Raw genomic sequence first — 72,089 nt, 5'->3', positions numbered from 1 at the left:
AGTCTCATAGAGTGTATGGCAAGGTTAAGATTCTTAGCTACCTTGCCCGACATCTTATCAAAAGCATTGTCGCATAGCAGCCCCACTATGCATAACACAATTAGCAGCCTCGGTTTGCATGATAGTAGCAACAGTTACATTGCATCACAAGGACCAGATCATAATCCTTACAAGAAAAGGATTATTAAGCTTGCTCATGCCGGATAAAACCATTCTTGGCTCATCGCGCAACACCACGACTTTCTTGGGCAAGGTTCGGTCGTTCTTTTTATTCTTTGATGCATTGATTCTTTGTCTAGTCCGATTTGATTGTCAGCAATCAAATCACATCGGACTAAGGGGACTTGATGACACACGGTTTATACGATTGTGTCAAGTCCAATGTCATTGGCTGCGTACCAATCACATCGGACTGGGAGAACTTGATGATATTAGGTCTATTAGTCTGACCTAGAAAGCTCTGGCACACCAGCCTTGCCTGGCCCTCTCTTGCCAACCATGCATTGGCACTCCCTTGCTAGACCTACCTGGCACTCTCCTACCAGCCCTGCCTGGCGCTCCCTTGGCGACCTTTCTTGGTGCTCTCCTGCCAGCGCTGCCTAGCATTCCCTTGCCAGCCTTTCCTGGTGCACGCCCGGCAGACTAGGCCGACGCCCCCGAGTGGCCTTGCCCAACTCCTTGCTAGTTGGACATGGATTGGGCTGGCCCAAGGCCTGGCCTAATTCCAATTGACGTAATTGTCCCCTATAAAGTGAACACTATCGGCTACATAGAAAGGCACTTCATCTAATGGCTAAGTCGTTGCCCTGGACCTTTCCCGGTGGCTCAGCCGCCACTCTCTTGCTGTAGCCACCAAACACCACCCCAACACCAAGATGTTTCTCTCCAGCTAAGGAGAACAATCTCATCTCTACAATCGATCTAAATTGATTGTAGGAGCTTGCTCCCAGGGCACAGTCCTTAGGCCAGTTCTTACAACTATGCTCTGTGATGTATAGATCTCCGCCGCATCAGAAGTTCAAAAGAGATACCGGAGGTCTATGTGCATCATATATATATATATATATATATATATATATATATATATATATATATATATATATATATATATATATATAAGGAAAAGTTCAATAGAGAACCATAATCATTTTTTTTAAGTTCTACAGTTTATTCTTTATCGAAAAAAAAACTGAAAATATCTAAATTCATAACTTAACATTGTGAATGTTAAATATAATTTTCGGATTCATCGTGTGAATTTAGATTCACATTGTTAATTTTTAAAGATTCACATTGTGCATTTGACGAAAAAATAAACTTTTTTTTATCAAATTTGATATCATTTGAAAAAGGATAAAAAGTTAAGAATTTCTGTATTTTTTGTTCTATTTTTATAAAAAAAATCAGTTCTAAAAGTTGACAAAAAGACCGGTTCCTTGGTTCCTTAGTTAATTATGGTTCTCTATTGAACCTCACCCTATATATATATATATATATATATATATATATATATATATATATATATATATGTGTGTGTGTGTGTGTGTGTGTGTGTGTGTGGGACGTTGACTGTGATCTGGTAATACCAGCCAACTCCTTCCTTCTATCCTAGTGAGGAGTATAGAAAAATTCTTGGCTTCTAATCTTGACTTCCTTGGGGATATTGATATCTTGTTGTCGTTCTTCTCTCTTTCCTGTGCGCACTACCTATAATAGAAGAAAATAAGGAATCGTCTTATTTCTCTTGTGAAGCTCTCTCTTATTTAGCGAAAGTCTTCTTTTGCTGCCTCAATTGAGAACATTTCTTATTGCGAGAATATTTGGGAAAAATTTGGAAAACATAATTTTTTAATTAAAATTATAAACTAATATTTATATAAATCAAAAATTAGTTACAAACAATTAAAAAACCCACTTACCATACCACCCACCGCCTACAACCCACCAGCCACTACCACTCACCACCCACCACCATTACCAACCGCCCGTCACCGCAAGCTACAACCTACTACCATCACCCACAAGAACCATCCATCACCACCACCCATAACCACCACCTATCACCACCACTACCCACCACCATTACAATCACCACCACCAACCACCAATCTCCACCCGCCACCAACCACCGACCCACCACCACCACTCCCTTCTACAACCTATCATCACTACCTGTAACCAGCACCCCACCCACCACCTACCATCACCACCCCCACCACTAACCACCACTCACCTCCACCACCCACCACCACCACACATCACCACCATCCACCACCAAAACCTACCTCCACCACCTATCACCACCACCACACCCATTAACCACCAAAACCACCATCCACCATAACTTGCGACCTCCACTACCACCGCTAATGATTACCTCCACCATCACCACCTTTCACCACCAACCATCACCACCACGCGCTACCACCATATCTACCACCAACCAACACCCACCAATATCATCCCCCACCTACCACAATCACCATGCTCCACCTACCTCCACCACTACCACCAAACATCACCACACACCACCACTACCACCCATCATCACCCACCCATCAACACTACCACCACCACCATCAACCCACCCACCACCCATTATGTCCATCACTCCATCACCAGCCACCACCCCACCTATCACCCTACTACCCTTTACCACCACCACCCACCACCTATCAACACCTACAACCATTACTCACCACCACTAACAACCACGGAAAACAACCTATCACCTACGAACTGTCACACCCCAAAACCGAGAATGGAGGAAACGTTCTGGGGTGGAGGACGTCATGTAAAGTATCACAACAAAGTAATAGTAAACAAGCAAACAACATCATCCATTGCATTAAATATATAATTTTAATACAAGCGTATTCTGTACAGTTATAGACACCAAAAATGTAAATCAAAATAAAGAGATGAGTCCTGAATGTGCTCCATCTTCTTAAATGCTGGACTCGGTACCTGTCTACTGATGACCTAAGAATACAAGTTATTTTGAAAGAGTTTATCAGCATTGAGCTGGTGAGTTCATAAGTATTTAGTATCGGTATTTGTATCAAAATGTTTGAACGTTATGTTGAAGTAAAAGTTGGTAATCATTTGTAACAAAAGCATATGAAAGTTTGTAAGGTTTGTAAATGTTTGTAACTCCTAGAAAATCCTATATTTTCTACTAAAAGTAGCCTTCTACCAAGGCTTAACTGTTTTGGTGCGTTCGCTTATTGTAAACGAGTGTAATTTTCCCAAGTATAATTATCATTATAATATTATATAGTTTGTACATTAATGTTTAAGTGCAAAAATCACTAAATATATGTAAAGGTTGAATTAATGTAGTACTGTAGTGTTGTATTATGGAAACTACTGCCGTACTAACTACCTTAAACCGGATTTGTATAAAGGTATCATATGATTGATTGTACCATACTATTGACTGAGTAACAACGAAAAATGTAGGTCGTAAATTGGTATGACGTTTGGCACCGGCAGACCTGCAGGTCCGGCTGTAGCTAGCAGCAAGGTGTAGGATAGTCAATCCAGTATAGATCTATACGCAAACTCAGGATCTCCCTCCAAGAGACTCTTGTCATAACTCGGGCCATGACATCTAAGGCATGCTCCGATACGGTGGATCAAATTATGTAAATGTATATATGTATATGTAATGTATTGTTCCTGTTCTAGTATCGTTGTATATGTTCTCTTTCTAGTATAGTTGTATATGTTCTCCTTCTAGTATAGTTGTATATGTTCACCTTCTAGTATAGTTATATATGTTCTCACTCTAGTATAGTTGTATATGTTCTAGTAGTAATAAGTATTGACTTATGAATGAATTGATTCATTAATCTAGTAATAGTAATAGTATGACTTTGTGCTACCCCAATGGTAGCTTACTAATGATGTAACTAGTACGTATGAATATGGAAGTATTTTTATGTCTATATATGTACACGTGATATATCTAATTAATATTGAAACGACCTTCGGACGGCTACCCGATATCCCACCAGACCACATCCAACTCGAGGAAAATGAGATAGGGTGGATGGTCTTCCTAAGCCTTTTAAACATTGCTTATATAAATATACATATACAGGCATGCAATTTATAATACGTGTAACAAAGTTTAATTAAAAGTATTTGATGAGTAAAAGGATTTGAAAATCAGTTTTAAACGATAATAAAATCATTGGTTTGTAGTTATTAATCACATGTGATTGATGTACTAACTATAAGTCTTTAACTTGTATTCCCCCCCTCCCCCCCCCCCCCCCCCCCCCGATAAAAGCATTTAAAACATTTAAAAGATTGATTAATAGGGGTATGAACTCACTGGTAGTGAGTGGTTCTGATGAAAATGTTGGATTTGTTGCTAGGTGTCAAGTGGTGACTTGAGTACACACGCGAATCCTATTTAGCATATATCGGCACATATATGAATATAATTAGTGTTATAAACAACTAATTAATGACTTCGGGACCACCTTAGGGACTAGTAAACACTTAAAATGAAGTGTTTCAATCATATATGATTGTATGTAGGGTTATAAGGCTATACAAGAAAGTGTATGGCCAAAATACACACTATATGTGTGTGTGCGGCCAGGTGTGCAGCCTGGTGTGCTGCCACCACGTGTCTACTACCATGTGTACGGCCAGGTGTGGTGCCAGATGGTGTGCGCTGCCAGAAACATGGTGTTCTTGGTGAAAGTTCTTACCTTTTTGGATGATACTTGAGAGGATTTTGAGTCCTTGCTTTGAAGGAATGTAAGAAATGATCAAGAGACCAAGGATTTCATATATATAGGAGGTGAGTGCGGCTGGAGGTGTGTGAGGTTGGGTGTGTGCGACTGGATGGCCGCACACTCTAGTGTGCGGCCGCACACACCTAACTTGGTGTGTTTGGCTCGATTTTCCAATGCTATCCTCTAACTATTCCATCCTCCGACAAGTATCCCAATTACACTAGGCTTTAAGCACTCATATAGACTCAAAAACCTCATTATAGAATAGCAAAACGAAGCTAATCTTTGATAACAATGAAGAATGAAAGTTAGAAATTTCGGGTTGTCACATCATCCCCCTGTTAAAGGGAATTTCGTCTCGAATATAGAATCTAAATAAATAAGTTATTTAGAGAAAACTAAGCGAATAGATGAGGATATTTCAATTTCATTTGATCCTCGCGCTCCCATGTGTATTCCAGTCCCCGCTTGGCATTCCAGCGAACCTTCATAGTCGGGATGCGGCTTTGTTTCGTCTGTTTGACTTCACGGTCCATGACCTCTACAGGTTCTTCCACGAAGTTGAGGCTCTCGTTGATCTCGATCTCGTCGAGTGGGATTACAAGAGTCTCGTCGGACAGACACTTTTTCATGTTTGAAACGTGGAAGGTAGGATGTAAGTTACTAAGTTCGCTCGGTAGGTTGAGTTTGTAAGCTACTGGGGAAATTCTTGCGAGAATCTCGAAAGGCCCAATGAACCTTGGATTTAGCTTTCCACGCTTTCCGAAGCGTATTAAGCCCTTCCAGGGTGAGACCTTCAATAAAACACAGTCGCCCACCTGGAATTCCAACGGTTTTCTACGTTCATCGGCGTAGCTTTTCTGTCGGTCTCTGGAGGCTTTCAATCGTTCACGGATCTGAACGATCTTCTCCGTCGTTTCCCGAATGATTTCCGAGCCTGTGAGTGTACTGTCAGAAACTTGCCCCTTTGCTAACTGGGTGTCACCCACTTCATCCCAGCACAGAGGGGATCTGCACTTCCGGCCATAGAGGGCCTCAAATGGGGCAGCCTTGATGCTCGTGTGATAACTGTTATTGTAGGAAAATTCGACAAGAGGTAAATGAGTATCGCATGCCTTTCCAAAGTCAATCACGTAGGCAACGTTTGAATGGTCCTCTCACTTTGCCCGTCGGTCTGAGGATGGTAGGCTATGCTCATGTCTAGCCTTATTCCTAGGTAATGTTGCAATGATGGCCAGAATCTTGAGGTAAACCTACTATCTCTATCGGAGATAATGGATATAGGCACACCATGCAGTCGAACGATTTCTCTAATGTATGTTCTCGTAAGCTTCTCCATCTTATCAGTTTATTTGATAGGCAGGAAGTGTGCAGACTTGGTCAATCTATCGATGATGACCCATATGGTATCAAGCCCACCCGTTGTCTTGGGCAACTTGTTTATGAAGTCCATAGTGATCCGCTCCAACTTCCATTCCGGGATTTCTGGTTGTTGCAGTAAACCAGATGGTTTCTGGTATTCGACCTTAACCTTTGCGCAAGTAAGGCATTTACTTACGAAGGTAGCAATCTCTGCTTTCAAGTTAGGCCACCAGTATAACTTCTTAAGATCCAGATACATCTTATCTGAACCTGGGTGGATGTAATATCGAGTGTTGTGCGCCTTGGTCATAACCAAGTCTCGAAAACCACCGTGTTTCGGGGTCCAGATCCGGTCCATGAAATATAAGGCTCCGCCACCCTTGGTTTCCAAGTACTTGTCCATTCCTCTGAGGGATTCACTCGCCACATGTTCAGGTTTCAAGGCTTCAAGTTGAGCCTCCTGAATTTGTGTAGACAAGTGTGAATGGATCGTCATCGTCAATGATTTGGCTCTTCGACCAGAATATTCTTTCCGACTTAGGGCGTCTGCTACTACGTTGGCTTTACCCGGATGATAACGAATGTCGCATTCGTAGTCATTGAGTAGCTTGACTCATCATCGTTGGCGCATATTGAGCTCCTTCTGATCGAATATGTGTTGTACACTCTTGTGGTCAGTGAAAGTGGTGCTTTTGGTGCCATACAGGTAGTGTCTCCAGATCTTCAGGGCAAACACAACTGCTCCTAGTTCAAGGTCGTGGGTGGTGTAGTTGACTTCGTGTGTCTTTAGCTGTCTCGAGGCGTAGGCGATGACCTTACCTCGTTGCATCAGTACACAACCGAGCCCTTGATTTGACGCATCACACTAGCCAACGAAATCTTCTATCCCCTCGGGGAGGGATAGTATTGGTGCGGTGCACAAGGCTCGCTTGAGAGTTTGGAACGCTCTTTCCTGTTTCTCTTCCCAGTCAAAGGCCACGCCTTTCTGGGTCAGTTTTGTAAGGGGTTTCGCAATGCGGGAGAAGTTCTGTGTGAATCTGTGGTAGTAGCCAGCGAGACCTAAGAATTGACGAATTTCTGTAGGCGTCTTCGGTGCTGACCAGTTCTTAATGGCCTTAATTTTGGATGGGTCCACATGGATTCCCCTTTCGCTTACCACATGTCCTAAGAATTCGACCCTTCGGATCCAAAATTCACATTTCGAGAACTTCGCATAGAGCTTCTCCGTTCGTAAAATTCCTAGAACTTGTCGCACGTGATCGCCATGCTCTTCCTTACTTCGGGAGTAGATCAGGATGTCGTCAATAAAGACAATAATGAACTGATCCAAGTAAGTTCGGCATACTCTATTCATCAAATCCATGAAGACTGCGGGCGCATTGGTCAATCCGAATGGCATCACCACAAAGTCGTAGTGTCCGTAACGAGTTCGGAAGGCTGTCTTCGAAACATCCTTCTCTAGTACTCATAACTGGTGGTATCAGGATCTCAGATCAATTTTGGAAAAATAATTCGCCCCTTGCACTTGGTCAAATAAATCGTCGATGCGAGGCAGAGGGTAACGATTTTTGACCGTCAGTTTGTTGAGTTCCCTGTAGTCGATACACATACGGAATGATCCGTCTTTCTTCTTAACGAACAAGACTAGTGCTCCCCAAGGTGAGAAACTCGGTCTTATAAAGCCTTTGCTGAGAAGTTCGTTAAGTTGACCAGATAATTCCTGCATCTCAGCTGGTGCTAATCGGTATGGCGACTTGGCTACTAGGGTAGCTCCTGGAATTAAGTCGATTCTGAACTCAACCTGTCGTTGCGGAGGTAAACCTAGTAGCTCTTCTGGAAAGATGTCTGGAAAGATGTCTGGAAAGATGTCTGGAAAGTCGCTCACTACTGGAATGTCTTTTATTTCTTTCGTTTCTAAGCTTATATCGACAACGTGAGCAAGGAATGCACGATATTCCTTACGAAGATATTTTTGTGCTTGAATACACTAGATAATACGAAGACTTGTACCGGGTTTGTCGCCGTAGACGACTAGAATTTTGTTAGACGGGAGGTTTAGACGGACTGCTTTCTCGTAGCACATGATGTCGGCGCGATGAAGGCTCAAACAATCCATGCCGATGATATCGTTGAAGCTTTTAATTGAAACTGACATGAGGTCGATTGAAAATGAATGGTTATCTGGAGTTAGTATGCTCCTGGTGCTTTCTGTTTTCCCATTAGCCATTTCTACCGTGAATTGTTCTCTAAGTATGTGAGCAAATTTATGGTTCACGAAGCTTCGCTCCGCTCCACTATCGAACAGAATGCATGCATAGGAGTTATCGAGAAGAAACGTACCAGTCACGACTGTCGGATCAGCAACCGCTTCCCCATGGCTTATTGCCAGTACTCTCCCGCTCCACCTACATTCTTTGCTTTGAGGCAGTCCCTCTTATAGTGGCCCACATCGCCACAACCATAGCAAGCCTGGCTTACGCCCATACCGGGGACTTGGTTAATCGGCCTTGCCGGAGATTTACAGAAATGGACTATGTGTCCTTTCTTGTTGCAGTTAGAGCGCTATATTTCACGGCAGGGGCCGTTGTGGTGGAAGTTGCATTTGTTGCACTGAGGCAAACTTCCAGCATACTGCTTCACCAGAGCAGTAGTAGCAGTAGGGGTTATCGCAGCATGTACAGCCACAGTTTGCTGCTTTTTGGTAGCTCGCTGCTTCTTCTTGTCATCCCAGAACTTCCGCTTAGTGTCAGCGGGTTTGGAGGGTTCGACGATGGCTAGGGTTGTCGTTGCTGTTGGAGATTGGACTCCACGGTCAATGAGTCGTTGTGCTAGTCATTTGGCATTGTCGAAGGTAGCAGGTTTTGATGATAGGACATTTCCCTGATATGGAGGCACCAGCCCCCAGATGTACCTCTCGATATTCTTCCCTTCAGTGGGAACCATATTGGGGCAGAGGGCCACCAGTTCGCTGAATCTGGCGGTATATGCGACTATGTTGTAGCCCTTCATGGTTAGGCCCCACAGCTCCTGCTCCAATTTCTGGATTTCGCCCCTCGGGCAGTACTCCTCAATCATGAGGTCTTTCATTTTTTCCCAGCCCATGTCGTTGGCTCTGACAAGATTTAGAGCTTTAACGTGGCCGTTCCACCATGTCAGAGCCTTTCCTTCAAAGGTGCATGCCGCATATTTAACCTTGCTCGCCGCAGGGCATGAACAAATTTCGAAGACTGATTCCGTCTTCTCGAACCATTGCGAGAGGGCAATGACTCTGACGGTCCCATGAAAGGACTTCGGCTTGTAGTTGGTGAAATCTTTGTAGGAGCACTCTCTCGTGCGCACAGGGATCTCAGCGTGAGTAGATTCAACAGGGGTTCCACCTCGGCTGTTGTCTGTTGAGTGGTATTGAGCCATGGCAGTTACCACTGCCGTAGCTCCTACAGCATTTAGAGCAACAATATCGATGACAGGAGGAGGAGGTGGTGGTGGGGTTAGAGGATTACGTCTTGTTGACTTGCGAGGAGGCATCTTTCAGCTATAAGTTTATAAAGACAAATACAATGGTAAGAATCAATTGTAAGTAGGGTGAGAGTGACACATGTACTAAACAACCATCGTCCAACAATTGAATGAGCGTACAAGTTGAGTTTACAATAGGGAATAATAGTAGGAAAACACAAGTGCAAGGATTTTTCCCACAGAATAGCTAGCTGTCAATATTATTGGTATTATTGATGTAATAAGTTCGGGGAAAATCGACCTAGTAATAGGTCTTACATCATACCATATGGAAAAGTTGACAGTTTCTAGATTCCTAATTAGAGTACTGAAAGTTAGGAATATTTTACAGATAAGTGCTACCTAAGGCCCAGATACTAAAGGCTAGTCCTTAAACAAAAGACGAGGATGTGCTAGACATCTTCTACCGGCGACGAGAATTCTTTGGCCGAATCCTCATATCTTCCAGTTGACGAATCACTTCTCGGAGGTGTCGTTCGTGAGCTCTTTGGTGAACTCGAAGTTCTACCACTTCGGTGGTAAATTGCAGTCGCAATGCGTCATTGGTTCTCCTCGTCCCATCAAGAGCTTCTTCCAGATGTCAAATACGGACAGTGTTAATGCCTGAGTTGGCATCAATTTCCATGACCCGGTCGAGGGCTGCTCGACCTTGTTCAACGTTACGTGAAATTCTACGGACCATGACGGGCAGAGCTCTATCCTCAGAACCACCTTCCCTAACGTTGTAAAAGCTTCGGTCCCCAAAGTAAGGTAAGGGTTGACCCTGTTCGTCGCTCCAGCGATTCAAGTTGTTTACCCACAAGGGTGTGGCACCTGGAAAAGCTGGTCGGAGATTGTTGTTTGGGGCTTAACCTACGGGAGGTAGATTGTTGACTTCGGTTTCCGAGTCAGAACCATTAGAAAAGCCTTCAGCTTCATGATCATCCAAAGGAATCGGGTGATCATCTTCCGGTTCCTCTTTTAGCCATCCTGCATTGCCGTGGTTGGGGAAGTACGGGTCTCCGGGGATATGGAATCCATCCATTTAATCTATGCGAGAATAGGGATAAGGAAATAAGTAATAGACAACTAATTCGATAATTATTAGATGATCTTTATCAGTTACTCCAATACTTGTTTAGTGCATACCAGCTATATATACTCATGACAGGATAGCCCTTCGAATAAGTGAATCCGAACTTTAAGCCCACAATCAAACAAGAACAGGAAGTAAAGCAAAGATTTAAAGATTCCTAGGCTATGACATCCTAGGCAAATATACCCGTAATGTATCCACTAAGCAATAATTGACATACAAATAAAGATCTTTAGTTCTCAGATAAGAGATTATTGTAACACACAATACTCCTAAAGTATTTTAAACCTATGCTCTGTTCTAGTGTTCCTATTGTAGTAGTGTTGGAAAGTTTTTAGACTTGTTACTATATCAGAACCATTCTAGGGCATATCCTAATCAGTCCTCGGACCAGCATAGTTGATCAGGCTATGCCATTCCCAAAACTGACCATACATCCCCGAGCTCACTTGTGATATCTAACAATCGCAATACTTTTGTTCTTGTCATTGAGACACTGATTTTAGTATGAACGCAGACTTGTATACTTAGTTAAATATTTTAGTATTTAAAGTATAGACTCTTGGTCAGAGTGTTTTAATTCCAAATGGGTTTATAGTTAGTATATCTTTTATGGGTTGATATACTAAATTCACTATAAACAATGCTCTGATACCAATTTGTCACACCCCAAAACCGAGAACGGCGGAAACGTTCTTGGGCGGAGGACGTCATGTAAAGTATCACAACACAGTAATAGTAAACAAGCAAACAACATCATCCATTGCATTAAATATATAATTTTAATACAAGCGTGTTCTGTACAGTTATAGACACCAAAAATGTAAATCAAAATAAAGAGATGAGTCCTGAATGTGCTCCATCTTCTGAAAAGCTGGACTCGGTACCTGTCTACTGATGACCTGAGAATACAAGTTATTTTGAATGAGTTTATCATCATTGAGCTGGTGAGTTCGTAAGTATTTAGTATCGGTATTTGTATCAAAATGTTTGAACGTGATGTTGAAGTAAAAGTTGGTAATCATTTGTAACAAAAGTATATGAATGTTTGTAAGGTTTGTAAATGTTTGTAACTCCTAGAAAATCCTATATTTTCTACTAAAAGTAGCCTTCTACCAAGGCTTAACTGCTTTGGTGCGTTCGCTTATTATAAACGAGTGTAATTTTCCCAAGTATAACTATCATTATAAAAATATAGTTTGTGCATTAATGTTTAAGTGCAAAAATCACTAAATATATGTAAAGGGTGAACTAATGTAGTACTGTAGTGTTGTATTATGGGAACTACTGCCGTACTAACTAACTTAAACCGGATTTGTATAAAGGTATCATGTGATTGATTGTACCATACTATCGACTGAGTAACAACGACAAATGTAGGTCGTAAATTGGTATGACGTTTGGAACCTGCAGACCTGCAGGTCCGGCTGTAGCTAGCAGCAAGGTGTAGGATAGTCAATCCAGTATAGATCTATACGCAAACTCACGATCTCTCTCCAAGAGACTCTGGTCACAACTCGGGCCATGACATTTAAGGCATGCTCCGATACAGTGGATCATATTTATGTAAATGTATATATGTATATGTAACGTATTGTTCCTGTTCTAGTATCGTTGTATATGTTCTCTTTCTAGTCTAGTTGTATATGTTCTCCTTCTAGTATAGTTGTATATGTTCTCCTTCTAGTATAGTTGTATATGTTCTAGTAGTAATAAGTATTGACTTATGAATGAACTGACTCATTGATCTAGCAATAGTAATAGTATGACTCTGTGCTACCCCAATGGTAGCTTACTAATGATGTAACTAGTACGTATGAATATGGAAGTATTTTTATGTCTATATATGTACACGTGATATATCTAATTAATATTGAAACGACCTTCGGACGGCTACCCGATATCCCACCAGACCACATCCAAATCGAGGAAAAGGAAATAGGGTGGATGGCCTTCCTAAGCCTTTTAAACATTGCTTATATAAATATACATATACAGTCACGCAATTTATAATACGTGTAACAAAGTTTAATTAAAAGTATTTGATGAGTAAAAGGATTTGAAAAACAGTTTGAAGTAAAATAGTTTTAAACGATAATAAAATCATTGGTTTGTAGTTATTAATCACATGTGATTGATGTACTAACTATAAGTCTTTAACTTGCATTCCCCCCATAAAAGCATTTAAAACATTTAAAAGATTGATTAATAGGGGTATGAACTCACCGGTAGTGAGTGGTTCTGATGAAAATGTTGGATTTGTTGCTAGGTGTCAAGTGGTGACTTGAGTACACACGCGAATCCTATTTAGCGTATATCAGCACATATATGAATATAATTAGTGTTATAAACAACTAATTAATGACTTTGGGACCACCTTAGGGACTAGTAAACACTTAAAATGAAGTGTTTCAATCATATATGATTGTATGTAGGGTTATAAGGCTATACAAGAAAGTGTATGGCCAAAATACACACTCTATGTGTGTGTGCAGCCAGGTGTGCAGCCTGGTGTGCTGCCAGCACGTGTGTGCTGCCATGTGTGCGGCCAGGTGTGTTGTCGGATGGTGTGTGCTGCCAGAAACATGGTGTTCTTGGTGTTCTTGGTGAAAGTTGTTACCTTTTTGGATGATACTTGAGAGGATTTTGAGTCCTTTCTTTGAAGGAATGTAAGAAATGATCAAGAGACCAAGGATTTCATATATATAGGAGGTGAGTGCGGCTGGAGGTGTGTGAGGTAGGGTGTGTGCGGCTGGATGGCCGCACACTCTAGTGTGCGGCCGCACACACCTAACTTTGTGTGTTTGGCTCGATTTTCCAATGCTATCCTCTAACTATTCCATCCTCTGACAAGTATCCCAATTACTCTAGGCTTTAAGCACTCATTTAGACTCAAAAACCTCATTATAGAATAGCAAAACGAAGCTAATCTTTGATAACAACGAAGAATGACAGTTAGAAATTTCGGGTTGTCACACGAACCTCATCACCCACGACCCACCACCACCACCATCACACCCCCATCTTCACCACCTATCGTCACCACACAACCACTACCCACTACCTACAACCATTACCAATGTATGTGAATAAATACATATAATGACACAAATCATACATTATTATATGTACTTTTTCTTATATGTGTATAATCACAAAAATCACATGTGCTTAAATTCATATAATCACGTGTGAATATATGTATCTAATCACAAATGCTTTATATAAACAAGATTCATTAAAGCAAATATTTTCCAAATAACTCATATATGATTAAATACATAAAATCACATGGAATTAAACCCAATACCTACCACCACCACCTTTCACTGTCACCTACCATCACCACCGCCACCTAACATTGTAGTGGTGGTGGTGGATGGTAGATTGCGGTGGAGGGTGGGTGGTGATGGTCTTAGGAGGTGGGATTAATCACATGTGACTTTATATATATATATATATATATATATATATATATATATATATATATATATATATATATATATTGAAACAATAAATTATAGAACTGTAGATTCTAACAAGTATAATCAATCAAACAATAAGAACAATGAATATCAAATGGTGTCGAATGCTTAGATTCAATAGCCTTAGTAGAGTCCAACAGGAACATCTCTGTAAAGACTACGTATGGGAAATCCAACCTGTTAACCCTAAAACGGTACATGCATGCACTATAAATAGTCTAACCCTAATATCAATAAAACGCGGGTGCACATGCCCAACCCGTTAGAATATGGAGTATTCTAGTACAAAACAATTGAAACAACATTATTTACCCTAACTATATCCCTCTTTGTGTCAATTAAAGCCATGAGATTCTTCATTGTGACTGACATTTCTGAACTTTGAACAGCTTTGACATTAATCCAAGCAAACTTTTCTGAACCACGATATACCATTTAATCATATATGTGAAGCACTTTTTATCTACAACATCATTCCCTTTGCATTGTTCTATTATCCCCAAAACATATTTCAGAAAGGATGTAGAATAAAGATGCTTGTCTGGTAAGGAAAACAAGCACTTCTAAACATTCTCACATTCACTGACTTGTTCAGAAACAGGTCTTGCAGCAAAACAATTTTCATAGGCATGGCCGCTATCAGTGGAGTATCTTCTCTGCTCTAAGATATCAATGCGAACCATCAAGCATCTTCCCTCATTCTCAGGGACTCCAGACTTCACTACGAAACATCTACCATGTTTGGGCTTTTGAACTTCCTCTTCTTCTGAATCAGTTGACCATACTTCAACTCGTCCAAACTCATTATCATCCTCTTGCACAATCAAAGTAGGCTTAGCACTATCAGAACTCTTTTTCTTTCTAAGCTCTTCTATCTTTAGAAGATAGTAAGCTTCATCTTCTTCTTCATTCTTCTTCTCACTCATTCTTCTCAGCATACACTCCTTGGCCAAGTGATTCTTGCCATGACAATAGTTGCAGTCATAGCCAGAATCTCGCATCAGCTTCTTCTCTTTCTTCACCTCATCCTTTTGAGAGTTCTTGAGGCTCTCATCCTTTGTTTTGTATGAACAGTACTTCCCTTGCCAACTCATGTTTTTGAGGCGTCCAAAAATTCTTTTTAGCATACTTTTTGGGATTTGACACCATGAGAGCGTATTCCTCTTTCATAAGCTCACAATCTAAGATATCAGACTCCGAATCTTCTTCTTCTACCCTTTTACCCTTTGTAACCAAGGCCAATAATCCAATTCTAGTCACAATCTTCCCTTCCTTTTTACTTCGTCTTCGTGGGATCTAATAATTCCCACCTACTTCGCCAAAGTGTAGCTTTTAAACTGTTCCTGAGCTTTTACTATCGACACCACTTCCTTCTATTCGGACCTCAAACCATTCATAAACTTGACCTTTTGCTGTATTATTTCACATCTAATTTTGTGTTTAGGCATCCTGCTCAAAAGATGGTTAAAATGATTGAAGTTCGGATCAAGCTTTCATCAGACTTCTGAGCAAATGCTCCAAACTCAGAAAGAAGTAATGTTTGAACTGAGTGTTCCAAATCTGCATCACTTGAGTAAAGCTCTTTCAACCTATCCCAAGTCTCCTTCTTTGTATCACAAGAACTTACAAGACAAAACATGTATGGAGGTAGAGCGAACTTGATTATTCCCATCACCTTGACATTACTTATCAGCTTTTCTTTTTCATCTTGAGGAACATCTTTAACGTCAAGAAGAAGAGCATTATATTCAGCTTGAGTCTTAATGATCCTCCTCGTAGCAGTGTGAGTAAACTTATATTGGGTCATGGCTTCCCATATCAAGGTGCCATGATCTTCAAGGCCAAGAACATAGTCTTTGAAGTGTAGTGCCCAAATCTCATAATCCTGCGGAAAAAGGATTAGGATTTTGGTAGTAGATCCAATGTTGTTGGACACATTGAAGGAAAGAGTATGAGGATCTTCTTGTTGGATGATGTCGATTCACGAAAACATGTTTAAAATCAGATGTGTAAAATAATAATCGAGTCTAGGGAAAAATACGAACCCATATCCAACGTCTTACAATCCATGAAAATGATGAATAAGAAAAGAACAGATCCACAAAAAAACGGAAAACACTAATAACACTCGACAGAAGAATTGTGTATGAGTATCATAATCTTTTGCTCTAATACCAATTCTTGAGACAATAAATTATAGATCGATAGATTCTAACGAGTATAATAAACCAAACAATAAGAACAATGAAGATCAAATGGTTTTGAATGCTTAGATTCATTAGTCGTATAAGAGTTCAACAAGAACCTCTCTATAAATACTACGTAGGGCAATCCAACTTGTTCACCCTAAAACACTGCATGCATGCAGTATAAATAGTCTAACCCTAATATCATTAAAACTCGATTGGATAGGCCCAACCTGTTATAATATGGACTATTTTAGTAAAAAACAATTGACAGAACATTATACATACATACATACACACACACACACACACACACACACATATATATATATATATATATATATATATATATATACACACACACACACACACACATATATATATATATATATATAATTTATGCGGACAATATTCATTTTGTGCTTTCGATTCAATATTTGGTCATGTGTATTTAATCACATATGACTATATGTATATCACATATGATTTAAGTGGGAAATATTTGATTTCGCATTCTTGATTCAATAGTTGTTCTCGTGTATATCACATAAGTGATTAAATGTTTCTAATCACATATGGATTATATGGACAAAATTCATTTTCGAGTTTTCGATTCAATAAATTTTCTCATATATTTAGTCACATTCGATTATATGTGTAACAACCTAAATCTCTAATGTTCAATAAAGGGCCAAGAGTGTAAATTTAGGAAAGGGACTCGACGTGTAGGTCTGCTTACTCGTCGAGTCGGAACGGGATCCTGTCGCGGTTTAAGTGGCCAATTCGCCGAGTCGGCAGCTTGGGCTCGACGAGTTGGTGCTGAAGATAGAATACCCTAATCCCGGGGGTTGTGCCCTATATAAAGCACATTATAACCCACCCTCTACCTCTTTGCTACCCTTTTGAGATCCAGAAACCCTAAATCGTGAGTGAGAGCCCTAGGAAGCAATTTGGAGCCTTGATAAGTGATTTTGGTGGAAAAGGGGCTTGAAGATCAAGAGGTTTGTTGCAAAGGAGGGGTGTAGATCTGGGATCTACTTCAGTTGGAGCTTATATTGGAGGTAATAATCTATTGCTTGGGCTCTTTTTTTTCTAGATCTATTAACATGTGTGATTTGAGGCATTTTTGGTATGATTAAGAGCTATTTCGAGTTAGAGACTTATATTGGAGGTAATAATCTATTGCTTGGGCTCTTTTGCTTCAACATTGGGTCGTTGGTGAAGCCTCTTTGTCATAAACCCAAGCCCTAAAGTATTTTAGGCTTATATCTCCTTGGTTTCACGTAAAGTTTGCAACATTATGTGAGGGTTAGGCTGTAAAAGAGTGGATCTATAGATTAGAGCCCCTGCATGGCTCGAAAAGCCTCTGTATGGATTGAGAACTAAAGAGACTCGGCACGTCACATGGGTGTACTCGACGAGTTTTATGAACATGTGCATGGACTTGACGAGTTGGTGGAACAACTCGGCGAGTCTGTTGAAGACTGCCTTGGACTCGGCGAGTCTGTTCTTGGACTCGGCGAGTCTAGTCGCAGAAACCAACCTCTTTTGGTTAAAGCTTTGGATTAGTGAGTCGGTTGGCGACAAATTGAGTTGGTTGGGATGGAATTCCGGGATCGTTCAACTCGATGACTCTTGGGGCGACTCGGCGAGTTGAGTCGAGTTGTGGGAGTTTCCTGAGTATAGGAACTCGACGCGTCGACGGGCTGACTCGGCAAGTAGAGTCAAACAGGAAGATTGACTTTTACTGAGGACTTTGAGTTTGACCAAGAGTTGACCGGTATGATTTCCAAGGGTATTTTGGTAATTCTGGTATTAATGGGATTAGTTCTTTGGTAGTGTTCTATGGTGGAGCTCGTGTCGGTGGTCGGAGCAGCGTGGTCTCATCTCTTCAATCGACAATTGCAGGTGAGTTATACTCACCATATCGACAGGGTCCACGACACAAAGGTCAGCCCTTTATCGGATGGAAATCTGGGTATTGTTTGTTGTGTTATTGTTCTGCTAGATCTGCATCCTGGTATTTAGGATGGTGTAATGTTAGTGACCTGGTTAAGGTCGGTACCTGGTATTTAGGGTAATGCTATGTTAGTGACCTGGTTAAGGTCGGTACCCAGTATATAGGGTAATGTTATGCTAGTGACCGGTTAAGTCAGAATCTTGATTAGTATGTTGATATGCTATGTGATCTGTTAGACTGTTTGTCTAGTTAAGGATTTGTTATGTGATTGATTGTTGTATGTGCACATGGTTATTTGTGGGGGTTGGGTTGAGGCGGGTCCTACTTTGTGCTGTAGGCCAACATATCCAGGGCGGACCGGATATTCCGAAGGCCCAACGAGCGGTTCGGATAGCCTGAAGGCCCCAAGAGGGGGGACCAGACACGCCGAGGCTTAGAGAGTGGACCAGGCCGACTGAAGGCCCGGTGTGGGCGGACCATTCATATTGTAGACTCAGAGAGTGGACTAAGTGGATTGAAGGCCCGGTGCGGGCGGACCAATCACACTGCAGACTCGATGTACATGGCTAGAATCGGAGGGTGGACTAGGGGGACTGAAGGTCCGGTGCGAGCGGACCAGTCATACAGTAGACTCGATGTGCATGGTTGTTCTATTTGTGATATGTTATGAGTATGTTTATGTGTGGTTGGTATTTTGGCGGTAACTCACTAAGCTTTCTGGCTTACAGTTCAGTGTTTTATTTCAGGTACTTCAGGAGATCGTGGCAAGGCGAAGGCGTGATCGTACCGCTCCTCATGATTTATGATTTATGTGATATGGTTCTGGGTGAAATACTTTGATGTTTAAACTACTTTGAAAACTAATGTATGAACTTAATGGTTTTTGAATGAACTAAAATGTTTTAATTTAGCTCGAATTTTATGGTTGTTACAAGTTGGTATCAGAGCCTTGGTTTGAGTGAATTGGAGTAACATTCGTGTGAATCCAGTCTCAAATCAAGGAGGGATTTTCAAAATGGTTTTCAAAAGGTTTTTCGAAATAAGTAAAGGAGCATGCAGAGGGTACAATCAGCCAGAGCCAGTAAGTAGACCCTAAAATACCATACAAGTTATTTGATTATGTGATATGTTAGAACATAATGCTAGTACTAGGCTAGGGATCTTCAGGAATTGCATGATAGAATTTCCTGATTATATGATGCCTGGTAGCCTAGGGTTTCTTTTGTATGAAATTGACATCATTACTGTAGTTATTTAGTGTATGCATCATGGTTATACATAATTAAGATCTTATAGCCTGAGAATGTTTGATTTGGCCTTATGTTCCGTTCTTGTATGATTGGGAGCTTAGGGTAGGATTGGATATTCGAAAGTCTATAGGGTCCAGCGTTATGTATGACTAACATACACTAGTGATGTAGGGTTGGTGGTAGTTTCATGGATGGGAGGGTTACGTGAGACTGGTAGGTCGGTTATGGGATAGTGGTGCTCCTTTAGGAGTGGGGATCACGTGTTCGTTATGTATATGCTATTGTTAGGGTGTTGTGGTGATACTCAATACAAATATGGGTAGGTGTGGAAAGTAGTATGGGCCCGTACTATTGAAAGCACAGGACTCATATGCGTATCCAGGAAGTCACAACCCCTAGGGTTTTGTTGGGAGCTAGTTGTCGGGGTTATTATGTGGAATGCCTAATATCTTGTGGCGTATTTTTAGTATGGCGATTACGAGACGTCTCAGGGTAGGATCCAGTTCGGGATTGGGATCAAGAGAGGGTGGTTAGGAAGGATCTGTACCACTCGAGGTCATTGTTCAGATGAGTACGGATGAGTTGGATGCTAGGATTCGTGAGATCCAGCATGGTGAGGTTGCTGCTATGTTCCGGGCTGAGTTGCCGGAGATGTTTAGGTCGATCAAGACCGCCATGATTGAGTACTTTGATGAGTGCTATGCAGCTCTTGCGGAGGCGGCTGCCGCGGCAGCTTCAGCGACTGTAACAGTAGCAGGGGGAGGAACCAGTCGAGGTTTTCAGTATCGAGACTTCGATAATACGAAGCCCCCTACGTTCGATGGAGTTCAGGATCTGATCGTTGCTACGAAATGGTTGTCAGACGTGGAAGGCTGTTTCTTTACGTGCTCATGCCCTGCTGATTATAGGGTGAGGTATGCTCTGAACCTTTTGAGGCTCGGGGCGAAGGATTGGTGGAGGTTGACTACGGGATCTTATTCGGATGCGCAGCGGGCTGCAGTTACTTGGGATCAGTTCCGGGAGATGTTTAGCACTCGTTATGTTCCATGGGTTGATAGAGAGAGGTTGGCTTAGGAGTTCCTAGAGCTGAAGTAAGATTTAGAGTCGGTGACGGAGATCACCAAGATGATCACTGAGATGGAGATGTTTTGCCCGAAGTTTGCTTCGGAGCAGGCTCAGGTGTCCCGATATCTGAGTATGCTCAAGATGGACATCAGGCAGTTTGTGTCCACACAGAGGTGTGATACCTTGTTAGATTTGTAGGAGACCGCCAGGTGGCGGGAGTTAGAGATGGAGTTGAAGTTGAGAGAGCAGAGGTAGGCCCCGGTGCAGTCGCAGCCAGCGCGCGAAACGGTCCAAACCCGTTGACTCTTGGGTTAGAGGTCAGAGAAGCTGCACCTGTGAGAAGTGTGGGAAGGGTCATGTCGGAGTTTGTAGGTCCGGTCGTGCGTGTCACGAGTGTGGGAAAGAGGGGCATTATGCGAGGGATTGCCGTCAGTCGGTCCAGGCTCAGGATATGAGGATTTGTTATCATTGTCATCAGGTTGGACACTTAAGGGTCAACTGTCCACAGCTTATTGCTAACCGGTGCAGGCTCCAGCACCGGCCCCTTTGAGGATTACGGGTGGAGGTCAGGGTGGAGCAGAGCCTCCGAGGGCTCAGGGATGCGCTTTCCAGCTTATAGCAGAAGAGGTCAGGGCAGAGCCGAATGCAGGTACGAGTATTTTTCCATTTTGATATCTTGGTATCTTGTTGATTATGTGGTATTATAAATATGTTCGCCTTTTTCGCATGATTCATAGTATGATTGGGGATCTTAGTAGTTAGGAGTTGTAGTTGGTTAGCATTCAGGAGGATTCTTGGTCGAAATATAAGGTATATGATCTCGTTGCTTGGAATAGCAACTGCGTTGCGAGAAGTGTTCAGTTAAGATTCCATTTTCCTTGGAGTCCGGGATGTGCGATGACGGGAGAGCGACCTGTGGAGGTTGCTCACTCCGGAGGGATTTAGTTCCGGCAGAAGAGGGGGAAACTTATTCAAGTACGGTCGATCGAGTGATGCCGGTTTGTCAGCGGAAGTTAGTAGTTGGTACACCAGGTGGGGAGAATTGGAAAATTCTCTGGTAAAACAGCAAGTATCCAGGGTTGGTTAGCTGTTTAGATTTATCGGTGTTGTTAGCCGAGAGTGTGGCATGATTGGAGCAAGTGATAGACAAGTGGGGCAGGGAACAGACCATGGTTTCAAGGAAGGTAGTTGGTCGATGTGAGGCCTGGGTTTAGACCATGGAAAGGATTCCGGGAACGGAATAGGAGTTCGGAACCCTTAGAGGGCTAGAACAGACTGCATGGGAGAGATTCCCGAGAAGGATGGTTCAGTACGACGTACGACAATTTTGAGCAGTCCGGACAGACTGAAGGTCAGAAGGCATACCAGTCAGAACGAAGGCTCGGGGAATGGTCCAGACAGGCTGAAGGCCCAAGAGGGCGGCCCATACATGCTGAAGGTTCTGAGAGTGGTCCAAATAGGCTGAAGGCCTAGAAAGGCGGTCCAGTCATGCTGAAGACTCTGTATGTGTTAGCGGATCGATATGAGGAGAATGAGTAAATATGTCGCTATGCAATAGTAATCGATATGGTCTGGCCCCAAGTAATGATCACGATGATGGAGTTGGTTGGAGGCCATATGTGGGCCTAGTTAGTATGTGATCGGATTCAGAATATATGGGAGTTCGAGAATAGCAGTTGCTCTACATGGATAGTGTAGAGTGGAGATTAGCTCAGTGGAACTTATAGGTGTGGTTGGAGTTGTTGAGTAGATTTTCTGGAAAGGAAAGGTATGTAGCTCCAGAAGGAGTGTGGGTCCTCTGAAAGGAAGGCAGCAGAGTAAATGGATGATTGAAAGTGCTTCAGTTATTGGTAGTAAGCACTGGGGTTGTACCAGATATATGGAAGCACATATGGGTTGGATGCCCGTTGAGGTTGTGGCAATGTTAGATGATGCGCAGGCATGTTTTCAGTCTCCTTGGAAGAGGATGAGGATAGTGGTTCTAGGTTGGAAATTTGGATTGAGGAAAGTGAGTTAGCAGGATAACAGACTCGGTAGTAGTCTGGACCGGTGCTGATAATTGTATAAGGATATTACAGTTAGAGGTCAAGGACCTAGAGATTGTGATTGGGAGGTGTGAGTGGGTTGCACTCTGTTGTGTCGAACCGAAGGGTTCGAGGGTGACACATGTACAAGGTCCTTAGTTCCGAGTATGGTTGTAGGCTTGAGTTATGTATGTGAAGGTATTCCAACATGGGGTATTCCATCATGAGGATAACCGGACCCTATGACTGATTGGACCTAGTGTGTTTGGTTTTCCAGCTCAAGGCTGATTTGGCCAGGTACGAGTGGTTACACGTTATTTTTGGTCGATGGGTTATGGGAGCTGAGGGATGCAGTATCCTGTCAGCGCGTAAGGGATAAAACCAGAGGGCAGAACAGGATTTGTTCCAGGTTGCATGTTATCAGGGTTATCGTCAATTTTGGGCGAAGAAAGATGGATTAGTGTCTTGGCAGAGCTCAGTGGGTGTTTGTGGTATCTAGCGTTCGCAGGGCGCGAAGGTGTGTTCCTGATATGAAGCGTTAGTATTATCGGATGAATCGTGGTTAATTCATGGTGCTATTGGGTTGAAAGGCCGATGATCGGCTTGGAATAGTGTCAAGGATGCCACGTGAGAATAAGCCATTTTAAGAGAGACACAGAAGTAGGGTTTGTAAGAGCATGAGTTGATTGAGAAGTCGGAGTCTGTAGTGCAAAGGGTTTGTTCTGAGGAGTATACTGCAGTAGGCTTCGAGGACGAAGCCTAAATTAAGTGGGGGAGAGTTGTAACACCCCAAATCTCTAATGTTCAATAAAGGCCCAAAAGTGTAAATTTAGGAAAGGGACTCGACGAGTAGGTCCGCTTACTCGCCAAGTCGGAGGGGGTTCTGTCGCGGCTTAAATGGCCAACTCGCCGAGTCGGCGGCTTGGACTCGATGAGTTGGTGCTGAAGAAAGAAAACCCTAATCTCGGGGGTTGTGCCCTATATAAAGCACTTTATAACCCACCCTCAGCCTCTTTGCTACCCTTTTGAGATCCAGAAACCCTAAATCGTGAGTGAGAGCCCTAGGAAGCAATTTGGAGCCTTGATAAGTGATTTTGGTGGAAAAGGGGCTTGAAGATCAAGAGGTTTGCTGCAAAGGAGGGGTGTAGATCCGGGATCTACTTCAGTTGGAGCTTATATTGGAGGTAATAATCTGTTTCTTGGGCTCTTTTGCATCTAGATCTATTATCATGTGGGATTTGGGGTATTTTTGGTATGATTAAGAGCTATTTCGAGTTAGAGGGTTAGATCTGAGGTTGCTACATCAGATCTAGGCTTGGGATGGTCCATAATGTCATAAAGTTTCAGTCATTGAGTTTTTGGTGAAGCCCCTTTGTCATAAACCCAAGCCCTAGAGTATTTTGGGCTTATATCTCCTTGGTTTCACGTAAAGTTTGCAACATTATGTGAGGGTTAGGCTGTAGAAGAGTGGATCTATGGATTGGAGCCCCTGCATGGCTCGAAAAGCCTCTATATGGATTGAGAACTAAAGAGACTCGGCAAGTCACTTGGGTGTACTCGACGAGTTGTATGAACATGTGCATGGACTCGGCATGTTGGAAGAACAACTCGGCGTGTCTGTTGAAGATTGCCTTGGACTCGGCTAGTCTGTTCTTGGACTCGGCGAGTCTAGTCGCAGAAACCAACCTCTTTTGGTTAAAGCTTTGGTTTAGTGAGTCGGTTGGCGACTCAGTGAGTTGGTCAGGATGGAATTCCGAGATCGTTCAACTCAACGAGTCTTGGGGCGACTCGGCGAGTTGAGTCGAGTTGTGGGAGTTTCCTAAGTATAGGAGCTCGACGAGTCGACGGGCTGACTCGGCGAGTAGAGTCAACCAGGAAGGTTGACTTTGACTGAGGACTATGAGTTTGACCAAGAGTTGACCAGTTTGATTTCCAAGGGTATTTTGGTAATTCTGGTATTTATGGGATTGGTTCTTTGGTAGTGTTCTGTGGTGGAGTTCGTGTCGGTGGTTAGAGCAGCTTAGTCTCATCTCTTCAATTGGCAATTGCAGCTGAGTTATCCTCACTTTATCGACAGGGTCTACGGCACCAAGGCCGGCCCTTTATCGGATGGAAATCTGGGTATTGTTTGCTATATTATTGTTCTGCTAGATCTGCATCCTGGTATTTAGGATGTTGTAATGTTAGTGACCTGGTTAAGGTCGGTACCCGATATTTAGGGCAATGCTATGTTAGTGACCTGGTTACGGTCGATACCCAGTATATAGGGTAATGTTATGCTAGTGACCGTTTAGGTTGGAATCCTGATTAGGATGTTGATATGCTATGTGATCTGTTAGACTGTTTGTCTGGTTAAGGATTTGTTATGTGATTGATTGTTGTATGTGCATATGGTTGTTTGCCGGGGGTTGGGTTGAGGCGGGTCCTGCTTTGTGCTGTAGGCCAACATACCCAGGGCAGACCGGATATTCTGAAGGCCCAGCGAGCGGTCCGGATAGTTTGAAGGCCCCAAGAGGGCGGACTAGACGTGCCGAGGCTCGGAGAGTGGACTAGACCGACTGAAGGCCCGGTGTGGGCGGACCAGTCATATTGTAGACTCAGAGAGTGGACCAGGTGGATTGAAGTCCCGGTGTGGGCGGACCAATCACACTATAGACTCAATGTACGTGGCTAGAATCGAAGGGTGGACCAGGTGGACTGAAGGTCTGGTGCAGGCGGACCAATCACACAGTTGACCCGATGTGCATGGTTGTTCTATTTGTGATATGTTATGAGTATGTTTATGTGTGGTTGGTATTTTGGGGGTAACTCACTAAGCTTTCGGGCTTACAGCTCAGTGTTTTGTTTCAGGTACTTCAGGAGATCGTGGCAAGGCGAAGGCGTGATCGTACCGCTCCTCATGATTTATGATTAATGTGAAATGGTTCTGGGGGAAATACTCTGAAGTTTAAACTATTTTGAAAACAAATGTATGAACTTAATGGTTTTTGAATGAATTAAAATGTTTTGATTTGGCTCGAATTTTATGGTTGTTACAATATGTATCTAATGACATATTATTTATATGGAGAAAAATGAATCGATCTTGTCGATATAAATCAGATGTGATTATACACATAATAACATATAAATAAATATACGTTAACCACTATTGAATCGAGAACACAAAAATAAATATTGTCCACATAAATCATATATGATTAAATCATATGCGATTATATGTATTTAACCACATATAATTAATATGGAGAAAGACCAACTATTGAATCGAAAACGCATAAATGAATCTTGTCCACTAATATCATATGTGATTGGGTACATATAATCACATGTGATTATATGTATTTAATCAAATATGATTTATATTGACACTATTAATTTTCACTTTTTCGATCCAATAGTTGGTCACATGTATTTAATCACATATGATTTATGTGCACAATATTTATTTTCACGTTGTTGCATCAAAAGTTTTTTTTGTGTACTTAATCACATATGGTTATATATATTTAATCCATATGATTTTTGTGGACAAGTCGACGTGTATATAATCACATGTGATTAAATAATGAGAACAAATGTTGAATCAAGAAACCGAAAATGAATAGTGTCCTTATTAATCATATGTGATTAGATACATATAATCACATGTGATTATATGTATTTAAACACATATGATTATATGTACATACGATTTATATGGACAATATTCATTTTCCTGTTTTCTACTCGATAGTTGGTCTCATGTATTTAATCAGATGTGCTTTTATGTATTTAATCTCATATTATTTATGTAGAAAAAAATATGTAGCCCAGTGGTGGTTGGTAGTGGTTTATATTTATATATGAATATCTCAATATATATTTGTTTTTATTTGAACCTCTCTCTCTCTCTCTCTCTCTCTCTATATATATATATATATATATATATATATATATATATATATATATATATATATATATATATATATATATTATTTTTTAATGTCTTTTTTAGTTGGACATTTGTATATACATATTTAATTATACGTATGAATACGTTTTTATTTTTATTGTTGTGTATTTTTCTCAATTAAACACTCTTCAATTGATTGAAGTTATTATGAATGCTTCATATTATGGAATTCTTAATTTTTTGAAAAGAATTTTATGGAAATTTAGCATCCAAAAGATGGGAATCTAACGACAATTAATTTACAAGATTCAGATGCTAGATGAGTGGAACAATAATTATAAAAGGTTCACTCATGCTCACTACAAGAATGGAGAGAATTATAAAGGGTTCACTCATCCAACCTCACCGCCGCTAATTGCAATTATTCTTTTAGTGGCTCATAACTCCCTCTATCCCGAAGAGAAGTTTAAATTCTCAAAATCAAACCTATCAGCTTCCAGATTTAAAAATTATTATAATTTATGTTGTAGAATAAACATGTATCCGTAAAGGATTTTTAATTTTTATAGAACTTGCATGACTTGCTCAGAAGTTTGTATGTAAAACACTCATCGTATTTTAAGATTTGAAGTTGAATGTTGGAACTATACAGTTTCTGAAAATACTTATGTGCAAATGAAATCGACTTTGATGGCTATGATATTTACCAACAAAAAAAAACAAGGTATACCGCAAAATAATTTTAAGTAACACCAGGGATTGATATAAGAAATAACCAAGTCAACTCACATTCAGCAAAATCAAACCACAATTCTAATATATATATATATATATATATATATATATATATATATATATATATATATATATATATATATATATATATATATATATATATATATATATATATATATATATACTAGGTGTGAGACCCATGTATTACATGGGTTTATTTAAAAAAAATTAAATATAAAATTTTAACAATTTGAAAACTTTAAATTTATAAGAAAAATAAGAAATTTTTTGAATTATTAAAATTAATGAGACTTTAGTGCATTAGATACATTACATATATAAACCATTTTCTAATAAATACCTTCCATATATATTACCTTATATATTAAATGTGGATTTTAATTTAATAAAATCAAAAATACAATAAAATGACAAGTGGAAAATAGAAAAATTTAAAATTTCTAGAAAATGTCATGTGTCTAAATGAATAAGAAGAGGACATGTGGGAAAGTCATTTTCATTTATATATATATATATATATATATATATATATATATATATATATATATATATATATATATATATATATATATATATATATATATATATATTAAAGATGGTCGCTTTTTCGGAATAGTGAAGTTGGCAACTTTTTGACAAGAATGACCATTGGATGTGTTGTTTCCATTTTGTTCTTTATCTGGGTATTTTATGGATATATTTACGTTCTTTGTATAAACGTGTTGATGGTTTATCCACTTCCTGATCTACCCATCGCCTCCTTATCAAATATTTTCAGTCAATCGTTATCTTGCTTTTCTTCCACAAACCTCCCATCACTCATGCAATTACCGGTGTCGCAGCGGCATATGACCGGTCAACTCTGCCGCCGACGGAGATGTGGGTCGAGGAACTGTTCTATAACATATTCGGCGCTACCGACAATCGAAATCGGCGATGGAGAAAACAATGATTTTGGAGCACAGCTACGGAGACGGTCAGAGATGGCTACGGGGACGTTCCGTTAATGATGCCTATAACTGTTACAGTGGAAGCAGGCTAGGGCTTCTGCTTTATTCTTTCATACGTGTTCTTCCAAATCGACCCACAAATTTTTATGTGGGTTTCCCCAGCTGCTTAAACGATCCACAAAGAATGCAGATGCTCACCGCACCACAGGTCGAGACGTACATCGATTTTTTGAGGGATGCAAGAAACAAGGGTCGACACACACAAATATAAACGGTCTCTCTTCAGCTCCCACAGCCTCTCCTACTTCACCGTCGGCCATTCAGGTGCTTGAAATTCTCCCCCGAATTCCTGTTTGCTTAATGACTGTTCACGATCACCGCCTTTTATTCTCTACAGCTTCCCTAAAATCTATTTATTTGGAAGCGTCTTCCTCCGTCGGCAGCGTCACAGGTAAGCTTCCATAATTATGATTGCTTGTTGAACTTTGATTATAAATTTCTTAAATCCATTGTTTGTTCCGGATTTTGACATACCTGCTCTGTTAAAAAGAAATTAATTTGGGGCTTATTGTATTGTTTTTGTTGTTCAAACTTTGCAGATTGAAGATGCATATTAAGTGCTTGATGAAATACTTCAAAGAATATTAGTTCTTCGAACATAATTTTTTAATTCTTTTGTCAGATTTATCAACATATGTTGCTCCGTCTACCCAGTCTTGGGATTTTCACCACCTATGCTCTGTCGCAAACGCCATTGCTATGCTACCAAATCCAATGAGCACAGGGTCGTGAAAACTGTCACACCCCAAAAACCAAAGACGGAAACGTTCTCGGGGTTGACTCCAAGTTGAGTATCAAAGCCAATGTACATAGTAATCACAGTAAACAACCATTACATTACATATATATGAAAGTTTACATTTGGTTCAAAAGTAAATTGTACAAAAGTTATACATATATCATATGAACAAAAGAGACGAGTCTTCAGAGCACTCCGTCTTCACCAAAAGATATCGCCGGGTACCTGTCTAACTTGGACCTGAGAATACAAGCAGTTTGAAAATCAGCATAAAGCTGGTGAGTTCATAAGCGGTTTTGTTTTGTGAAAATGTATCGGTTTCCTTTAGTTTTCTGAAAAGATTTGATATCCAAGAAAATCCCATATTTTCTTATGTAAAGTAGTTAAGTTATCTTTCGTTACAGTTCTGTTACAGATATAAGTTAACCCCAGGAAAATCCTATATTTTCCTAAATGCAAGATTTATTGAATAACACATAGTATAGTTTAATATACAAAACTATAATTTAGACGAACTGTAGATAGAAAGTATTTTGAAAACCTTGGGACTAACATCCCGAACCAGTTATAAGATAATTCGATAAAGACCATGGGATCACTATTCCGAAAATAGATATAAGATAACTTGATAAACCATGGGATCACTATCCCGAAACTAGATATATGATAGATTGATAAAATCATGGGATTATTATCCCGTATAAGATTTAGATTTAAGACCATGGGATTACCATCCCGAACGAGATATAGACACAAGATCATGGGATTATCATCCCGAATGAGATATAAACATAAAACCATGGGATTACCATCCCGAACGGAATATAGATACAAGACCATAGGATTATCATCCCGAACAAGATATAGACATAAAACCATGGGATTATCATCCCAAATGAGATATAGATTTAAGACCATAGGATTATCATCCCGAACAAGATATAGATTCTATACAAAATCCTAGCTGTGAATAAGTTTATATTAATACGTATTGTGAGTCGGGTAACCATGCTGATATGACAACGAGACCTCCTTGACATTAGTCAGACGTCGAATGATATACAGAATTTGTCACCCCAGGTGTGCCCGCCTAACTGTAGCTAGCAGTTAAGGTGTGGGATTGTCAGTCCCGAATAGATCTATTCACAAATTCCTCGCTCTCCCTCCAGGAGACTCTGGTTACACTTCCGGAGAGGATTTACTTGATCATCCATAAAGGGTAGTGACTATCTCACAAGCTAGTATTAAACTATTCACAGGATTCTCATACGATAACAGACATACAAAGATTTTAAGACATGATACAGTGAAAATAGTTACATACAGGAAACTATCTGGCAATACATTCATATGATACGGAGATAAACTGAATCAGACATAGTTTATCAAATAACTTTATACAGATATCAGTACATGATATAAAGAGAAACATAGAACCCCAAATTATTCCCATAATAATTTGATTAGTTTGATTATTTTCTTAACTAAAATCCATTTAGTTGTACTTGATAAATCATTCCTTATGCTCAACATAATACATAAAGAGTAAAAGAGTTTATAAGTTTGCTAGATATTATTTGAAACACATCAATGTTATAATTCGAAAACAGTTATAGTTTTGCTTGTATTCACCCCCTGAAAACATTGAAAAACACGGAAAAGGCGTAGGGGTATGAACTCACCGGACGAGATATGAGACGGTTTGGATGCTAAGAGTTGATACGGAACTTGTAAATACACGAGGTTCCTAATTATAATGTAAAGATACACATTTGTATCTAATTAGGACTTAGATTGATTGTTGGATAGGGACAATTGCTTCAAGTCGCGAAAACACTTCGATACAAGTGTTTGGAGGGACCCGGGTGGCGTTTAAGGACGGGAATTGAAGCGAGGGACTTGGGACTTGAGTTTACTCCCCATGAATAAACTTATACAAGAGTTTTTGGTCCAAAACACCCATTCCCCATGAGTTTACAGCCGTAAACTCATGGTAGAGTGGTTTATGGTGCAAATTTGGGTCATAAATGGATATGGACACTTGGAAATGCTTGGATTAATTTTTCTTAAGGCTTGGATTGAATTAAAAACATCATTTACAATACATAAGGGAGTTTACGGCCTAGGCATGGGGTCTTTGGCCGTAAACTCTCAATTCTCCAAGATTTAGTGTTTTTAAGGTGTTAAAATCAATCACATGTGATTCTAAAAATTCCCACAAGCCTAGAAATGAGTTTAGGGCACCATTTGACACCCTTTTATGAGTTTACGGCCATGAGACATGTTCTATGGCCGTAAACTCTCAAATGTGGGGTTTTGATGTTTGTAAAGCCTTAAAACTATTTTTGGTTGGTCCTTTCATTTATTCCAAGGCTTTTGGTGGTGTTGGATGGCTTTCAAACACCCTAGAATTGGATTTATACCCACTTATAAGGAGTTTACGGCCCAAGCATATGCCTTGGCCGTAAACTCACACAAATCCCCCAAAAATTGTGTTTAAGGTGACCAAACCATTTTTAGATGATTCTAGAATTTACCACAAGGTCATTGGTAGAGTTTCAGGGCATTTGGACATGTTTTAGGGCACTTAATCCCCCTTTTAGAGGAGTTTACGGCCCAAGCACATGTCTTGGCCGTAAACTCTTGTTTGTCCCCCAAAAATGATGTTTCAAGTGTCCAAATGCAAAGATCTATGTTCTATAATTCATAACTAAGGCATATGAGTGATTTGGAAGGGTTTAAGGGCATGAAAACCCTAGTTTAATGAGTTTACGGCCCAAGAATGATCCTTGGCCGTAAAATCCTTCAAACTTCACAAACTTCATGTTTTAATTGTTTAGAGTCCATATCTTGAAGCCATTTAGCCATATCTAAGTCCCAAACTTGTCAAGGAGGGGTTTAAGGGCTTAAAAACCCACTTAATATGAGTTTACAGCCAATGAATGCTCCATGGCCGTAAACTTATGAATATGGTCATAAATCATGTTTTGAACTTGAATTTGAAGGCTAAGGAGGTTACAATACAAGCTAAGGAGTGTACCTTAGAGATTTGAAGCCTTAAATTTGAGTTTTGGACCCTTAAACTTGGATTTAGGAGAGAGGTTAGAGAGAGAGTAGAGAGAGAAGGAAAAAGCTTCAAATGGATGCTAAAACACGTTTATATAGTTCCTAAAACTTGGACACGATGGAATTCTACCCGATACCGGCCTTAAACGAAGCTTTAGGTCGCACCCGATTGAGTTTCCGTCACCCGACGAGGATATTTCTAAAACTTATGAAATAAATGTTTTGGGCTAAATTCATGAGTTCCTAAATGATTTGGACCCTCATTGAATGATAATAAACATATAATTTTAGTTAACTAAACCCAAAAACAATATCGGGACATTTCGATCTCCGACGAGTTATACGGGTAGAATGGGTTTTCGACGATGAACAACTTAGGGTTGTTACAAAAACCCCTGGTATACCATCCATTCAATTTGCAACTCGATCATAGTTAAGCAAATGTATATAGTTTTTGTGATTTCTTTCGTTGGTGGTAATAGGTGGACAGTGGTCCTAAATTCCCTGTAACTGACAAGAGAATCCAAGGGGTAATGCATATTCTATCCACATATTTCATTGAAATATTTAGATCATTCACCTACAACTCTCTTTATCCTGTTTCATTTCCAATCCGCATTCAGTAATTGTTGTTTACGATCCCCAAATTGATTAATTTTAATGGCAAATTGCATCTGTTATCATATTTTTTTTATTTAATAATTAATTATTAATTATTAGTAGTATAAATCATAAACTGCTAATTCAATAGTATATATGCTCAAAATAAATCTAAACAATTGATTTAGGATGATTGCTACCTACATCTATTTTCATATTCTCTAAAAGTGTATTAATTTTGTTTTACTGTTTTTTAACGCTTATCATCTATTTTCATATTTTTAAAAAGAGTATTAATTATGTATGGCCTTTTTTATAACGGTAGATCACCTCAAATTACAATTCCATTTTGAAACGTTTCATACTAAATGTTTTATGCTCACCAATATAGGCATCTATCTTGATGGTTTCATACTAAACGTTTCATATTTATGTCCTTAAGGTTTACAATTGAAGACTATTTACAAGAAGATCCTATACTATTCAGTCTATGGTTTACAAGCACCACTCAATCTAGAATTTGCATCCAAAATTGCACCTTTCTGATACATTAGATCGACTGCAAATCTTAATTTTGCTTCTTAAAACTGAATATTCAGCTTAGTGTATGAATTGTCTTTCAACAAATTCCTCATTTGAGGCCTACTGAATACAAAAGGTCTAGGCTATCAAGGAACAGGAGAATGGTAAACCATGCCTAAGGTGGTGTTCTATATGTTGGTGCAATCCGTGAGAGAGACATTGACAATTATATTTAGTGGTGAGTTACATGTATTGATATATATCTTTTACCACTTAATGGTTAAACTTGATATGACACGTAAAAATAGTTAGAGTTGTCAATGGAGATTGTTCCAACTGACTTTAGAACAATGGTACCCTACTATAGTTGTCAAGGACAAAGTGGTCCAGAACAACGGTACCCTACCATACTTATCAACATGTGTCATGGACGTATGGGGCAGAAGAAATTGTAGTTGTTTATCTTAGATCCCCTATTAATCAACACGAAATTACAACTTGGGGATATTATAGTAATATTTTTTTATATAACTATTAAGTTGATTACATGATTCATTATTTTGCAGTTGAGAGAGCTTTGGAGAGGAGTTGATGTACTTGTGGGTACACCTAGAAGTTTATCGATTCAAGAAAAAAGCTTTGAGGGTTGATTTGCTTTTCTCTTTCCCTTTTTTTTCTTTTCATAACAAACACATATATTAATACAGTTAATGGGCCTGTGTTTTTTTATGCTTTTTGATATATATGTGATTTTTTGTTTCTTATCCAATGAAGCAGTTGAAGACCTCAAAGAAATGTTCAAAAAGATTGACATTGATGAAGATGGCACTATTACAATTGAAGAATTAAAGACCATATTGCAAAAGTTAAACATACACCTTGTAGATTCGGAAATACAGTTGCTTATTGAAGTTGTGAGTCTTTAACTTTTTTGAAATGTGATTCATGTTTTCCAGGTATGAGTGCATAACTCAAAAAAATTTGTATAGTATTTTTAAGGAATTTCTTATGTTTATGAAAACATCAGCAAATTTTGGATATGTGGTTCATGTTTTTCAGGTTGCGGAGGTACCACTGGGAACAAATGTCATATGTCACTTGGTTTGCAAGTGGCTGCTACTGTCAATTGCGCCGACAACACTGTGCCAAGAACATGTACATCTGAGGGATGTGCACTCTCAAGGGAGCAGGTCGAACTACTATGCTGGGGGTCAATTTTCAATTAACAGCTTTTCGATTTTTTTTTTAAATATGTTTTATTTTTTTTCTCAAAAAAAAGCACTAACTAGAAATATACTTTTATTTTTATGTTGTCACTTGAGGGGTAAATCAGTCAAGTCCTGGAAAATAAGACGAATATGTAAGAAAAAAAGTATTTTTAAAGATGTATTTCAATTTTGTTGAAAGACCGGTTTTCAATTAATACTTTTTGACTTAACTGCCCTTATGAAATGTTCTTTTAGTTCACTTTTCAGTTTTGTTGAAAGAGTGGTTTTTTTATGTTCAAATTAAATGCAGTTGTTTTTTTAAAATTGACTGATTTTAGCAGTAAAACAATACATATTCTTTTTATCATTAACGGTTTTGTGACCAAAACTACCACTATATATTGTTTTTTTTTCCAGGTAAAAAAAATGAATTTCGATTAATTTTCTGAACAATTTCTTCCATTATTGGAAAGGGATTCATGAACTTGAAATGTGTTGTTGCGATTGCAGATAACGGTGGTTCAACGGAAGCAATTCGTGCCGCCTGCAAAGACTCTGTAGCAATGTTGTTCATGTTTGATCTTACCAGGCGGTGTACATTGAACAGGTGTAAATAATTAAGTTTTTATAGTTATTATTTATTATTATTGGTGGTTTTTTAAATGGAAATTGTTAATTGTGTTAGGACTCTTTGATTTCCGGTGTAGTTAATTGGTATCAAGAATCAAGAAAACATAATCAGGTGAGTAGATGTTAATTTTTATTTCGGTTCAAAAGTCTTTGAAAATTTATTATCAAATCTTTTGTCTGATGATTCCGGTCAAATTCATTGGTTGCAGACGGCGATTCTGGTCATGGTTGGCAGCAAGTTTGAATTTGCTTCTAGGGTTTGTTTGATTGAATTGATGTGAGTTTTTTATGAAAAAATTTTGTTCATTACCTAATGGAACTAACTTATATGAGAGATTTTGATTATTTCTAAAATCAATTTCTTGTGGCAACGTCACCAGGTAAACTACTCACTATTTAACAATTTAATAAATATGATTTTTTTTAATTCGCTCGCTACTATCCCATGGATGTTTGATTCTACCATTACATCGTTGCCAGATTGTAAGTAAACTTTATTCAGTCCTTAATCTGTTACATGTCAATTTGTTCCTTTTTTGTTGTTTCACTGTTTATCTGACCTTCCAATTTTTTTTTTTATTTTTTGCAGATGATGTGCCGATGGGGAGATCCTCAGTTAATTCAACAAATGGATTTCAGGATGATCCACAAGAAAGGTGGCATATGGAAGCTTTAACATAAACAGTTCACCTGTTTGCAGTTGTATGGAAGCGTTTCAACCAAGAAGCTCAAAAGATTAGAATGCAGGAGATTCGTCTTAGGTGTCTTGTACTTCATTTCTTGACTGTATTTATTTATTAGTTTTTATATGTTTTTTTTCTTTACTCAGGGCTTATGGAATCTAAGAAAGCCGACGATTGAACTTATTAGCATACTGTAACACATACTGATCAGTAAATTGATTCTTTTTTGTTTTTTTGTTTGTTGTGGTGACTTTGCTTTTATCAGATACGTGTGTTATCATTTTATCAAATGTTTTTTGAGCTAGCCAATGTTATATTTAAAAAACACTTAATACGGAAAAACCCATGAAATATTTGTTCCGTGGAACCCAGCTCTCCAGTTCCATCCCATCAACCAAAGGATATATATTTCGATAAATAACTTATCCGACAACAAAAAAATTATCCATGACGAAAAAATATTACTGTCCCATAACAATACTCAAACTATAAACAAATAGTTGATCAAATAACATTTACAAAGAAAAAACAACGGAAAAAATTGTTGCATCCGACCCCCGCAACACGGGGTTCCCCAGCTAGTTAACACTATGGGAAACTAAGGAAACGTCATAAAAACAGAGGCGGTTTTGTATAGGGTGAACCATAGTGGCACCTGTAACACCTACCCTATCTGTTCACATTGAAAAAAATTTGATTTTTTTATCTTTTTTTGTTGCACTGGCAACACCTACTTCAACCTCAGCAACAGTGGCGGTTTATGTTTGATATTTTGACAACTGGTTGAGCAAGCAACAGTGGCGGTTTATGTTTCAGAGTTTCACAACTGGTTGACCAATGGTAGTAAATATATCTACGTCAGTGGCGGCCCTGGGGTGGTGCCGGCGGTGCGGTCGCACCAGGCCTCCGATTTTAGAGGGCCTCCAATTTTTAGAATAATTTATAGTTATAGTATTGGTATTGTAAAATCTATTTTTATGTTTTATCAATAAATAAAATTAGTCAGGTAATATTTGGTTCTAATTTTAGATGTGTTTTAATTATGAAAAAAATCAACAAAAATCAAAATGTAATTATAAATTTAAAATTTATCAACAATTTAAGAAAAATATCTATATCCAAAAAAAAAATGCAAATTTGTTATCTTTATAAATTTTAGAGAACGATTTTATATTATACAAACTCACCCAAAACTAAGAAAAACTCAAACCCTGCCAAACCTAGAAATTGTGTTGCTCATCTCTTGTCTTTTGGCTTTTGTTGTTTTGAATATCTCGTTGACTCCCTACTGCAAATTAAGGTTAGTATTTCATCTCTTTTAATTTTCCAACCATGCTTGTCGCTTGACTGCAATGCTTTGCTTTCTGTCGTTAATGAATAATGAAATTGTTGCTTTATTTTTTTTATGTATCGGCTTGATAGCTTTTTTATGTCCATGATCTATCTATATTTTATTATATATTGTTTTAGGTTTTGCTTTTTAGCTTTTTCAATATTTAGGGTTATATGTCATTTTTGGTTTCTTACTCAAGCAGAAAAGTTGAAGTCAATGAATACTAGCGAGTTAACGTCATGTTATAAAAATCTAGAAAAGAGGCTGCAAAATGGTCATATGTCAGACATCATTGATGCTGATGATTTATTCAACGAACTGGAGTTGTTACAAAAACATTTACCGGTTGAACACAATACAGCTAACAGAATACTAAATTTCCTAAAAATGATGAACACTTATCCAGTTTCTTGTCTAGCATACAGTATATTGTTGACTGTTCCTATTACAGTTGCATCAGCGGAAAGAAGCTTTTCAAAACTAAAGCTTTTAAAATCTTATTTGCGTTCGACCATGTCTCAAGAGAGATTAAATGCTTTGGCATTGATTTCGATTAAGAACGAGTTTCTTGAGAATATTGATTATGAAAGTCTCATAGATGAATTTTCTTCTAAAAATGCTAGAAGGTCAATGTTTAGAAAATAATAATGCGTTGTTTTTTTTTTTTTTTTTGAAAAGTTGTTTATAACAGTTTTACAGTTTTATTTTATTAATAATGAGTGATGAAGACATTATTTTGTGGTGGTGAATTTATAAGATGTTTTTAGCAACTTTATGTTTTGAATTAGTGGTAGCAAATGTATTTAATAATATTTACAAGAAATTTTTATGGGGCCTCATTTTAGTTTTTGCACAAGGCCTCCGAAATGTCAGGGCCGGGCCTGATCTACGTAAATGTGAAAAAACCTTATGAATAAGAGTTTTATTATGTAATTAAAGAAAGTATGTTGTATGAGAGGAGAATGAGAGTTTGAATGAATAATTACATAAACTCAATTAAATATATCGGTTTCTTTCATGTGAATCTAGCTTTGTGTAATAGTCAAAAACAATCAGAAAATCAAGTGTTGTTGTTAACTAGGTGCTATAATTTGGAAATAACCAAAAGAAGTTGGTTGTTAAAAGATTGTGTGTTATAAGTTATAAGTTATAACCCTTTAGCACACAAATGGTGGAGGCAATGCGTAGAGCATAGAATTATGTTTTATTTGGAAAAACAAGTCTTATAACTCTATGGTTAAATGACCTGGTCCTTAGCTTTTGATCAGGTCATATCACAATTTCCTTTATAAATCCCGGTTTCTTTATAGTATAATTAACCCGTTATTCCCCTACAAACGGGTCTTATATATCGGGTCTTATGTGCCTTTTGTAGTAGTGAATGAAAATAAAATGAGGTGGTGTTAAGATGGCACAAAAAATATTAGAGAAAATTACAAAAAATAGCCAATTTCCTTAATTACTTAATAGAAAATAACCAAAAAAATTCAACATTACAAAAATAACCATCAAAATCACAGATGGATTAAGCCCATCTACGATTTCGCGCATTCATCTGCGAAGGTACAAGTCGATGAAGCATGGATGCGTATTAGGAGTTGTATGTTTGTAGATAGGTTTTTTAAGGTTTTTAATTTTTTTTCAATATAATACCCCTCACAAATCACTAAAATCGCAGATGAACTCAGTTCACCTGCGATTTTGCACAATTTTTATTTTTTTATTATTATTTTGATTACGAAATTGACATGGTTTGATTACGAAACAACCCTTTTATATATAAAGTTCTGCAAAAAATTTTCACTTTAGTTGTTATTTCTATGGAAATTTTGCTTAAAACTTTTCTTATAAAATAAATGAATATTTGGTTTGCGTTGTAACTAGTGGAAGGTGGGATGTTGTGGAAACAAATCTTGAATACGTATGTCCACAGGGAGGTATTTACGAATTCGCTTTGATATTTTCCGAGTATATTAGTTATAGTGATTTTATATTTTTTGTGAAAATGAAAACAGGTTTGTTAGATAAATATACAATAAGTCTTCGTTTCCATCACCCTTCATTGTAACGTCCCAAAAATAAGACCCACAAATTTAATTTATAATTTATAAAATCAGCAATCCAAACATTTTCATACAACTTAAAAAGACCAAAGTATGTCACAAATCATGTCATATCAGAGTAAATCTCAAAATGTGGAAAAAGGTGGTGTGTACACCACAATCATCTCGGGCTCTTTCCTTTTTATCCTAAAGCACCTGAAACATAAACTGAAAACTGTAAGCCCAAAGCTCAGTGACTTCCGCAAAATACCACATACCATATATACATAAATACATATTGGCCCCCCCGCCCTACATCGGGCCTCGCTCGGCATCGAGTCCCACTCGGCCTCAAGCCTCGCCTGACATCGGGCCCCGCCCGTTACAAATCATAAACATAGAAACATATAATCATGCTAAAACAAGCAAAAGCCACAAACCAATAGCATACAACACAGTCATTCGGACTCGTACGACATCGAGCCTCGCTCGGTATACATACCAGAAAATAACACATGCAAGAGTCACGCGTACATCTAGCATCCTATCATAATAATCATGGGCCGACATTGGTGCCTTCGACCCGCTAAATATAGTGAGGAACCTCCCACACACTGCTGAATCACGCAGGTAAATCTCTGGCTGTTGGCCCGCTAAAATCCTTGCGCTATCAATCATAAAATATGTAACGTCCCAAAATTCAAGACTAAAAATTTCTTTTAATAAAACATTACTTTAAGCAAAATTATCGATTCAAATCATAATCAGAGTATTAGTTTCCAAAACACATGTTCGTTATCAGAGTAAAACATTCCCAGGCTGTCTAATCTATGGTGTGTGCCATGCGATCACCCCGAGCTCTTCCCTCCGCTACCGGAAGTCCCTGAAACCAAAACTGAAAACCGTAATCACGGAGCTTAGTGAGTTCCCCCACCATACCACATACGATACAATCACATAACATACATATATTTTCAGGCATATCTGGGTGCCCGACCTACCCCTTTGGTCCTCTCGACCGGATACTGACTAATATATCTGGGAGCTGGCCTCCCCTTCGGTCCTCTCGACCGGATATAAACCAGTATATTTGGGAGTTTGCCTCCCCTTCGGTCCTCTCGACCGGATACTGACTAGCATATATGGGTGCTGGTCTCCCCTTCGGTCCTCTCGACCGTGTATTGGGGACTATTTCACCCCTACTACTACCACATAACAAATATATCACATAATCTATCTAGCATGGCTGGGCATGACCAACCCTTCGGCCCTATCGACCGGTAATCTAGGGAACTATCTCCCCTTACTGCCTCTAACTCATATAACATATCATGCTAGCATGTAACCATAACATCACATACTGTCAAACGTATCTGGGGTGTCTGACTACCCTTCGGTCCAAACAACCGAACTCTACTGATGAGTCATGGAACCCCGTCCATGATCCTACTGATAGTGAGATACGGGCCCAGCCCACACTCACTCTTTCCCTAACTTGGGCCTCGCCCCTAATATGCTCCTAATGAGATGTGGAACACCATCCACACTCTGCTATTGGTGAGATACGGGACCTCGCCCACACTCACCTCCCTACCAGGCACATACAAGTATCACACAGACGACAAGTATAAACTATCACATAATCCATTCCTTGGGCACCCGCCCACTATCACTGGACCTCGTCCTGAATATCATACTAGCATAATGTGCCTAGGGCTAACCCCCGGGTCTTCTCCTCATAACTACATGGGCCGACATTGTGGCTGTAGACCCATTCACATAAAGGGAAACTCACTTGCACTGGCTGAACTTGCTGATGATCCCACTAGCTGCTGACCGGCAACTCTCTCGACTCCTGCTCCACTAGCTCCCCGAACTACCAATATCAAAGCAACACTTAGTCTAACTGACCCCCGACAGTCAACCAAGTCAAGTCTGGTCAAAGTCAAAGTCCTGGTCAAGGTCAACATTCCAGGTCAACCCTACTCACCGAGTCTACCTATTGACTCGTCGAGTTCATAAGTTCGGAGTCCTTCCATTCGCGACTCGACTCGCCGAGTCAGTCCATGACTCGCTGAGTCTACCGATTTCCGAGTCCTGACCTGTCCAACTCACCGAGTCTCCACTCGACTCACTGATTTGAGTCTCAACTCGAAGGGTTTGGGGTTTCGCGACCTGACTCGCCGAGTCCAAGGCAATCTTCAACCAACTCGCCGAGTTGTTCTTCAAACTCGCCGAGTTCCTGCCTAACTTCATCCGACTCAACGAGCTGTTCATCCCACTCGTCGAGTTCCTCCTAACCTTCATGCTACTCATCGAGTCTACTCAAAGGACTCGCCGAGTTCATTCAGATCTACATACATGCAGAGGACTTTTGAGTCATGCATGGGCTCCAAACAGTAGATCTACCCTCCCCAAGCCTATTCCTCACGTAAAGTTGCAAACTTTACGTGTAGAGAAGGAGATCTAGGCTAAATACACCATAAACTAGGGTTTAAGGCAAAGAGGCTCCATAATCAACTGAAGGGCTGATACTTTATGCTTTCCAAGACCAAAATATGCTTAGATCTGAAGTAGCAACTCCAGATCCGGCTTCTAACTCAAATGGACAACTTAATCATGGCTAAAAAGCCCCAAAACTCACAACCAAAATAGATCTAAAGGAGGGAAACGACTTAATGCCTTCAATAACTCAGAAAGTTCCCCCAATCTTCAGATCTAAGGCCAATCCTTGAAGCTTCAATGATTCCCCTTCTTCTTCTTCCTTCAAATCACTCAAAGATGGCTTGGAAGCTTGAATGGGCAACAATGGGGCTTAGGGTTTGATTTTCTGGGTGAAAGAGGCAGTAAAGGAACCCTAGTGGAGAGAATGAGACGATTAAATATGCCCCAAGTCCCGAATTTAGGGTTTTCCTCGCCCTTGTCCGACTCGCCGAGTCCCCTTGTCCGACTCGCCGAGTCGGTCACTTACTCCTCGACCCGGATCCCGCTCGGACTCGCCGAGTTCCTCCTTGGACTTGCCGAGTCTCCCCTTAAAGTTAGGGTTTTCTTTCCTTTCCTGACCTTCAAAACTTTGGGTGTTACAACTCTTTCCCACTTAAACTAAACTTTGTCCTCGAAGTTTGCTATGGCCCACCGCCTGCGTTCTGCCTCTAATATCCCACCAATTAATCCAACACCAGCTGCCTACCTTCGCTGGCCTTTCGCTTGGTCATTCCGACTAACCCTAATCCTTGCGGATAATAGACTCGGGTCAGCCTGACCCTGAACATCCTGGAAACACAGCTTACTCATCGATAATCCTTCTGGTACTCACCGAGTACTGCAATGAACCTATAGGGGTTCACCCCTTCTTTCCTTGCACGATTTCCTTGCCTTCCCAAGGCAATGCTCCATAGCCAACTATTTCCTCTGCCAATGTGAAGGTCCTACCCTTCACCAACTCCATCACCCCTGCTACTTCCAGTACGGGTCATCACCGCCAGTAACCACTGACAGTCCTCTCTGCCATAACTTGGTGCCGAGCACCCCACGATCCAACTATTGAATTCCACCATAGACTGCTTACCCACACTACTACTGACTGAAACTTTCTGCTATTCCTCATCTGCCTTCTAGATGAACTGAGACCACCTTGGTCACTACTAACCTATCATTGACTGGATTACCGGCTCCCACCGGTAGCTAGTCCCAACACCACTACTAGTCGCTCCCAACGACTTCCGAAGAAACTTCGACCACCTATAACTGCTCAATCTATCCTGCCATTCAAGCACTACAATCCTGGGATCCTCGATCCCCTATCTTGACACTAAGGTCCTTACCAGGTCCCACTTGTGCTGCTAAAACTTACGGGCCTCGCCCATGGGTCTCACCCAACCATACTACTGAGCTACCCTGCTCTCATGTCTCACCTACACTGCTAATCTTATACAGGCCTCGCCCACGGGTCTCACCCAACTATATCCTGGAGCGGCCTCTCGCAAGGTCTCACCTCTCTAGGGCTATACAGGCAACTCCCTATCATTCTCATCCACTACCCATTCCTGATCCATATCTGATCACTAGGAGATAAGGGCCTCGCCCCAACTCCGCTAACAAAGCTACTTAGGAATGCTACGGCTTACCCGTAGTCTTACATCACCATCTATTGCTGACTGCTAGTGAATGCTATGGCTGCCCCGTAGTCTTGCAACACTTCCACCACTAACTGCTAGTGAATGCTACGACTGCCATGTAGTCTTACATCACTTTCTACCAATGACTGCTAATACGAAGGCTCCCATGTGCCATTAGCTCTCAAGATCCTCATTCCGACTCCCTCGAGTCCTACGGGCGATCCACAACCTGAATTCCCAACCACGTACTAACCATTACCATCACACGCACTAGCTGATGGGGACTTTCTCAAACTCCCAACCCTAAAATCCTCAATCCATCAAACGCTGAACCACTTCTTTTCCTTCTCGGAGGTCGCACACTCATTATGGGTCTGCGTGCTCCTACCTTTGCACACTCGGAGGATTCTCCCCCACTTCGATCCTGCTTACCCCTTGTTGCTCAAAACTCAAAAAGAAATCCCAATCCTTGCTACCATTCCATAATCAATCTGCTGAGGAACCCAAGCTTACCATAGCTAGGGATCTAACCAATTCATCTCCAACACTATACAACTCCGATCTAGCGAGACATGCCAAGTCCCTCCCAGGCATGCTACAGTTATTGCATCCTATGAATCCTTCTCCCATAGAGCACATCTCTTGTCTACCATTCAAATATCCAAGGTATGCAGATGGCATATCAATCGATCACAAGCAGGTAATATAATACTCACAGATACATGCCTACTAACATCGATGCAGTACCATAACCATAGAGTTACTACAAAGGGAAGAATTCAAACTACATACCTGCGATCTAGTGCGGCTTGATCTTGAATTTTTGCAGAACGGTGGGCGCCTGGCCCTGAACTCTCTCCACCACTAAGTCGGGAGATCAAGACTTGAAATGACCCGGCTAGTAACAATGAAAACATCTCTGATCCTGCTTACAATCCCGATACACATGCCCCCTTTCCCCGCACTTGAAACACCTGAACTTGTGACAAGCAAACCCATGAGTCCCTCCACACTTACCACACACCTCTAGGTCCTCCTGACCTCTGGCGCCCAAGTCAGCTGAGTAGGACTCCACACTCCTTCCCAATCTCCCTGCAACACGTGCCCGCTTCCTTTTTCCGAGTTGCCCATCCAAACCAATCAACCGTATGAACAGCAGTTGGTTGTCCCTGGAACTTAGCGGTCACCCGACCCGTGACCCGCTCAATGATGTTAGGCAACTCCTCGCGAATGACTAGCGAAACCTCATTAATTACCCAGTCATGCAAGGGTCTCTCCTGGAGACAGGGTGCCCCACTCACTCTTGACTCCTGATGGCAAAAGCCTGAAATGGAATCCGCCTCTCTGATGGATCCCTGAACTCCATAAGAACCGGGCTCTAGACGAGCCCCAAACTGTCCTGATACTATCCCGGCCCTAAAGGCCTCAAGATGACCATCCATAAGCTCCACGACGGCCTCTCTAACCGAACCAAAAATCACTGGAGTCTGATCAATGATGTTGCGCACAATCTCTGCGGAAATGAAATCCCTCATCTGATCATCAAGCTGCCCGGCTCTAGAACCTGAGCCTGATCCCTCTCCGGCGCCTGATCCACCCGTTGGTCTCTCCCGCAATGTCACCATACTGAAAATATAATACATCCTCTATCAGAATACTTATCACTGCTGCGCGACCAAACACATACCCTATCAGGTTCCCGGTCTTGTCTCGGCCTTTCCCGAATCGAGTACGGATCCTATGCTTTCAGTAGTACGGGCCCATACTACCTTCCATATCTATCCGTACTTTCCTCAGGAATTGCTTCGACTCCACCAGGTCCCTTATCCATTACCACTGCTCCGAGCACTATCTCATCCTAGGCTTACCCTAGGGAAACCTCTGACTCAGCTCAAACTAGTCCTCAGCTGCTGAAGGTCTCCTTGTGATGCCAATTAGCCATTACCTAGATACCATCACATGTGACGAGGCTCAGATAATCCTTCGAGTAAGAGAGTCGTCCCTACAACGGTTGGACTCAGATGAGAGCTCTGCAATAGGGCCAAATCTAGCACTCTGAGATTATTCAAACCCGATCACTTGTGGCGTGACGTATCCACCTAAGGGCTAACTTCCATCACTCAGAATCCCACAATGCACAAAGCAAGCAGCATTCAAACAAGGGAAGATCTAACCACAACATACTCAAGCAATCATATCCACATAGCAAGAAACTGAACTAGCATGCAACATAAACTCATAGACCCACACAAACTCATAAACCCAGGCATAACCTAAACAGGCTATCCTACTACTGTCTAATCAGGGCTATCATGTAGCTCAGAACACATATAATAGGCACATAAGTCATCATTCCTAGATCCTTAGTCCTAATCTAGCATGTTGTTCTATCAACTGATAATCATAACATAAACTTGTCTGGGTATTTTGGGGAACTTACTTGAGCTCGGTTGATTGCATGCACGACACCCTTTTTTTCTCTTTTCAAAGTTCTTTTCTTTTTGAATTATTTTTGGTTTTCTAAAACTGTTTTCTTTCCCAAAACTCTCTTTTTACAAAACTGTCTTTTCATTTTGAAAACTTCTATACCAATTCCTCAGTTTGAGTTCAGACACACCCGAGAGCATGTCTGAATCCCTCAAACCAAGGCTCTGATACCAACTTGTAACGTCCCAAAATTGAAGACTAAAAATTTCTTTTAATAAAACATCACTTTGAGCAAAAGTATCGATTCAAATCAGAATCAGAGTATTAGTTTCCAAAACACATGTTCGTTATCAGAGTAAAACATTCCCAGGCTGTCTAATCTATGGTGTGTGCCATGCGATCACCCCGAGCTCTTCCCTCCGCTACCGGAAGTCCCTGAAACCAAAATTGAAAACCGTAATCACGAAGCTTAGTGAGTTCCCCCACCATACCACATACGATACAATCACATAACATACATATATTTTCAGGCATATCTGGGTGCCCGACCTACCCCTTTGGTCCTCTCGACCGGATACTGACTAATATATCTGGGAGCTGGCCTCCCCTTCGGTCCTCTCGACCGGATACTGACCAGTATATCTGGGAGCTTGCCTCCCCTTCAGTCCTCTCGACTGGATACTGACTAGCATATATGGGTGCTGGTCTCCCCTTCGGTCCTCTCGACCGGGTATTGGGGACTATTTCACCCCCTACTACTACCACATAACACATATATCACATAATCTATCTAGCATGGCCGGGCATGACCACCCCCTCGGCCCTATCGACCGGTAATCTGGGGGACTATCTCCCCCAACTGCCTCTAACTCATATAACAGATCATGCTAGCATGTAAACATAACATCACATACTGTCAGATGTATCTGGGGTGTCTGACTACCCTTCGGTCCTAACAACCAAACTCTACTGATGAGTCATGGAACTCCGTCCATGCTCCTACTGATAGTGAGATACGGGCCCAGCCCACACTCACTCTTTCCCTAACTTGGGCCTTGCCCCTGATCTGCTGCTAATGAGATGTGGAACACCATCCACACTCTGCTATTGGTGAGATACGGGCCCTCGCCCACACTCACCTCCCTACCAGGCACATATAAGTATCACACAGACGACAAGTATAAACTATCACATAGTCCATTCCTTGGGCACCCGCCCGCTATCACTGGACCTCGTCCTGAACATCATACTAGCATACTGTGCCTAGGGCTAACCCCCGGGTCTTCTCCTCATAATTACATGGGCCGGAATTGTGGCCATAGACCCATTCACATAAAGGGAAACTCACCTGCACTGGCTGAACTTGCTGATGATCCCACTAGCTGCTGACCAGCAACTCTCTGGACTCCTGCTCCACTAGCTCCCCGAACTACCAATATCAAAGCAACACTTAGTCTAACTAACCCCCGACAATCAACCAAGTCAACTCTGGTCAAAGTCAAAGTCCTGGTCAAGGTCAACCTTCCAGGTCAACCCTACTCACCGAGTCTACCGATTAACTCGTCGAGTTCATAAGTTCGGAGTCCTTCCATTCGCGACTCGACTCGCCGAGTCAGTCCATGACTCGCCGAGTCTACCAATTTCCAATTCCTGACCTGTCCAACTCACCGAGTCTCCACTCAACTCACTGATTCAAGTCTCGACTCGAAGGGTTTGGGTTTTCGCGACCTGATTCGCCGAGTCCAAGAACAGACTCGCCGAGTCCAACGCAATCTTCAACCAACTCGCTGAGTTGTTCTTCAAACTCGCCGAGTTCCTGCGCAACTTCATCCGACTCGATGAGCTGTTCATCCCACTCGTCGAGTTCCTCTTAACCTTCATGCTACTCGACAAGTCTACTCAAAGGACTCGCCGAGTTCATTCAGATCTACATACATGCAGAGGACTTTTGAGTCATGCATGGGCTCCAAACAGTAGATCTACCCTCCCCAAGCCTATTCCTCAAGTAAAGTTGCAAACTTTACGTGTAGAGAAGGAGATCTAGGCTAAATACACCATAAACTAGGGTTTAAGGCAATGAGGCTCCATAATCAACTCAAGGGCTGATACTTTATCCTTTCCAAGACCAAAATATGCTTAGATCTGAAGTAGCAACTCCAGATCCGACTTCTAACTCAAATGGACAACTTAATCATGGCTAAAAAGCCCCAAAACTCACAACAAAAATAGATCTAAAGGAGGGAAACGACTTAATACCTTCAATAACTCAGAAACATCCCCCAATCTTCAGATCTAAGGCCAATCCTTGAAGCTTCAATGATTCCCCTTCTTGTTCTTCCTTCAAATCACTCAAAGATGGCTTCGAAGCTTGAATAGGCAACAATGGGGCTTAGGGTTCGATGTTCTGGGTGAAAGAGGCAGTAAAGGAACCCTATAGGAGAGAAGGAGACACTTAAATAGGCCCCATGTCCCGAATTTAGGGTTTTCCTCGCACAGACCAGACTCGCCGAGTCCCCTTGTCCTACTCGCCGAGTCGGTCACTTACTCCTTGACCCGGATCCCGCTCGGACTCGCCGAGTTCCTCCTTGGACTCGTCGAGTCTCCCCTTAAAGTTAGGGTTTTCTTTCCTTTCTTGACCTTCAAAACTTTGGGTGTTACAAAATAACATCTAATTAATAATTGGATCCATACTTACACTAAGAGTCCAAACTTTGGTAAAATACTTTTTTACCCTTTCTATAACTTGGTCCAATGCATAAGGCCTAATCCATCTGTATAAAAAAAAACCCAATTTCCAAAACAATCACCCAAAGCCCAAATATGGTCCAATTTTCTAAATTAGGCCTAAATCCCTTCATGGGCCTTCAACTAAAAGAGTACAATAAAATATCAACAGCCCAGCAATAGAGTTTTGATGGCCCAACAAGGACCAAGATTACTAAGGTCAAATATGGGCCCATTTTCGAGAAACCAACAATTCTGAAGCCCACTTTTGAGTACGTAGGGTGTACTCAGCTCTTACACTAGCGTACTTGCTTTAGGGCTTGTATGCGCAGCGTACCTACTTGAGCGTCGAACCTACTCACCCAATGTGGCCAACTTCCATTATTGAGCTCTTAATCGATTAAGACTTCAACCCACACTCATATCTGACTTCCTTAAGTTGATTTATCATGTAAAGTTGGCAACTTTACGTGCATGCATGGATTAATGGGGCTCTTAGAGCTCAAAAAATCTTAACAAATGACTTAACACATGCATGAGTCAATGAATACCATAAAGTTTGCATTTTTATGCATTAAGGACCCTCAAAATGTCCCGATCTACATGGTTTAGTTTCTACGACGGCCTTAGCTCATCAAGACCAACCAAAAGGGACCAAAATTACCGTAAATAAGCTAAAGAGAAGATCGATGCAAAGAGTAGACAAGGTATGGACTTTATACCTCAAAAGTCACCAAAATATGGAGCTAAATTTGGATATCTAAGCTCTCCTCCAAGGAATGAGTCTCCCAACTTCTTCTACCACTTCAAGATGCAAAAAATCCACCAAAGTTCAAAACCAAGGCTCAAGAGCACCACACAAGGAAAATGGACGAATTAAGGTTTTTAAAGGTATGGAGGTTGGTTAAACAAGGTAGAATGAGGCTATAATATGGTTTATATAGGGTACAAGCCCTATAATTAGGGTTTCATATGTGCTCACGTACGCCCAACGTACTCCACGTACACCCAACGTACGTGGGTGAGCTCTACGACCATAACATGCTAGTATGGCAAGCGTACATTATGGTACGCCCGTGTACTAACCAAAAGGGCCAAAAAGCAATGCTTTTTAATATGAAGTGTTAAACATGAAACTTACAAATTTTCAAGTGTTACAATTCTCCCCTACTTGAATCAGATTTCGTCCTCGAAGTCCGCTGCACCGAATAACATCGGATAGTGCTCCCTCTTCTCATCTTCCGGCGCCCACGTCCATTTTGAATCCTTACGATTCTGCCACTGGACCTTCACTAATTCAACAATCTTGTTCTTAAAGGTTTTCTTCTTCCGATCAAGAATCACCATCGGTCTCTCAATATAGTTCAGACACTCCTCCACTTGAACATCCTCCAACGGTACCACTGCGGAATCATCTACTAAGAACTTCCACAGCTGAGAGACATGTAACGTGCTATGAATCTGACTACTCTCATTAGGAAAATCCAGATGATATGCAACCCTTCCCACCCGTGCCAAAACATTAAAAGGACCAATATACATGGGACCCAGCTTGCCTCTCATCCAGAAGTAGATGAAACCTTTCCAAGGTGACACCTTAAGGAGGACCATACCCCCCCCCACCCGAAACTCTTCTTCCGATTCTGAGATGTATGGAGCCTACTCCGAACTTGCTGAATCAACTCATTGGTCTTGAGTGCCACCTCGGTACTCCCCATAACCCGCTGACCGCTCTAGCCCCAACAAATCGGTTTCCTGCATTTCATCCCGTAGAGCATCTCGAAAGGAGGTCAATCAATGATGGCGTGATAGTTGTGGTTATACAAAAATACCACTAATGGAAGATATGTATCCCCACTCTCACCAAAATCCAAAGCATACACCCGAAGCATATCCTATAATGTTTGAATCTTCCATTCGCTCTAACCATCGGTTTGCAGATGGAATGTTGTGCTGAAATGGAGACGAGTACCCAAATCGTCATGGAACCTCTTCCAAAATCTAGAAGTAAACCTGACATCCCTATTGGAAACCACGGAAACTGGCACCCCATGTCATGCCCCAACCTCTCTAATGTACACCTCATCTAACTTCTCAGCAGAGATACTCTCCTGAATCGGGATGAAATGTGTGCTCTTGGTCAATCAATCCACGATGACCCAAATTGAATCTACTTCACACTCCATATCAGTTAACTTTGTGATGAAATCCATGGTAATATCCTCCCATTTCCATACGAGAATCTCTATCGGTTGCATCTTGCTGTGAGGTCACTGGTGTTCGTCCTTGACTTTCTTGAAAGTCATGCACCGCTCCACATACCAAGCCACACCCCGCTTCATGCAGAGCAACCAATAATCATGACGAAGTTCCCTGTACATCTTCATCACCCCGTGATGAATGGAGAACCTAAAGTTGTGTGCGTTCTCCATCAGGACCTAACACACACTGCTCCAATATGGAACCTAATCCCGCCGATGGAGAGTTAACAACCCATGGCTATCATAATCGCAGGAAGCCACCTGACCCACAATACGTCCACTCTTTCAGTGCTCTTCCTTCATAGCCTTGACCTGAGCCTCACGAATCCGCTCCAATAGCGGAGTAATCACGGTCATCCTCAAACATATATCCTTTATCGGAGCCACAACCGCCTTGCGGCTGAGAGCATCAGCCAACACATTGGCCTTCCCCGGGTGATAATGGATCTCACAATCGTAATCCTTCACCACATCCAACCACCGGCGCTGTCTCATGTTCAGATTTGGCTGATCCATCATATACCTCAGGCTCTTATGATCCATATAAATAGTATAACAGACCCCATAGAGGTAATGCCACCAAATCTTGAGGGCGAAAACCACAGCCCCCAACTCCAAATGATGAGTCGGATAATTCGCCTCATGAGGCTTCAACTGGCTCGAAGCGTAAGCGATCACGTGGCCGCTCTGCATCAATAATGCTCCCAAACCCGTGATCAACGCATCACATTAAACTAGAAAATCCTCAACACCCTCCGGTAGGGTTAAAATCAGTGCCTCGCACAATCGTTGTCTCATGGTCTCAAAAGCTGGCTGCTACTCAGGCCCTCAACGAATCGTAATCATCTTCTTTGTCAACCGAGTCAAAGGAATAGCTATCTTGGAGAAATCATGGTTAAGCCTTTGATAATAACTTGTGAGACCAAGGAAACTTCGAATCTCAGATGAAGACCTCGAAACTTCCCACCGCATCACGACCTCGACCTAGGCCGGATCGACCAAAATACCATTCTGATTGATAAGGTGCCCCGCAAAGTGCACCTCGCGCAACCAGAACACACACTTAGAGAACTTTGCAAAAAGTCTATCCATCTTCAACGTCTCCACCACTTCCCTCAAGTGCTCCTCGTGCTACTCATGGGTCTTGGAATAGACCAAGATATCATCAATAAATACAGTCATAGACCGATCCATCATCAACTTGCATACACGGTTCTTGAGATCCATGAACGTGGTTGTAGCATTGGAGAGCCCAAAAGGCATCACCATGAACTCTTAATGACCATAATGAGTCTAATAAGCTGTCTTCTGCACATCCTTATCCCTAACCCTCATATGATGATAACCCGATCGCAAATCAACCATAGAGAGCCAAGATGAACCCTGAAGCTGGTCAAACAGATCATCAATCCTGTGAATGGATAACAGTTTTGCACCGTTACCTTATTCAGCTCCATATAGTCAATGGACATATGATGGGACCCATCCTTCTTCTTCATAAAAAAGATTCACGTTCCACATGACGAATATCTCGGTTGAATGAATCTCTTGTTTAGCAGCTCCTGCATCACTCCTGCATCTCGGGAGAACCTAACCGATATGGTGATGTGGCTATCCGAGCCGCACCTAGAACTAGATCAATCCTAAACTTAACCTGCCTCTCCGAAGGCACCCCAGGAAAATCCTCTGGAAATACATCGAGATAATCCCGCACAATCGGCACATCCTCCATGGTCACCTTATCGTTATCCCAGGTATCCATAACATAGGCGACAAATCTTGAACAACCCTACTGAATATAACACCTGGACCTCGTTGTTGAACACAAATGAGGACCACTTTGAGTGCTCTCTCCCTGAACCAATAACTCTCCCCTACTTGGGTTTCGAATCTAAACTAACTGTTGCTTACAGTCGATCACTGCCCCATTGGGGCTCAACCAATCCATACCTATAATAACCTTGTTCCCACACAAAGGGATGGGAACCAAATCAATCAGATACTGCTTGCTGAACATCGGAAGGAGACAAACTCGATGAACCCTCATTACCCGGACAGATCAGCATCTGCAATATTGATCTCTAAAGGGAAATCCAACTCCCCTGGAGCTCCAGCAAACCTCTTGCTAAGCGTAAGTGATACAAAGGATCGGGTAGCTCCCGAATCGAACAATACCAAAGCAAAAATACCGTTCACAAGGAACAATCCTAAAATAAAACACATATATATAAGAAAGCAATTCAAAATAAATAAAGAGATAATAAGAAGATATATACCCGTCACCACATCACGTGCGAGCCTCCTCGGCCGTCAAATGGAAAGCCCTGCTCATCTCCATAGGTGCATCCACCTTGCCCTGATGGCCGTTAGTGATACGGCCCTGCTATAGCCAAAATCGGACATTGGGCCTTCTTTTGGCCCCTCTGATTGCAATGAAATCAAATAAGATCAGATCCTGGGGTGGTGGTGGTTGCAAAACAATTCATGCATACCCGTCCGGCTGCACTTGAAGCAGCCTGAACCACCCACCGTGCATGGTTCCTCGTGCATCTTTCCGCACTTACCACAGAAGCTCTGGCCCTGCTCGCCTCTCAATCTCGAATCTTGAATCTTGTTCCTCTTGCCCGATCCCCCTGAAACTTGAACCTGATATGACTTCCTCTTCCTCTCTGTCTCGATATCAATCTCCTTTTCTCGGGCTCTCGGTATCATGTCCTCCGGTGTCTTGCAACTGGATTGGCTCACAAAATGACGAATATCGCTCCTCAACATCTCGTGATACCTCACCTTCTTCATCTTCTCGTCTGCCACATACTGCTGAAAAAAGTGCCTTCTCGTGAAACATCATGGTGATCTCAGCCACCGTCTCAGTGGTCTGGCGTAGATCTTGAAACTCTCGCACCATCTGCTGCACCTCGATCAATGGTGCAAACTCAGCCCTGAACCTGGTCACAAATTCATCCCACGACATGGAATCAACAACCTCATCACCAACAGAGCGTCTAACCTCCTCCCACTAATACCGTTCCTTGTCCATCAAAAGACAGGAAGCAAGTATGACCTTTTCCCCCTCGAGACAACTGCTGGTGCGGAAGGCGTTAGCAACATGTACTAACCACCTCATGTTTGCTATTGGGTCCTTCTCCCCATAGAAATACAGAGACCCACACGCCCAGAACTCCCTGAAGGTAAATGAACGTGCCCCAACTATCACACCCCCAAACCAGAACGACGGAATCGTTCGAGGGCGGATGACTTCATATAGTATTATAACAGTTGAGTAATAGTAAAAAAAGCAAACAGAACCACCATGTGTATAATTGAAAAGTTTACATGATTGTGGTATTACATGTTTCAAAATTAAATTACAATATGATGATGAAATTAGTTTTGAACTGACATCTTAGCGTCCTTTCCCCAAAAGCTTATGTTTACCTGTATTACTGAATCCCTAAGAAATACAAGTAGTTTTGAAAAAGTGTCAACAATTAAGTTGGTGAGTTCATAAGCGTTTCTGTAGTAGAATTGTATGCCTTTTAGAATAAAATAATTGAGTTTGTTTCTAGAAAATCCAATATTTTCCATAAATATGTGGTAGTTTTAAAAGTTCCAAAAGCCGAAATGCATAAGTATTTTCCATACCTAAAATAGTGTAAGTAGATTTATATATAGATATATAATCACTTAGGCGCTTGATAGCCCCGTAAATCAAGATGTTTTAATACACCATGTGAGTTTTATAACCGTGCTATTGACCCAGAAGGCCTATAACAACATTCTTCAAGTGTTGAAGTGTTATGACATTTGTCACCCCAGACCAGCCGGTCTATCTGTAGCTAACCGTTTAGGTGCGGGATTGTCAATCCCGTATAGATCTATACACAAGTATCACTGTCACACCCTTAAAACCAAAGGCGGAAACATTTCCGGGGTTGACTCCACGTTGAGTATCAAATCCAATGCACATAGTAAAGCAGTAATCACAAAACATTACATTACATAATATTGTTTACATCTGTTTGAAAGTAAAGTTGTACAAGTGTTTTACATATGTAATATGAACAAAAGTAAAGACGAGTCTTTGGGACGCTCCGTCTTCTCCAAAAGGTTGCGATGTACCTGTCTATCGTTGACCTGAGAATACAAGCAGTTTGAAAATCAGCATAAAGCTGGTGAGTTCATAAGCGGTTTAGTTTTGAAAAGAACGAGTTTCCTTTGCTTTCTGAAAAAGTTGTTGTTCAAGAGAATCCCATATTTTCTTATGAAAACAGTTTGGTTATCCTTTGTTACAATTTCAAAAATGGTTGGTTATGTCATTCCAGGAAAATCCCATATTTTCCTTATAGTTTTGGTTATTCGTTTGTTACTTTATCCGTTTATGAGTTGATGTGCTACCCAGGAAAATCCCATATTTTTCTATGTGTTGAGTTGCCCATTTGTATCTAAGTTCGTTACTGGTTGTTATGTTATCCCAGGAAAATCCCATATTTTCCTATGTGTGGTGGTTGGTTCTTAGGTCTGATTTCGAAGTACTAGTAATTACCATGTGAGTAGTATTAGTTACGTGTTCTAAACCCATAGTTATTCTACATTCGAATGACTATTATCTACTAACTTAGTTGTATTTTCGAATATTTGGAATCACACAGAAGCGTACATTACAGTATTTTTGAAGTTCTGTTGAGTTCCAAAAGAGTACATTAGTTGTATATTTGAAGCTCTGTCGACATTCTGAGGCGGATATATTCGAAACTCAGTAGAGGTCCAGAGGCGTATTTTCGCATTTAATTCGAAAATAAGGTGACACTCAAGGGGTACACTAACTGTATATTTGAAGTCTTAGTGTCAACCAAAGGCGTCATTTCGCATTCATAGTCGTATTCGCATTTGTAGTCGTATTTGTATTCGTAGTCGTATTCGTATTCGTATTCATATTCGTATTCGTATTCGTATTCGTATTCGTATTCATACTAGGTTACATTCGTATTCGTATTCGTACTAGGTTAAATTCGTATTCGTATTCGTACTAGATTACATTCGTATTCGTATTCGTACTAGATTACATTCGTATTCGTATTTGTACTAGGTTACATTCGTATTCGTATTCGTACTAGGTTACATTTGTATTCGTATTCGTACTAGGTTACATTCGTATTCGTATTCGTACTAGGTTACATTCGTATTCGTATTCGTACTAGGTTACATTTGTATTCGTATTGATCTTAAATATGATTAGTATGATTTCTTATTCAAAGAGAATATAATTATAACACTTTTAAAAGAAATCTATATTTAACCTGCAATTCGAAACGTCAGTCATCACAAATATTTGGAAATCAAGACATTTAGTAAATAAAACCATTGAGTTGAAAATCAGTTTAGGTACAATACACTTGTACTTTTTGCTTGTATTCCCCCTAAAAACATTGAAAAACCATTGAAAACACGGAAAAATGGTAGGGGTATGAACTCACCGGACTCGGAAATGCGACGATTTCGGACACTAAACGTCGGTTCTGGGCCTGATTACTCGTGATGTCCCTATGTAAAATGAAATAATGTCCATATATATCTAATTAGATTTACAATCACTAATTATATGGAACATTATACTCCAATGAGATTAAACACCTCAAAATGAGTGTTTGGAGTGACCCGGGTGACATCTACAGACGTGAAATGGTACTAGGGACTTGGGATTTGAGTTTACTCCCCAAGAGTAAACATTTAGGAAGTTTAAAACCATAAGACACATACATACATGAGTTCACGGCCGTGAACTCATGTTGGTGTGATTTTGAGTGTTTAATGGCTTGTTTGGACTTGGGGAATATTGGAATGGATTTCTAAAATGCCTTGGAAGGAATTAAGGGGACTTATAACATGTTTAAGGGAGTTCACGGCTGTAAACTTGGAGTTTACGGCCGTAAACTCTCCCATGGTCTTGAATAATTAATTTAGGGCACTTAGGACAATCACATGTGATTCTAGTAATTTTTCCAAGCCTTGGGGTGATTTTAGGGCATCATTTAACAAATATTTAGGATTTTACGGCCTAAGGGTATGAGCTATGGCCGTAAACTCTTATATGCTGCATTTTGATATGTTTAAGACCCCCAAACTATTTTTAGATGGTCCTAGGATTTACCACAAGGCTATTGGTTGAGTTTCAAGGCATTTTGACATGTTAAAAGGAGTTTACTCTCTATATTTGAGGGGTTTACGGCCTAAGCATGAGCCTTGGTCGTAAACTCCTATTTACTCCTCAAAAATTATGTTCATGATGTTCTAAGGCAAATACCATTATTGTAAAAGTCATATCTAAGCCTTGTTTGAGTCTAGGAAGGGTTTAAGGGCTTAAAACCCTTTTAACTTAGTGTTTACGGCCTAGGCACCTTCCTGGGCCGTAAACTCATATAAAAGGTCCTATTTCATGCTTTAATCTCGAATTTGAAGGCCAAACATGATACACAATGAGTTAAGGAAGGTACCTTGGTGATTGGAAGCCTTAAACTTGTGATTTAGACCCTTAAACTTGCATTTAGGAGAGAGGTTAGAGTGAGAGTAGAGAGAGGAAGCAAAAGCTTCAAATGGAAGCTTAAATGTGTTTATATAGGTCAAAAAACTTGGACACGGTGAAATTCTACCCGATACCGACACTAAACAGGGCTTTTGGTCGCACCCGATTAAGTTTCCGTAACTCGGCGGGGACGTTTCTAAAATTTTTGGAATAAGCATTTTGGGCTAATTTCGTGAGTTCCTAACAGGTTTGGACACTCATTAGCATCAACTAAACATATAAGTTTAGTTAATTTATCCCAAAAACGACATCGGAACGAATTGATATACGGCGAGTTATACAGGTAGAATGGGTTTTCGGCGATGAACAACTTCGGGTTGTTACAATTACGCTCTCCATACAAGATATTATGGTTTATAAATACAGGACTTGAAATGCATATTTTAAAGTACAGTGAAGTCAAATGTCTCACAAAGTTTAGAATCAATAAATTTACGTATGAAAAGTCCAATTTTCTTGTAAAATAAGAATTTCCTCTTTATAGTGTTTATAGTATGTAGAATATCATGAATATCTCATAAACTATGCCTATAATAGTCTTCAAAAGTGTGTTCCGTTAAAATGAGAAACCTTGGTGTATTACCAGCTTTGCATGTAACGTATAACCTTAGTAGTAACATTATTTTACGTGTTTAACGTTTATACACAAAAAGGTAGATGAAGCCTTAGAGGGAATTTCGTCCCAAAATTAGTTCTAGGGTAAGTATTTATGGACTAGGGAACGAGACGCAGGTATTTTTGTGTCATCTGATCTTCACGCTCCCAGGTGTGTTCAGGTCCTCACTTGGCATTCCAGCGGACCTTCACAATGGGTATGCGACTTTGTTTTGTTCTTTTAATTTCCCTATCCATGATCACTACTGGCTCTTCTACGAAGTGGAGACTCTCGTTGATTTCAATTTCTTCCAGAGGAACAATGAGCGTCTCATCAGACAAGCACTTCCTTAAGTTTGACACATGAAAGGTAGGATGTACGTTATTGAGTTCTTGTGGTAACCGAAGCTTGTATGCTAATGGGCCAATCCTAGAAAGGATCTCGAATGGTCCGATATACCTTGGATTTAGTTTCCCATGTTTTCCAAAATATATTATTCCTTTCCAGGGTGAGACCTTCAATAGCACTCGGTCCGCAACCTGAAATTCCAAGGGTTTTTGTCTTTTGTCCGCATAACTTTTTTGTCTGTCTCTTGAGGCTTTTAGCCGTTCCCGGATTTGGAGAATCTTCTCAGCTGTTTCTCTTATGATTTACGGGCCAGTGAGAGTGATGTTAGGTACTTGTCCTCTAGCTAGTTGTGTGTCACCCACTTCAGCCCAGCACAGAGGTAATATGCACTTGCGGCCATAGAGGGCTTCAAATGGAGCAACCTTGATACTAGTGTCATAACTATTGTTGTACGGGAACTCGACCAATGGTAAATGGGTATCCCATGCCTTACCAAAATCAATCACACAAGCTCTTAGCATATCTTCCAAGGTTTGAATGGTCCTTTCACTCTGACCGTCGGTTTGTGGGTGGTAAGCAGTACTCATGTCTAGTCTCGTTCCTAGAGATTTTTGTAGTGATTGCCAGAACCGCGAGGTGAATCTACTATCTCTGTCTGAGATAATGGATATTGATACACCATGCATTCGCACAATCTCCCTAATGTATGTTATAGCTAGTTTCTCCATCTTGTCCGTTTCCTTTACTGGTAGGAAGTGCGCGGATTTGGTTAACCTGTCGACGATCACCCAGATGGTGTCAAGTCCACCCACTGTCTTGGGTAACTTGGTTATGAAATCCATGGTTATCCGCTCCCACTCCCACTCGGGTATTTCAGGCTGTTGTAGCAATCCCGACGGCTTATTGTACTCTACCTTGACTTGGACGCAAGTTAGACACTTGCCTACATAGGATCAATTTCGGCTTTCATGTTCGGCCACCAATACAATTTCTTGAGGTCCAGATACATCTTGTCTGCACCGGAGTGCATGGAGTATCGAGTCTTATGTGCTTCATTCAAGACAATGTCTTTATAACCACCAAACTTCGGTGTCCAGATCCGATTCATGAGGTAACGAACTCCGTCATCCTTGACTTCAAGATTCTTATCCATTCCTTTTAAGGCTTCACCAGTCATATTTTCAGCTTTCAAGGCTTCCATTTAAGCCTCCTTGACTTGCATGGACAGGTGTGAATGGATTGTCATGGTTAAGGATTTCACTCGACGAACCGAGTATTCTTTTCGGCTGAGAGCATCAGCTACTACATTAACTTCCCCGGGATGATAATAAATTTCGCATCCGTAGTCGTTCAGTAGTTCAACCCATCGTCTTTACCTCATGTTGAGTTCTTTTTGGTTGAGAATGTGCTGAAGCCTCTTATGATCGGTGAAGAGTGTGCATTTTGTGCCGTAGAGATAGTGTCTCCAGATCTTTAGAGTGAAAACAACTGCTCCAAGGTCGAGGTAGTGTGTAGTGTAGTTGACCTCGTGCGTCTTAAGCTGTCTCGAGGCCTTTCCTCGATGCATTAGAAAACATCCAAGACCGTGGTTTGATGCGTCACAGTACACCACAAAGTCTTCTATTCCTTCTAGCAGAGATAACATAGGAGCGTTGCACAGGGCTTGTTTTAGCGTTTGGAATGCGGCGTCTTGCTTTTCTCCCTAGTTGTAGGTTACACCCTTCTGAATCAGGACGGTAAGTGGTTTGGCAATCTTTGAGAAGTTTTGTATGAATCTTCGGCAATAGCCATCAAGGCCCAAGAATTGTTGGATTTCCGTTGCAGTTCTTGGAGCTGACCAGTTCTCGATTGCCTTGATTTTGGAAGGGTCCATGTGTATCCCTTCTTTGCTGACCACATGACCTAGGAAATCTACTTTCCGAATCCAAAATTTTCACGTTGAGAATTTTGCGTACAACTTTTATTCCGTTAGTGTTTCCAAGATCAGTCGGAGGTGTTGACCTTGTTCTTCCTCACTTCGTGAGTAGATGAGCATATCATCTATGAATACGATCATAAATTTGTCCAGGAAGGTATGACATACTCTTTTCATTAAGTCCACGAACACCGCCGGTGCATTTGTTAATCCTTCTAGGACTCGCAGCTGATGATACCTGGATATTAAATCGATCTTTGAGAAGTAGCTTTCTCCTTGGAGCTGGTCGAACAAATCATCTATACGTGGTAGGGGATATCGGTTCTTGATTGTGAGTCTGTTTAGTTCATGGTAATCGATGCACATACAGAAACATCCATCCTTCTTCTTTACGAACAGAATCAGTGCTCCCTAAGGTGAGAAGCTCAGTCTGATGAATCCTTTGCTGAGCAGCTGGTTTAGTTGTCTGGATAATTCTTGCATCTCTGCTGTGGCTAAACGATACGGTGCCTTGGCTACAGGGGTGCCTCCAGGAATCAATTCGATTCTGAATTCAACTTGTCTTGCAGGAGGTACTCTTAGAAGATATTCGGGAAAGACATCGGGAAAATCACAGACGTTAGGCACACTCTTGATGTCTTCTACTCCTCGTTTCACATCTACGACGTGTGCCAAGAACGCATGGCATTCCTTGCGTAAGTATTTTTGGGCATCGAAGCAAGAGATGATTTGTAATTTGGTACTAGGTTTGTCACCATAAATGACAAGAGTTTCGCAATTTGGTAGATTAAGGCGAACGGCCCTTTCATGACAAAGTATATCGGTACGGTGAAGGCTTAACCAATCCATACCGATGATGACATCAAAGCTTCTTATAGTGATCAGCATTAGATCGATTTTGAAAGAGTGTTCGTTTAGAGCTAGTGTGCAGCCTACGTACATATCGTTTGTGCTTTCTATTTTCCCGATTGCCATTTCTACTGTAAATATATTATTGAGTGACTAGGGGTTTTGTTTAAGTAATTTTTTTAATTCATGGCTCACGAAACTCCTCTCCGCACCACAATCAAAGAGTATGCATGCATAAGTGTTGTTGAGGAGAAACGTACACGTAACCACCGTGGGATCGGAAATTGCTTTGTTTTGCCCTATTGCCATCACTCTTCCTACACCGCCAACATTTATTCGCTTAGGGCAATCTCTCTTGTAGTGCCCGGCTTCACCACACCCATAACACGCCTGGCCCACACCAACTCCAGGAACTTGGGTGATTTGTCGTGCTGGAGCCTTATAGAAACGGGCAGTGTTCCTTTCCTATTGCAGTTATTACAGTGCATCTCCCGACAATTTTCGTTGTGATGGAAATTGCACTTACCGCATTTCAGTTGGTTTCCAGCATATTGCTTTGCTGGTGTAGGGGTAACATGAACAGCAGTGGGAGTAGAAGCGGCATGGACTGCCACTATCTGTTGTTTTTTGGAAGGTTCTTGCGAAGATTGACCCTTCCTCTTGTTCCGAAACTTCTTGTTGTTGTTGGCATCGTTGTTATTGTTGTTGCTTGCTCTATTTTGTTCTGTATCAACATTCATGAAGCCTTAGCAAACTCCATGGTCAACAAGGGACTGTGCTAGTTGTTTGGCACTATCGAAAGTACCTGGTTTGGAAGCTGATACACTTCCTTGAATCTGGGGGGGACAGCCCCTATATATATCTTTCGAGCGAAGTGGCGAAGGAGGCGATATGGCTGAAGAACTTCATTGGAGACCTTGGAGTTGTCCCAGCTATAAGATTTTCTGTGACAACGATAGTGCGGTTGCCTTAGCCATGAAACCAAGGGATCATGGCAGATCCAGACACATTGACATAAAATATCACTTCATAAGACACAAGATATAAGGACTCCTCATAGCAAAGACAATATTGTTAGAAGAGAACCCAACAGATCCCCTCACGAAGGGATTGAATAGGGTTAAGCATTTTTAGCATGCGAGGCGCATCGGGCTGAAAGATGATATTAGGTTTTGATTAGATAGTTTTTTCTGAAACTTGTAATAGATAAAATGTAATTGAGATTTTATGATTAAATAAATGTTGTTGTTTATTTATGAGTAAAGTTACTATCTTGTGTCAATTATTTACTATTGTTTCAATTTTCCATGTTTTGACTTCCAGAATAATATTATTCAAACTGTCCACAGTCGATCATACTTTGGAAGTAGGTATTGAATCAAGATTGTCATGAATTTGGCTTGTAGATTGTCTGAAATGGTTAGACATTGCTATGACATTCATGAGTGCTCATAAGTTCTGAGTATTGGATTAAACCCATGCTCACTTATATCACTTCATGGAATTAATCCCGAGTGATCGTGAGACGATAATATCACATTAGTCTTCAAACCAAGAGATATGAGTTGTTGACTATGAGTTGGTTGTGCATTGATAGTACGAAAACGCATCAGTAACTTGACGTTATAAAACATGCTATGGTGCATGGGTTGGCGAATAGTTAGTACAAGCATATAAGTTAAAGTTTATCTGTTCCTTTTGGTCCTTAGAGGATCAAAAGCGATATCTTGGGCCCCTCAATGATTTTTTTGACTTATGTGTCAAGCCCGGTCAGAACTCAACTGATGTGTTCAATTAAGTTTAATGTCAAAAAAATCGGAAATCGGGAAACAAACTGTTGGACAATAAGTATGACATTGTTCCATGTATTTGTCTCGTTGATATCTTGAGAATAGAGGATTATATGATCGCTTGTCTAAAAGGGCGCATTCTAGTTCAACAAAGTTTTAAGAGCTATGATTGTTGGTCGGTTCTTAAAGTCGTACTTGCAACTATAGTTATTAGACTTATCCATGTGGGAGACTGTTGGATAAGGTGTCTAAGTTCATAACTAAATTTGGTATGTACTTGACCCGATTTAACATGGTCGATTTGGGTTGCACTTCACCGGAACAATTTGGACTTTTGAGAAGAGGATATGTATGATTTATTAATATATTATAAGTTATAATATATTAATATGAAATCATATTATTTAATTAGTATTATTCAATAATTAATTTGGAATTAATTTTGTTGTCAAAAGAGACTAATTAAATATATAGCGATTGATTGTGTAAATCATTCATTCTTAGAATGTGGGCTAATTGATCCATGATTCCTTATGTTGGGCTTAACCCATGTGGTGACCCATGGATGCTCCGTGGAGGTTAAAACCCATGGATCATGAGGAATGTGAACATACATGCACATTAGGGCTTACATGGTGTAACCCTAATGTATCCACACTATATAAGAAGCCCTTTGGTTCAATAAATTGGTACCTAGAGTCTTGAAAAGTGTGTGGCCGATTTTTGTGAGCATTAGAGTTCTCTTCCAAGTGTCCATGTGTTAGTGGTGATTTGTGATTCCACTTGAGGCATTCACATTATTGGTGTTAGGCTCTTGAAACTCCAAGCAACAAGTTTCAACAAAAGGTACGTTATCTAACATCTTTAATTTCCCAAGTATCGAAGTGTTGTATGCTAGTTAGAGTAATACCTTGGAAAATGAAAGCTTGCATGTATAATAGAGAAAACATAGATCCAAGGTATTAGGCTTGCATGTACACCTTAGGAGTGTCAGAATGCTCAAAACCCTTCATTTGATTCCTTCGTTTGAGGTGGTGTCGAGAATTTGCCAAATAAGGAAAGATTCTCATCACCCAAGTTTCAGTTGGATAGAAACTTGGAATCATGCAACTTGTATTGTGTGATGAATGAGAACCTTCATCTTTGGGAAATTAAGACTAGTTCCTTGTTCATATGTATATGTGAGTCAAGTGAAGGACTAGGAGATCGGGTGCAGTCGTTGTACGTTGATCAGGTCCACCACAAAGAACGATAAGACTATCTGTCATGATTTACTAAAGTTTAGTAAATATGGTTATGCTTACAAGTTTAAGTATAATTCTGAATCGTTGGAAAAGTTCAATATATGGCAGAACAAATGAGAAGAATCAAATTAGGTAGAAAGATAAAAGTTTCTCCAAATATGAAAAATATGGGAGAGTACTTGAGTATCGTGTTTTATCATTATCTTAATGATTATGAAACCATATCACGATTGATTCTCTAAGGATATCTTAGTGCATTTGTATAGCTAAGAAGAGGAATCGTGAATTGTTGAAATGGTTAAATCTAGAAGATGAGTCATACTTCGTTCCAAAAACAAGTCTTAGAGTCATACTCCAAGCTTGTGCCTTGACTGACACTGAATTAAGAAGGTTTATAACACTCACCAAATGTGGAGTAACATGTTTCTTACCCTTGTACATTTGAAATTGGTAAGTTGTGATGTTAAGGATAAAACAAAGACCAACTAATACCAATTGTGTGAAGTGTCTTTCTTGATAAGAAACTACAATAACTCTTGAATATTTGTTTGTCAAGTAATGTTCCTTGACAACGTGAATCTTATATGTTAAGAGGTCAGTGAGAGTCTAAAGATCTTTAAAAGTTTCAAGAACTAATCAAGAGTAAACCTATTGTTAATCACTAGCACACGAATTGAGCTTTGTAAACCATCGTGTTGACATATTCATGTATTGTTCCCATTCTAGTTAGAATTGACTATGCATGTGACTTCTATGAGTTCTCAAGTCTTTGCATAACAGCTCGGAAGCAATGGCAGGCCATTGTGCTGCCAGGTGGCAAGAAATTAAGATTGAACAAGTTCAGTCCATATGAGTTTGGATTCTCACTAACCTTGTCTTGTGATTATGGTTATGAACAACTCACATGGATAGGAACACATATACCAAAAAATCTATGTGTCATAAGGTTTCTCTCCAATTCATGAAAATGATTGTGAGGAAAATATTTCACTAAGTAGATTTTAAAGAGATAGCATTTGTGATATTTGCATTCTCAAATTCGATTATGATTATGACATCCCTCTTCATAATTCGAATTGTGTGAAATGGAAAAAGGTCTAAACATTTGAGACTTATTGCAGTAAGTTCTAAAAAATTTTAGACACACATGTGAGCTATCTAAGGAAAGGTGTATGATTTTGAGAAGCCTAGATAAAGTCTTATCGAAGCACCTCTTATCAGAAATCTGAACTTTGGTAATGAAAGTCAATAATTATTATCTTACTAGCATAACACTTATGCTCCTACTAGCTTTGACATGTATTCAGAAATCAGTTGGAGCATAATTACTATGCAAAATGTCGCAATTCAAGATTGTTAATTATAGAAAAACAAAAGGTTTCAAATAACAAAGTTGTAGATTTGAAAAGTTGTTTTGCTATAATTAAGGAAGAGGAAATTATACTTCATTTCAATTCTAAAAGATTAGATTGAGTTTTAATCAAATTTAGTCAAGGACATATATGAATGTTATGATGAGAAGATTCGACATAAGGAAATTCTATATGGAAATGTTGATTGCGTCCTCAAAATTTGATTATGATTATGGCATACCTCTTCATAATTCGAATTGTGGTTAACAACTGTTAAGGACAATCTAGGGCATTAAGAGGGAAAAAGGACTAGAACCAGATATGACTAAAGTGGTTAACAACTGTTAAGGACAATCTAAGGTTCACCAAGGATTGGTCGCTTAAGTACAGTTGGAAGTATAGTAATGGATGGACCTTATTGACATTATTATAAATAGACATGATTTTATTAATAATGAGTTGTCGTATGGAAAGATATGGAATGTTTCCATATTGGAAGTTTGAGATTAAGAATACATGAGAAGGTTGGAAACTTTTATGCAAGAAGGATGTTCAAAGGAATGTACATTGAATTTGAGACTTCGCTTCCTTGGAATTGTTTTGTTATCAATCTCCAGTGGAAAATTTTGTAATATCGTTGGTCATATCTTTGTGACTTTTGGTACCATGACATTACAAAGGATGCATTACATGATACTTTAGAAGTGACAAGAATTTGGAATTCTTACACTAGCAACAAAGATTTGGAATAGTGAAATGAGCATTGATGGAATTAAATTTTTGTAGGATCGATATACTCTAAGCAGTAAATAAAATAATAAGAACAGACACAAGAATGGCTCAAACGATGCTTAATGATTAAACTCAAACACCCCAGAAGAGCTCGATGAAGAACTTCGACTGCAGAGGTGTTTTAAGGCTACAAAAGATATTTAGAACAAATAGAATCGACGACGTATCTAATGCATACATGCATGCAATCTATATATACTACATAAACCTAATAAAACACAGATGGACAGGCCCAATCCGGTCAATACAAAATAAGCCCATGACGCAACATCTTTATCTTACAATCTCCCCCTTTGCGTCCATGGAACCGAAAGCTCAGTTCGGTTAAGGAACAGAAGACTTCTTAACATTCTTGAACAGCTTCGTTATGATTGTCAGAAGAGTATGACGAAACTTAATATACCACCTAAGCATGTCCGTGAAGCTCTTCTTATCAGTCTCAATGTTCTTCTTGAACCGATGTATGATGTTGATGATGTGCTCTAAGCAGTCGGTCGAGAACAGATGCTTGTCTACAAGAACAAACAAAATTTGCTATGTTTGGCTCTTGTAAACAAAATCGTTAGATGTGTAGGATCAATTTCACCCATATTCATTTTATTCACATCTCCTGGTTTCGAAGTTGGCTTCACAATTGGTTTCTTGTTCATGACGGTGGCAATCTCCTGATCCATCTTGGCCACTTCATAAATACATGACCCCAACATCCTCTTCAAATGATTCAGGATCGGTTCATACTCCGTCGCATTTGTAAGAAAAATGTTGTACAACAAAATCCAATCATGAGGATTTAAGTTTGGAAGATCCGCAAGGGAAATGATAGAGACCGAGTTGTTTGAACCTCGAGTAACTCTGAATTGAACATTGACAAACTTCCCTGTAGGTGTCGGCTTCAGCACTTTGACATATGTGATCTTTTGTGCACTCCACGTCAAGTACTGAGTTTGACCGAACCTCAAATAGAAGTCAATAAGCTCCCGATCAGTCTGAGGATGAGGCGAAAGTACCTTAGCGGTAGAATCAAAACAATGAAATATGAATGCCTTCGTCGTCATAGGCATATCAAACTGAGAATCCCTCATGTTATCAATGTCAAAATAAACCACTGGTTCCAACCAGAAAACACTCGGCAATTCTATCGCTTCTTTAATCATCTTTTCCTTAGTCAAAACTCCTTATCTATATGCTTTCTTTTGAGAATATCAGTTATTCTTTCCTGGTCTTCATCACTATCATTAACAGACAAACCCTTCTTTTCTTTTCTGCTGGAACCTGAAGCTTCATTACCCTTCGGTTCTCGTTTGACCACAACAATCGCTTGAACAAAATGCTTTTGTACCGTAACGCTCCCTTCTCCCCCTTGTTGGGAAACGACCACAGGCTTCGAAACACCCTTCATTTCAATGAGAAGAGCAATGTCTGGAAGGAGTTTGGTGGTGAGATGATTCCTGATAGTCAACGTCAAAACTGGATCACGAGCTTTAAGGATATTGTTGAGCACACCCAGACCATCAGCAGAACAGCTCTGAAAAATAGCACGTTCAACCTTCATCTGTTCAAGCTCCCTTTCCCCCTTTCTGCCTTTTCAACAGCGAAGTTAGCCATAAGTTTATCTAACCAAGAGTTAATAGAAGAAATGTGGGATTTACTGTCAGCTTGAATATTGGTGCGAATGGTTGCAAATTTGGCTTGTTCTCCTTAAAGCGATTGGGTAAGAGTTTCAACCAAAGAACTGACTTTGGTGGCATTGAAAGTAGCATGATTCTGAAGAGACTCTAAGAAGACTTTAGAATCATCAATCAACTCTTTAACACCCTTAGCAGCCTGTTTGCATTGGGAAGTAGAATCATCCACAGCAGCTGAGCATTTGTCAATAGACTGATTGTATTTCTCCAAGGCCGTATCCATGAAGGCTTTCATGATGACATCCACAGGCTGCTGATAACACTCAAGCAACTTGTCAAGCTTTGCATGAGCACTATGAAGTTGTTCCTTAGTGGCAGAAGTAGAATCATCATCTTCAGTTGGCAAACGATAGGGACTGTAATAGGTGGAGTCGTACTCAAAATCATCTCCTCCAAGAATTGGATTAGAGTCATCTGAAGCAGTAGGGGAAACGAGTTTTGTGGTAACTGGGGGTTTAGTACCAGTAAATTCCCCTGTATCAGATACATTGACATTCACCGGTGGATTGGTGATGGTTGAGGTAATGATGGGTATTGAAGTGATAATAGGAATAATGCTAATAGGTGGAGGGAAGATTGGTGTGGAAAGTGGTGGTGTTGTAGAAACGGTAGTGATGGGAGCAACCGATTGTGGAACAGTAGACAGCAGTAAAGATGGAGGAATAGGAGCAACCGAAAGTGGAATAGTGACTTTCAGTGGTGAAGCAGGTGGAATAGGTACCCTGGCATCTAGCTCTTCGGTTGGAGTTGGAGATCTAGGAGGTGTGTCTCCTCTCAGTGAGTCCTCAACCGGAATGTCTTCATCTTCATCAGTCAACTTAGACCGTCTCGCCATCTTCTTAATTTTCTTCAGATGAGCCGAAGATCCTCCTTTCTCTGATTTTCGTTTCGTAGATCCCATTTTATAACTTTTCTTTGATTTTTCAACTTTGGAAGATACACCCTCCACTGCATCAGTAGGCTTGTCCTCCTTTTGCTTACCCCATTTTGAGGGTTTTTCCAAAGCTTCCTAAGCTGCCTTCATCTCTGGTGTTAATTAGCGTGAACCAGTAGGAGCAATCTTTCGATTAGATTCCATGACTGTGTTGTTGAGTGGAACACATCGATACATCGTCTCAAGGATGGAGCCAACATCAGTGAATTTGGATGCATCAACAATAATAACCATCTTGGTGTGAAAAGTGGCTATAGAAGATAACAAGACATCCTTCATTACTAGGATGTTAGGAAAAGTGATGGCTCTTTGTGTAACAATCGTCCAGAATCGGCCACACGAAATTTCTGAGTACTTGGTTGAGGAAGTGAGACTTTGCACCAGTTGAGACCAAATTAATGACCCGTAATCTAAGTTGATGCCATTGTAAAGACCATACAGGATGGTCATGAAGCACTTATTGGAACCATCTGATCCTACTACTCTTTCACACAAACCTTTGTGAAGTAGAGTCAATAACCCATTCCATCGGGGTGGAAGACACGAATTTTTAAACTTTGTAAAAGAAACAAGGACTTCTGAATAACCCATCTCATAAAACATGGCAAAAAGTTGAGTGGTTGTAATAAAATCAGGAGAGATCATTGAGGCATCGACTACAAGCCCTAACAACGAACAAAATTGTACTTTAGAAAGCAAAGTCTTGCGATTGAAGATCTGAATGTAGATCCTTTCCTTGTTCTTGTCATAAGAGGCACTGGAGTAAACCTCCGATAATAAAGACATCGGAACAGATTCTATCTAAGATAACGCGAAAACTAGTGGAGAATACTTAAGGCACTCAACCACCTGGAGCATGCAGTGGTCATACACAAACGGATTGAGTTCGATGATTAAGTTCTGGTTGGGTTTGATCACCAGTAGGGAAGATGAATCAGATTGGTCATAGTGAGAAGATAAATCCGCCATTGTTGAAGAAAGAAGAAGAATAATAGAGAATCGTTTGTGGTATTCGAGAGATGATGAAGAAGGTAAGAAATGACAATGGGAGTGAGAAACCCTTTATATACCATTCCCATGAGAGAGAAAGAATCGTCTGTTATGATTGCATGATCTCTGAACCGTCGCCTGAAAAAACGGGATTTGTCAGATTGGTTTCCCCAGATAGACGTCATCACGCGTGTGGCTAGGAGCCGTTTCAAATTCACGTGCCTATTTCCATCCTTATCTCTTAAATCGGTTCAAATTCTTATCCACATAATGCGTTGTCAACTGAATTTTCTGCTTGCTCAACACATAATTCAATCAAAGTACACTTGAAAACGATCATTAAAATTTTGGAAAATTAAAACAAATTTTTGTGCAAGAGTGACAAAGATAGAGAAATAAATCAAATGTATATGGGATGTGAGTGATGGCTTAAACCGACAGAAAGCAGTTGATTCCGGGCACGAATCTCTTCCTTCAAAGTCAAGAGAGACTCGAAGTGCTTGCATGGTTCCCCGTAAGATTACGAACGAATGTCTGTTAATAAACATCGAAAGGCTTCTTTTCAACTATCGGCTCTAAAAGGTGGCTTATCTCCAACCGAACCTTGATACTTAATATAAGACCGAAGGTCAGGCGAAGTACTTGTGAGACCGATGTGGTCTGTTAAACAAGTAGCTGAGATAGGTGTATAAGTGGTTAGGAATAGAAATCTCAAAAAATAAAACAAAAATGGACCTTTTGGGAAGAAACGTCTTAGTGTTAGACAATTTCATAAAGATCTCACATAAAAATGAAAAAGAGATATCCACCGGTAACAAGTTAAATCTTGAATATTAAAATTCACCATTAATTCCTTATTGGTATTGGATGGTGGGTCTCACTTAGTACGTGGTATACTCAGCTAAGATCATCAACACAGATCACTACAAGAAAAACAGCCTTTTACAACGCGCAAACAACGACACTCACTGATTTATGTTACGCAAAAGAGAGTGACACTAAAAAAGTGTCGTCTTTTCAAAAAATATAAGGATTTATGTCACGCATTCTTGCGTGCCCTTAAATTAGTGTCTAAATAAAAAATAAAAAAGCACGGAGGGCACCTATAATAAAATGTGTGTCTACTAAAGATGTCGCTTTATAAATTTTAATGGAACGCGCCCATCCGGTGGGAAATGAAATCCTAAAAAATTAAAAACCCCGCATCTTTTTCTTCTTTCCCTCTTCCCCACATTATCGACGCTCATTCCTTTCCCTCTTGTATCTCTCGGTCGCTACCTAGGGTTTTTATTGAAAGCTTGAATCGATCGACTGAGGTAACCAAAGGTCAAGCGAACCGGGAAAGGGTTTTCAGTGAAATCTACTGTTACTCTTTGAAATCGGATCCAATCCTACCTTCACCCCATCCTTTTTGTCTCTATCAGTTGCTACCTAGGGTTTTTCGTGAAAGCTTAAATCGATCGACTACTGTAACTAAAGGGTAAGTGAACCTGGAAATGGAAGCAATAAATCCAACAGTCACTCTCAAATCGATTCTACTGGACAAGGTTTCAATTTGGGGCTCTCTACATTCTTATCGATTCTACTTTCATTCAAGCATACATCGGTTTTTTTGGTATACAATAATCGAAGCTTACATTCTCATCGATTCCACTTTCTCTCTCTTAACAAAATATCTCATATTCTCAAAAAGCCCTAAACCAGCCACTGCTGGCTATCACCTCCACCATCGTTCACGTCGTCCTACTTCCCAGATGGTGTGTGTGTGTGTGCACGGCAAGACTGAACAGAAAATGGGAAAGAAAAGAAAAAATGAGCAGAAAGACAGAGAAGAGAGTTTAAGGCCGAGGGGAGGATGCATCGAAGCTGTGGTACTGTTCTTAATGTCTTTTCAAAATACAGTAACCATATTATGGGCTTGAAGAAAAAGATGATCGTTTTCTCTGTTTTGTAGTTCTAGATGGTATGGGTTCACCCTGATATGGTTTAGAGAAGTGTACGTCATCTCTGAAGATCACAATCATCCATACCTTATTTTGAATTTTGCTCTCTCTCTCTCTCTCTAAACATTTCCTCTCTTCTTTCTTTCTAAAACCCTAGCCTATCATCATTGCAGAGGAATTTTCGTGTTGCTTTCCACCATCTGTGTTGAACAAGACCATTTTCACTAGACCAAGCTTTGAATTGGAAAAAAAGAGTTGTGGTCAAACTTGGTTGTTGGTTCCATTGAAAAGATTAAGTCGGTGGTTGTCCTAAAAGTTGAAGGTATTGTTGTTGAACTTATGGAAGGGGGGCCTAAAAGTTGAAGGTATTGGAGTTTTCAT

General features: G+C 40.4%; 1 long non-coding RNA gene across 4 annotated transcripts; it reads left to right on the top strand.

The window, feature by feature from the left end:
• Nucleotides 1–33,612: 33,612 nt before the first annotated feature.
• LOC111882322 (uncharacterized) lies at nt 33,613–36,020 on the top strand. Of its 4 annotated transcripts, none has more exons than XR_002847133.3 (6): nt 33,619–33,910; nt 34,043–34,179; nt 34,325–34,455; nt 34,984–35,080; nt 35,159–35,215; nt 35,313–36,020. It is a non-coding gene; the product is annotated as an uncharacterized LOC111882322 (long non-coding RNA). The 4 variants fall into 4 exon arrangements; XR_006187733.2 differs by having other exon boundaries at nt 33,623–33,910; nt 34,043–34,221; XR_002847132.3 differs by having other exon boundaries at nt 33,613–33,910; nt 34,040–34,455.
• The last annotated feature ends 36,069 nt before the right edge of the window (nt 36,021–72,089 follow it).

This window comes from Lactuca sativa, chromosome 3 (assembly GCF_002870075.4).
Source record: "Lactuca sativa cultivar Salinas chromosome 3, Lsat_Salinas_v11, whole genome shotgun sequence".
NCBI classification, from domain to species: Eukaryota; Viridiplantae; Streptophyta; class Magnoliopsida; order Asterales; family Asteraceae; genus Lactuca; species Lactuca sativa.
The sequence above is the reverse complement of the archived record's forward strand: the minus strand, read 5'-3'. Positions and strand labels throughout refer to the sequence as shown.